General features: G+C 41.8%; 1 protein-coding gene across 1 annotated transcript; it reads left to right on the plus strand.

The window, feature by feature from the left end:
- The first annotated feature begins 27,005 nt into the window (after nucleotides 1-27,005).
- On the plus strand, nucleotides 27,006-57,577 carry LOC125119416 (aromatase 3). The gene is made up of 9 exons (XM_047766350.1): nucleotides 27,006-27,374; nucleotides 32,788-32,938; nucleotides 43,417-43,571; nucleotides 46,055-46,231; nucleotides 48,680-48,794; nucleotides 51,371-51,485; nucleotides 52,025-52,187; nucleotides 55,116-55,357; nucleotides 56,555-57,577. Exons 1-9 carry the CDS (start codon nucleotides 27,236-27,238, stop codon nucleotides 56,801-56,803), a joined length of 1,506 nt encoding a protein of 501 aa, XP_047622306.1. The 5' UTR covers nucleotides 27,006-27,235; the 3' UTR covers nucleotides 56,804-57,577.
- The last annotated feature ends 14,512 nt before the right edge of the window (nucleotides 57,578-72,089 follow it).

The raw sequence follows: 72,089 nt of genomic DNA on the forward strand, positions 1-72,089 counted from the left end.
ACCTAAAGATTAGCTAAGCTGGCAGGAGATTTTATCTTTATTCTTTTTGCATTTTGATATTCCCAGGGTGGGGTGGGGGGTGGGGAGCAGTATCTCTAGATCTGAGGCTCTTCGTTGATAAACTGTGCAGAAACCCTTCTTTTAGGAATGCCCACTTCCAACTCTTCCCTGGTGATACAGATGCACTGCCTTACCCAGTAAGCAGCTATTGGTGGAAAATATTAACCTCTGAATGCCTGGTTCCATGGGAGCAAAGCTAGGGCTCCCATACAACTGAGGAATGATACTCACAATTCAGCTGAACTATTTGGACAAATTTATAATTTCTGGGACCCTAATTTTCAGGAGGATAGTTCCCACAGTGTAAGAAAAGGACTGCTTCCTATGGCACCAGAGTGGGTGTGAAAAGAACTCTGGCAAACACATTACTCATTCATCATTACAGAGCCTGTCACCTCCAGCGTGCTTGTCCAGAAGCAATCTCTTTACCAACATCCTGTCCTAGCAAGTGTAAATTTTCCTCTGCACCCCTTGGGGCTGATTTTGTAAGACCACTGATAACAGCTTCATGTAGAACTTGGCATCTCTAGCAGGCAAGTCACAACTTTTGCCTCTATTAAACTTGGGCCTCAAGTTTTCATCCAGGGGGTTAAGGGCTTCCAAACTTTCAGCAGAGGTACTGACCCCATCCTGAGAAGTGGAAACATCAGAATGCCTTCCTCCCCACCCACTTGCAAGCATACAAACTGAAAATGAAATCTATTCTCAAATATCCTGTTGAGTAAAGATTCCCTTGAGTTACTTTAACTGGGTTTTTATGGAATCAGGGATTCCTTTTTGTGTCCCATCTCATGAGTATCTTTAATGAGAAATGGTGGAAGTCAGTTCAGGGAGCCCACCTGCACATGGGTCTAGTCTCCCCCACTTTACTCCCTTGGCGGGTCAAGAAACCATGTGAGAAATTATAGCCCAGCTCTTTCAGAGAAGTAATGTCTGCTCCCAATAACTGGAATAATGCCTGCATAATTTGGAAAGAGGGAGATTTTCCACTTTTTTCCACTTTTGGTAAAAGCATTGCCTTAACCATCAAGATCTTTGTACTCACTCTCTCTCCCTGGAATAGGTCACCCCTTTGCCACTCTTTCTCCTAGTAGACACCTATTATCTTTAAGACTCAGCTTAAGGGAGTACCTGATGTCATCTGTGGGTTCTGGAAGAAGTTTTCTGTTACACAGCGCCACAGGACCCACCACGCACCCTTTGATAAACTTCATCTCATTGTTATACTTGAAGTCCTGCCTTCACTACTGGGTCACAAGCTCTAGGGCAGGACCTGTTAGCCATGTTCCTCACGTGCCCAACACCTGGCAGGGTACCCAGCACAGAAGGCCGTCAGTGAAGGGGTGGAGTATTTGGGATAATGTATCTGGTGCCCTGGTGGTGGCAGATCAAGACTTTGCAGGGACCCCTGGAATATTTACCTGAGGCTGGAGACGCTTTCACTCTCCCTTTCCAGGATCGCTAGGTGGCGCATTTCTGCTTTGTTCCTAAAATCCAGGACAGGTAGAAGGACCCTCCTGCAAAATCATGTCTGCTATTTGTATTTTATCACTTTATGGTTTATACAGATATTTAATCTATGTTATCTCAAGGCAAGGAAGGTTCTTTTATCTCCATTTTACCGGCTAGGAAACTGAAGTTGCAGAGTGGTGTAGTAACTTGACCCAAGTCACACCGAATGGGACAGAATTGTGAAGTGGAGTTTTTTGTGCTATGATACTATTACATTAACAATATAGTATCATAAAAAAACTATAAAAATGCTGATTATGTATTACTTCCAAGTTCCAGCTGGTCACAGATGATTTGAAGCCTTTTTCAAACTGTCTTTATCACTTACTAAGAGCCACCAATTGCCTCTCTGCCTCATAGAAACTTCAATTATTTTATTGGAAATCTCATGCCTGGCCAAAATCTCCCATGTTCTCTGTTCCACCCATTCTCTGTGAAACCGTTTTTATGTGTTTGCATTTCTGCTTGCTTCTGTTTCCTCCAGCTGGGTCACTGACCTCCATGTCTAGCCTCTATTTGTTCTTCTGGGACTCCAGGTACATCTCTATTTATTGTTTATCTCCTGTTGCTTCCTATGTTACCAAAACCAACTCTGAACTCTTTAGCTGAGGTCAAGACAACTTCTGATGTCAATGATGCTGCTTTACTGTCACAGGGTCAGGCCTTAGAGCCATGTGACTAATGAGTTAACTGCTACGTCAGACATCTCATGACCAGAAAGGCAATTCTTCTGTGAGTCTAACTGCTCATTTCAATGATATCACCAGAGCATCACTGAAGCCCCTTCTTTGCAATTGCTTTCTATGTCTGTAGCACCTTATTTTTAATATCCTCAGTAAACTTCTGTTTCATGATGGTGGATGAAGTACATGCTACAGGCTTTCCTTTTTCCCTCAAATCTCTGGAATTGATAGAAAAGATATTGTTAAAATTCACAACTGAACTGAAAAACAAGAGGAGCCCTCCTTGGGCCAGAAATTTGGGAAGGTTAAAAAAACTGATGGGATCAACTTAATAAAGGAAACAAATCAAAAATACACACTGGAGAGAAGAGTATCCTTACAAAAGCAGGGAAAACCCAATAGGGTTCCACACCTGGCGACAGAGGTTAATGAGAGCAGAAGAAAATCAGGGGCAACCAGCAGACTGTGGAACTGGCCTCAGGAGTTCCTATACATCTTCTTTGCTGAAGTAGGACTCTTCCCAAAGGAGCTACTGATAATGGAGTGTTGGAGCTGGAGACGCAGAATACACCCAAGCCCAGAAGTCTCACTACTAAGGTATTCTGACTGGTGGTGTGTTCCATTCCTTCCCCATTCTTCCTGAAAACAGATTACAGTCTGCAACAGAACATCCTGTTTCTTTCCATCCTTCCTGCAAAGGTAGGTAAACAGAAGCAGCTAGCTGATTAACAAGGAATTTTCAGCCACAAAAATGAGCACATGATTACGACCAACCAGACGCTTGATGAATGCCAATGCCATGGAAGGCAGTTTGTTACACAAACTGTACACAGAGTTTATAACCAAGGAAAGAGACTTAATGGTCAATCAAAACAGGGCTCTAGAACGTGCTGAATTAATAGCCTCAGCAATACCAGCAGATATTGCAGCCATAAAAAAAGTAACAGATAATGGACATCAATACTTGGATTTTTGAGATAAAAATCTGAATGAATGGACTGAAAAGCCAAAAAAATAATAGTTGAAGTGATAGCTGGGAGATTCAGAGAAGGAATTATCTTAGAATGTGGCACAAAACAATAAAAGATATGGGAAATATGAAAAAGCAGGTAAAAAACATGAAGTGTGGCTCTGTAAGACCCAATATTTGTCTAATCGCTGATCTACTAAGCAAAAATAGGGAGAATGGAGAGAAGGCAATATTCAAAGAAATACTAGTTAATATCCCAGAATGGAAGAGGACCTCCAAAATTCCCAGCAGTATAAATAAATCATATACAGATACCTCAGTGGGGCCAATTCTTCATCCACTGAAGATAGACTTGATTTGGGAAGCAGTAAAAGGCCATTTGAAAAATGCCAAGTGTGATGGAAAAGATGATCAAACTGAGTTCCTGTTGAAGATGAGATGCCAGCTAAGTTAGATGTAAACTTAAAATATTTTTACAGGGTTCATAAATTAGTTCTGAAATGTCTGCCTGCCTCCAATATAAGCACCCACACAGATAATTTAGCTAGCAGAATTTTCTGTTTTCTCAAAACTTGTTCTAGTTTCCTTGTATAGGGGTACACTATGTTAGTTTCTTAGCATAAGAGTATGTAAACAAATTAGAAACCAGGGAGTCCAGTAAGAGAGGAACTGCCTCTCCTGTATCCTCCCTCATCATCCCACTCCTGCTTACAGTTCCATCAGTGGATACAAATGCTTCCCAGCAGGAATCTACCTCCTTAGTTGTTATTATCCCCGAACACCTGTCTCATTCCTACCTCTAAGCATTGCCGAAACCCTCTCCTTGGCTCACCATCAAAATCCCAACCACAGTTCCAGGCTCAGAACACGTTCCACCTTTCACACAAAGGCTTCTTAGGCCACATCTCTATGCTACTATCTCTTTGTGCTTGTGATGATGTCATGCTTGTTAGTTTTCTCCTCCCAGGCTGCAGGCTCCCACAGAGCAGAGGGAGGGTCACATGGGTCTTTGGTGCCCTCCACAGAACTATTCCAGGTGCCTGTTAAAATGAGAATACTCCCAGGAGAGAGAAGAAAGTGAAGGATTAGCCCCGGGAGACTAATTCTTTTGGTGAGATGATTTCCTCTGACTGGAGAGAAGGATGTGAGTGGATAGGAAATGTGGGGAAATAACACAGAAAAGGAAGCGTGGGTGAAGAGGGGCCCTGGAGCCAAGCACTGACTACTCCACAGTTGTGCTCAGGCCACCTCAGCATCTCTCATCCATGACACTAAGGTCACAGAACCGCTGACCTCCAGACCACCAAGGGAGCTCAGAGACTACCCCATTTCCCGGCCCCTCAGAGTGCCCTAGTGAGATGCAGTGACCTGTCCCTTATGGCCTATGTTCTTGTTGGAGACTGAAGACTAGTAAACAATAACAGCGTTTATTGAACTCTTACTATGTCGTCCATACTCTGGTAAGGCCCAACATGCTCTCATGTTCTCATGGTTACCATATCAAGAAACACTCTAATGTCCCCCTTTTTCTGATGAAGTAACTGAGGCAGAGCTGTAGCAATAAATGCACACAGTGATAAGGAGTCCATCTGAACCCAGGAAAGCAAAATGGCACAGGCAGGGTGGTGGGCAGGAGCAGCTTTGAGTTTCCCCTGTCAGCCCTCTTCCCATTCTCTCAAACTGTGGTGTCTTTCCCTCAGCGTGATGTCTTATAAAATAATATTCCTTCTTGAGGCCTGCTAATTAGGCAACACCCACCCTTCCCAGGATATTCTTCTCTATCCCATGGTTGTTTATACCTCTGGTTGAACCCTCATAATTTGACTTATATTAATAGTAACGTGGGTGACTCTGTCTCATCCAAATTAACTCCTCAAGGGCACAGGCTGAATTTTCATTGCTTTATTCTTAGAACCTAGAACACTGGCTGGAACATTGTAGATTGCTTGAATGAATGAATCCGGTAGTCTGTACATACACATGCTCTCCATAACATGGGCTCCTTGTGGCAGAAGCCCAGAGATCCCATGAGCCTCGATGCCCACTGAGGCTAAGTGCAGCCATGGACAGCACCAATGTGAAGTGAGCCACGGATGAGATTTCTGGGATCAGACATGTCCCTTATTTTCCCCTTAAATATTTCTCACTGGTTCCACTGGCTGCACCATCTACCACCATATCATCAAGCCTTCGCTATAGATTTGGGGTCCAGGTGAAAAGTTAAATTCCCAAAGGTAATTTCATTCACTTACAACCTGGAAACCACACTCTACTACTGGTCAGTGAAGGTGGTTTTCATCTGTAAAGAGCCCCTGGGACATTGGGAACCTGATCTGGAAGGTAGATGAAGGAAACCCAGGAGTTGTGAATTTAAAGTCTGAGGATGGGCTGCAGTGAGTCGAGTACCCAGTATCGTAGTCAAAGCATATTGGTTACTGAGTGTGTTTCTCCACAGATTTCATGAGATTCTCAGAATAGGTCTGGGGTACCAAAGAGGAGAAGAGCTAGAGAAGATGGCCAAACTTGGCCATTTGCACCCCAGGTTCCCTGACATCTCAGATAAGCTCAGGGTACCTGGGCCTGCAGGTGCCACTGGTCAGCCTAAGTCCATGATGCAGAAGGAAAGAACCAAGAAAGGTGAAGAGGGCAATGGCATTGGGAGGGTTGGGAAGGGACACTAAGATAAAGGGTAAGAATGTTGGTTGTCAGATACACAGCTAGAAGAGGTCATGTGACCCAATCTCCCTGTTGTATAGATAAGGAGGTCCAGAGAGGTTAAGTAACCCCAGCATTTGGGGTCAGTCAGTGGCTCCCTTGCCAGAGATTGGCCTTGCTCTAGGCCATCTCTGTGGCCTCACAGTTTGTTCATTAAACAGCAGATAAGGTCACAAGAAAAGGCAAGTATTGCTGCCGTTATCTTGACTATTTGGGTGGTGGCTGTGGCTGGAATTTGGCATTTGGAATCAGAGATAGGATAGGGAAAACATTCCTCTGGGTAGATTGAATGCCTCATTCTTTGATGGCCTCAGGACTAAGAAGCTGAACTTGCCAGGGTTCATTCATTTACTTCACCAATATTTACTGAGCACTTGCTAGGTTCAGGCACTCATGGTGGCCTCCTTGGGGGGCTCAGAGAGGAGTGAGACAGGAGGCTTTACCTTGGAGAAACTTGCACTATGGTAATGATAAAGAGCATCACAGTGCAGAGGCAGCTGGAGCTTCCTGTGAAGGAGGTGGGTTTGTTGCTGCCCTTAGAAGGACTTACCACATACAGGCCGGTGAACCAAAGCAAGGCTACGTGGTAAATCTTGGACACCAAGGCTCAGGTAGGGTTGTGAATCTTGCCACAAGAAAAGAGGTTCAGCAGCCTCTCTGGCTAGAGGCACCAGAGATGCCCTAAGTAACCGCATGTGGGAACCTTTCACTGTTGCTCCAGCAGCCATGGAGTCACACAGCTTCAGGTGCCAGTACCAGAGGTCTCTGGCTCAGAGGTTTCACTTTCCCCATCACTTTGGTGTCCTGAGGTAGAAAGGATTCACTTTCTCAACCAGAGCCCAGGAAGGCTTGGGAAAGTGGACAAGGTCACGGGGCTGGTTAGCCAAGGAGCTGAGACTTGAACTCAGGCCCTGACCCCAAATCCATCTGCCTTTTTTTCACCTCAGATTAAGAGCCAACATTGGACTGAAATACCCCACTCCCAATACTCTCTGAGGCCAGACAACATGTTAGACCTTGAACAACTGACTTGAAAAGTGATGTGGTGTGAGACCTCTTAGAGAAATGACTGCTGCTGTGGGAACAATCCACAGCCTGGCCCTTTCTGCCTCTCCATGAGCCAGGATCAGCCTGCTTGTGAGAAAAAGTAGGGTTTGGGGGTCAGGCAGCCCCTAAATGATAGGCTCCAGGCGCCCTGTGGTGGGCCTCAGATTTCTCAATATACTTTCTCTTGTCTCATGGCCTGAAAAGGCCATGATCTAGAAGGCTTTCCACGTGGCCACTGCTGACTATACTTTAAAACAAAGTCTCCTGAGAGAGGATCTCAGGTACAGCCCACTGGGAAGACAATGGATTAGGTATCTGAGGGACAAAGAGGTCACCCTTGGGTGAAGACAAAAGCTGAAGTAAAAGGGCCTGCTGGCAGCTGGCTGGTGAGCTACTGTGAAGAAAGGAGTGTTTCTACAAGCATGCATTGAAGTCATGGAACCTCAAAGATGAGTAAGAAAGCCCCAGCCCTGCCTGCTGCCCAGGAACTTTGGGTCTGTGTGCTCCTGTGAAACGTGGACTTTGGCAGCCTGTGCAATTGCCAAGAGAAGAAAACCTGCCTTTCACGCACTGTCTACAGTCTTCTCTGCGTGTTTGGAATGTTAGTGACTGAGGTCCCCCAGTGGCACCCTAAAGAGGAGTCCAGGCCAAGCAATGTTGTTCCCTCCAGGTTTCCCTCATTTGTTTCTACACTTTATCCTGTTCCAGAACAAATTTCCAGAGACTTGTGTGGAAACATGCTGGGAAAAATGACTAAACCACCAGTGGCATGACTCCAGCTCCAGGGCATGGAAATTAGATTGTAGAATGTGCACATGGTAAAACTTTCCCACTTTTAAGTGACCACTGATACAAGTGACCTTACTTCCCTGGTCTTATGTAGTTGGTTCAGTTTTCAAGGGAGAGAAATGTACTATTGGACAATCTCAAGAGTTTTTTTTCCCAGCTCTAATACCCTGTGTTTCCTCGATGGAGAAGTTCATGGGCAGTCCTGCCTATTGACCTAGACCACGTCCTGGCTTCACCTTCCTGAGAACTTTCCCTATGCCTCTTGTGTCTGAATGTAGCATTTGCTCTGGGTATCTAATAAATGTTTAATGAAAGCCTCTACAACTCTGGAGTTACAGAGTGATTTGCTGTCAAAAGCAAGAAAATCTCAGGACCCATGTCAAAGGGAAAGGAGGATGAGTATTAATACCAGGTAAGAGAATGCTCAGGGAAGGGGAGGAGGAAGCAGACCTCTCCAGGGAGGCTTGTGGGGCAGAACCAGCCGAGCTGGGGTGACACGGGAGGGAGCAGAGACAGACATGAGAACTCCCAGGTAGGATATCTGTGGTTCAGTGTGGAGTCATAGAGTGGGTAAAGAGAGTCAAGAAATAAGACTGGAAACAGATAAACTTGGAAGTCTTGCAAGTAACTGGGAGCAAAAACATTTTTAAACAGGGGATAGACATAATGAAAACTGAGTTGGAAAACAATAACAAGAGGAACTGAAAGGGAAGGTCTGAGAGGAAGGACCTCAGAGGGGTTACAATGGGGAATAAAATCTGGACAGAGGTGAAAACAGTGCAACCTAAGGCAACAGGTTTGTAGTGAGCATATGCAAAGGCCTGGACACTGTTTCAGGAGTGGGATATAGTTGTGAAGGAGATAGACCCAGATCCCTAGGCTTGGGGAACTCATCTTTTAGAAGGGAAAAGCGGGGGAGGGAGATGACTTTGAAGAGTTAATACCCTATTTTACTCAGTAAGGGATTTGAGGAAACTTCTATACATCCAGCTCTGAAGGATAAATGCAAATGCTTTGATCTATTGTCCTTAACATTCCTAAAAGGATGTTAGGATTGTCCAATAGTACATTTCTCTCCATTGAAAACTGAACCAACCCCATGAAATGAAGCAATGAATTGTGTAGGGATGATCTTAAAAAGTCACTTATAGTCATCTTATAAGGCCTGACACCAGAGCATTACCAGGTGGAGGCAGCTGCAGAAAGGGTTCACTCACCAGATCCTGGTGTGCAGCTCCTTGAAGGTTGCAGCACTTGATTCAGACACTTGGCAAAGGGAGAAAATGGGCTGGGGCCTGGATTGGGCCCATGGAGAGATGTTTTGTTTGGCATCACACCAGACACTTTGAGAGGAGTCCTGGGCTCTATTGTCTCCCTATCTCCACAATTGTGTCATTTATGTAGCCCTCGAAGGCATTAAATCTTGGGAATGCCAAGAATGGAATGAGGGTCTCCTAGAAATCCTCAACTTCTGGAGATTTTTCTCAACACAGGCTTTTGAAAACTACTGGATATTTAGAGATTTTGAGGTAATTTTTGGCATAAGTCTAAAAGGCAGATATGAACTTTCCTTCAACTGACCACTGAGAATATGCTTTGATCATTAACAGAGCAGAAGGTAGGGTTAAGGTCCTTTGCAAAAATTAAGATAGGGGCCGGGAGATAAAGGAAATTCAGAGAAGTATGCTTGTGTAAAGGGACAAGATAATTTTAGGGAATGTCCCTAGAAATTTGTGATGACATGTTTAGGCTGGAATGGTGGCAAATATAGGTAGGAAAGTAAAGGGAGGGAATAAGGTAAAAAAAACAGATTTTGAAGTTGAATGACTGGGAAATGATATATGAGAAGGCTGGAGTGGCAGGAGGAGGTTAGGGGGAAGTCAGTGGATTTGGTTTTAGACCTACATGTGGAGTGATGGTGAGACATCTAAGTGCTGATGTTCACTAGGCACTTTAGGCTTCAGACAGGGTCAAGAAGGGAATTAGGGGTAGGGGCACTGACACAGCAGCAAGAGCTGAAGCCAGGAAAATAAATGGCTTCTCAAAAGAAGTATGGAAAAGAGGCCTAATCTCTTAGGCTAGGAAATGCTCAGGGTTCAGGGACCACAGGAGAACTAGTAATAAGTAGAGAGGAATAAGAAGGAGCAATGGAAGAAAAGGAAAAGCCTGTCACAACAGCCATAAGCAAACAGATACAGGAAGAAGAAATGGCCAAGTGGATCCAAAGCCACAGAGTGAGGTCAGAAAAAAGATGGAGGGGAAAAAGCATGGATTACAGGGTAGGAAGGTCATATGTAATCTCTGAGGGACTGGTATCATGAGTGCAGTGAAAGCAGACGCCAGGAATTTTAAAGGAAATGGGTATAAAGGAAATGCTAACAGTAGGCATGGATTATTTGGAAGAAAAAGAAGCTAACCTGCAAAGAGAGGAAGAGGCCAGAGATATAGAAGGAAAAGTAAGAGAGGCCTGTTATGTGAAAGGAAGCAGGCATGTAGTGAGTGAGAAGAAGCAGAAAAGGTAGTTTGTGTTAAAAGAATGGACTTTCAGCTCCCACTGATTGGTGCTAGCCTCACGCTGGTGCTCTGACATGTGGAGGCTCAGTTTCCTCATCTGTAAAATGGAGGTAGACTGAGCTTATTCCAGAAGGTCGTGGTGATGATTCACATAGAGCACTTGGTGAAACAGTCCAGATGAGAGTGAAACTGGTGCTGCAGCTGTCAGGTTCTGTACACATTCTTCAAGGGACTATTGACACTACATTCAAGTTGTTTGTTCCTCTTGTAAAACAGCAATAACAATAGTTATCATCTTTCTAAAATTGCTTTTTGTAGATTCATGCCTTTTGGAGATTCTTCAGCTACCACCATCCTGTCTCCATTATTATAGCATCCCAGTCATGCCTCCTTGTTTACCAAAGAGGCTGGCATGTAGACACTATCAGCCTCTTCTGGTTTCCTGCTAGCCCTTGGGCCAGTCCTCCTTTGTTTTCATTGTAAACTCACCTTCTTCTTAAAAGATTTATCCTCCTTTATTCTGTCACCAAATTTTGGTGGTCCTTAAGACACCCTTCTCAGTCTCTATAGTCTCTGTAGCTCATACGTCAGCTCAGACCTCTCACCAGAGTTACAGACTGTGTATCAGTGCTTGGATTTTCCAACAATCCCACAAACTCAAACTTTCTAAAATCTAAAAGAACTCTTCACACCTCAAACTGGTCCTAGCTCACAGAATGGCACATCACTGCTCTAGGTACATAGTCTGGAAACTTAGGAGACGTACTTAAAACGTCTCTCTCTTCTTGTATCATTGGATTTAAATCATGATACTCATACCAATTTAACCAACAAATATCTCATGAACCTGTCCACTTGTCTCTATTTCAACCTCCCAAGACCAGAGTTACCTCCCTCTCTTACCTGAAACACTATGGAAACCTCCCATCTGTTCTCTTCACCCACTCTGACACCTCTCCCCACATCATATTCTTTCCACTGCAGCCAGGGTGATTTAGATTTTTAAAACACAGATATGATTTTGTTGACCCCTTGCTTAAGGCATTTCAGTGGCTCCTCGTTTTCCTTAAGGCAAAACTCTAACATTTTTAATGCACCTACAGCACTTTGCACAGGTATGCCCTACTGCCATCTCCAGCCCCAGTGCACTCCCCCTTGCCTCCCCACCCCCCTGCTCTCTGGGTCCCAGGTCACCAGCCTTGTTCCTGTTCCATTCTGATCCTTCTTTCTGCTTTGCCTCACACTCAACCTCCCCCTGCTCCCATCTCCTGCAGGCCACCAGTCTCATTCTACAGCCCTCCCTGAGACCTGTAGCCACAGGTCTCCCTGCCCCCCCCCCAACTGGATGTTCTCATTCACTTGTAACTCCTTCCTCAAGACCCTGTCTGTCAACCCTTGCACAAGCCCCAACAGGCAGCCCCCTATCTGTGGGGACACAAATCAGAAGGTATAGCAGGGAGGAGCAAGGTGGCTGGGTTACGTTTTTCTGGGAGTCAGGGTATGAAAGAGAGATGGACTGGGTATATGAGAATGAGAAGGAGAGCGGGCTTGGCGCCCCGTTCTCAGACTGTGGGTGGCTGGGTCTTCTCACTGCTGGACAGGCCAACCCATGCTGCAAGGTGGGGTTTGGCAGGGTCTAGCCAAGCTGGGCAGCACTTCTGAAAAGCTAGAGCCTGCCTCCCAACCCTGGAAGAACGTTAGGGCTGTACCAGCACATCTGGAATCTCCCTCTGGTACTGTGAGGCCCAGAGTACATCCTGACCCCAAAGCACTGTGATACTCAGGCTGTGCTGTGTCCCCAGTGGCCTTTGCCCTGGCTCAGACCAGGTACTCTGGAAGGGCATTCCCTTACCCTGAGGTAATGGGACATTTAGGTATTAGGCTGCCTGTGGCTCCACCCAGCACAGGAGCATAGGGTTCATCAGGAGGCCGAAGACCCTGCTTGGTGCCAGGCCCAGTGTGTGTTGCCCCACTCTGCAAACAAATGCTTTGAGACCAAGTTTTTGAGGTGGATTTTGAAGGCCCATGGCACTTTAGGGCCACAAGTGTGTATGTGCACAGTTAAAGGTGAGGGGATGGTACTCCTGGCACAGAGGACATATAAGTAACCCCTATGAAGTTCTAAGACCTTCCTACATTCCTGAACCACAACTCAAAGGCCTATGTTCAGGGAGTTCCTTTTGTGGCTCAACGGTTAACAAAACTGATTAGGATCCATGAGGATGTGGGTTCTATCCCTGGCCTCGCTCAGTGGGCTAAGGATCCAGCATTGCCTGTGAGCTGTGGTGTAGGTCATAGATGTAACACGTATCCCACGTTGCTGTGGCTGTGGTATAGGCCCACAGCCATAGCTCCACTTCGACTCTTAACCTGGGAATTTCCATATGCTGTGGGTTTTTTGTTTTGTTTTGTTTTTAAAAAGCGCGGGGAGGTGGGGGGGCTATGTTCAACCTGCCTGAAGGGGAAAACCAATGTGTGAGGAGAAGTAAATCTTTAGGGGTTTTTCTAGCTGTGGCATTCAGAGATCTGATAAGCTTACTCCTTTAAAGAGGGTCACTCTGAGTAGCCTGGGTATGAATATAAATGATTGAAAGATCCCTGAATATAGAGACCAAATGAATCCCGTAATAGGAAGCAAATGGCATGATTCAGAGCATGGCTTTGGAGACAGACTATGTGAACTCCAGTGCCAGCTCTACAACAAATAAGCTGGGTGCTTGAGGGCAAAATATTTACCCACACTTCAGTTTTCTCATTTGTAAAGTGGGTACCATCATATTTAACTCACAGGGTTGTTGTGAGGATGAATTGCTTAATATTTGTAAGGTGCTGGGAACAATGTCTAACACACATCAAGTATTAAAAAAATTCTCATCCTTTGAGTCTTTAAATAGTGCTCTCTGGGGTGTCTTATGACATACTTTTGAGGCAGATGAGGAACCAGGCTTCTTTGCCCCACCAAACCTTTAGACATACAACAGTGCTAATTTTGCACAATAGTGCAGGACAGTAAAAATGACCACGCAAACTGAAAATGACTCAAGGTAAGGTAATCTTAAAAATCAAGAGAAAATAACACGATTTACTGCGACCTTTAGAAATTTTGTTGAAATATTAAAAACTCTCTTACTATAGGTTTTTAAGTGTATGTGGAAATGAAAAAAAAAACCCAACATTTTAATACACATAATTGAAAACATTAGAAACAGTTCAATTCTTCTTACTAAAGTATAATTGATTTACAGTGTGCCAATTTCTGCTGTATAGCAAAGTGACACAGTCATTCATATATATATATATATATATGAATATATATATTCATATATGAATATATATATATTCCCTTTCTTATATTATCTTCCCTCATGGTCTATCCCAAGAGACTGGTATAGTTCCCTGCACCATACAGTAGGACCTCATTGCTTATCCATTCTAAGTGTAATAGTTTGCATCTACTAACCCCAAATTCCCAGTCTATCTCACCCCCCCTTTCCCCTTGGCAACCACAAGTCTGGTCTCTGTTTGTGAGTCTGTTTTGTAAATAGGTTCATTTGTACCATATTTTAGAGTCTACATATTAGTGATATCATATGGTATTTCTCTTTCTATTTTCTGACTTCACTTAGTAAGAGAATCTCTAGTTGCATCCATGTTGTTGCCAGTGGCATTATTTAATTTCTTTTTATGTCTGAGTAATATTCCATTGTATTTATGTAACATATCTTCTTAATCTGCTCATCTGCTGATGGAAATTTAGGCTGTTTCCATGTCTTAGCTATTGTGAATAGTGCTGCTGTGAATATATACGTGCATGTATATTTTTGAATTGTAATTTTGTCTGGATATATACCCAGGAGTGGGACTGCTGGATCATATGGTAGTTTATATTCAGTTTTCTGAGGTGCCTCCATACTGTTTTCCATAGTGGTTATACCAATTTACCTTCCTACCAACAGATTAGGAGGGTTCCCTTTTCTCTACATCCTCTCCAGCATTTGTTATTTGTAGACTTATTAATGATAGCCATTCTGACTGGTGTGAGGTGGTACCTCACTGCAGCTTTGATTTGCATTTCTCTAATAATTAGTGATGTTGATCATTTTTTTCATGTGCATACTGCCCATCTGTACGTCTTTTTTTTTTTTTAAATGTCTATGTCTTCTGTCCACTTTTCAGTTGGGTCATTTGGTTTTTTGTTGTTGAGTTGCAGGAGTTGTTTGTATATTTTGATGACTAAATCCTTACTGGTTGCATCATTTGCAACTATTTTCTCCTATTCCAGAAAATAGGTTGAATTTATTGCTTATGGCTTCCTTTGCTGGACAAAAGCTTATAAGTTTGATTAGTCCTATTGGTTTATTTTTGTTTTTATTTCTATTGCTTTGGGAGACCTAGGAAAACATTTGAATGGTTTATGTCAGAGAATGTTTTCCCTACGTTCTCTTCTAGGAGTTTTATGGTGTCTTGTCTTATGTTTAAGCCTTCAAGGCTTTTTTTTTTTTTTTTTGTCTTTTTAGGGCCACCCCCACAGCATATGGAGGTTCCCAGCCTACATACCACAGCTCATGGCAACACCAGATCCTTAACCCACTGAGCGAGGCCAGGAATTGAACCTGCCTCCTCATTGATACTAGTCAGGTTCATTACTGCTGAACCACAACAGGAATTCCCTTTAGGTCATTTTGAGTTTATTTTTGTGCGTGGTGTGTGGGTGTGTTCTAGTTTCACTGATTTACATGCAGCTGTCCAGTTTTCCCAGCACCACTTGAAGAGACTGTCTTTTTCCCATTTTATATTCTTGCCTCCTTTGCCAAAGATTAACTGACAGAGATGTCTGGGTTTATTTCTGGGCTCTCTATTGACAGTAGGTGTCTGAGTTTATTTCTGGTCTGCATGTCTGTTTTTGTACCAGTACCACACTCTCTTGATTACTGTAGCTTTGTAATATTATCTGAAGTCTGAGAGAGTTATGCCTCCTGCCTTTTTTTGTTTTCCCCTGAGTATTGCTTTGGCAATTCTGGGTCTTTTATGGTTCCATATAAATTTTTAGATGTTTTGTTGTAGTTCTGTGAAAAATGTCATGAGTAATATGATAGGGATCACAATAAATCTGCAGATTGCTTTGGGTAGCATGGCTTTTTTTTTTTTAAGAGAGCTTTTCTCCCACTCTTTTTTTGTTGTTGTTGTTGTTTGCTTTTTAGGGTCACACCCTCAGCATATGGAAGTCCCCAGGCTAGGGGTCAAATTGGAGCTACAGCTGCCGGCCTATACCACAGCCACAGCAACTCAGGATACAAGTTGCATCTGCCACCTACACCATAGCTCACGGCAATGCCAGATCCCCAACCCACTGAGTGAGGCCAGGGATTGAACCCGCATCCTCGTGGACGCTAGTTGGATTCATTTCCACTGTGCCACAATGGGAATTCCTAGTATACCCATTTTAACAATATTGAGGGAGTTCCCGTCGTGGCTCAGTGGTTAACAAATTTGACTAGGAACCATGAGGTTTCGTGTTCCATCCCTGGCCTTGCTCAGTGGGTTAATGATCTGGCATTGCTGTGAGCTGTACTGTAGGTTGCAGACTCAGCTCAGATCCCACGTTGCTGTGGCTCTGGTGTAGGCCGGTGGCTACATCTCTGATTAGACCCCTAGCCTGGGAATGTCCATATGCTGCAGGTTCAGCCCTAGAAAAAGGCAAAAAGACAAAAAGGAACAAAAAACAAACAAAAAACAATATTGATTCTTCCAAGAACATGGGATTTTTTTTGACTAATTATTAACTTTTATTTTTTTTTAATTACTCAAATGAATTTATCACATCTGCAGTTGTATAATGATCATAACAATCTGATTTCACAAGATTTCCACCCCACAACCCAAGCACATCCCCCACCTCCCAAACTGTCTCCTCCACGGAGAACCATAAGTTTTTCAATGCCTGTGAGTCAGCATCTGTTCTGCAAAGAAGTTCACTCTGTCCTTTGTTCAGATTCCACATGTCAGCGAAAGCATTTGATGTTGGTGTCTCATTGTATGGCTGACTTCACTTAGCATGATAATTTCTAGGTCCATCCATGTTGCTAAAAATGCCAGTATTTTGTTCTTTTTAATGGCTGAGTAATATTCCATTGTGTATATGTACCACATCTTCTTGATCCATTCCTCTGTAGATGGACATTTAGGTTGTTTCCCTGTCTGCAATGAACATTGGAATATATGTGTCTTTGAGAGTCATGGTTTTCTCTGGATAGGTGCCCAGGAGTGGGATTGCTGGATCAAATGGTAGTTCTATGTTTAGTTTTACGAGGAATCTCCATGCTGTTTTCCACAGTGGTTGCACAAATTTATATTCCCACCAACAGTGTACTAGGGTTCCTTTTTCTCCACACCCTTTCCATCACTTATTGTCTGTAGACTTTTTGATGATGGCCATTCTGGCTGGTGGTACCTCATAGTGGTTTTGATTTGCATTTCCCTAATAATGAGTGATGTTGCACATCTTTTCATGTGTGTTTTGGCCATCTGTATGTCTTCTTTGGAGAAATGTCTGTTTAGATCTTCTGCCCATTTTTAGATGGGGTTGTTTGTTTTTTTGGTATGGAGCTGCAGAGGTATTTATAAGTTTTGGAGATTAATCCCTTGTCAGTTGCTTCACTTGCAAAGATTTTCTCCCATTCTGTGGGTTGTCTTTTCATTTTGTTTATGGTTTCCTTTGCTGTGCAGAAACTTTTAAGTTTGATTAGGTCTCATTTGTTAAGAGCATGGGATGTTTTTCCATTTCTTTGAATCCTCTTTAATTTCCTTGATTAATGTTATAGTTCTCAGCATATAAGTCTTTCACATCCTTGGTCATGTTTATTCTTAGGTATTTAATTCTGGGGGGGCAATTTTAAAAGGTAATTTTTAATATTCCTTTTCTAAAATTTCATCGTTAGCAGACAGCAATGCAGCAATTTCTGAATGTCAATCTTGTATCCTACTTTGCTGAATTTGTTGATCAATCTGACTTGTTTTTGTGTGGAATCCTTAGAGTTTTCTTTTGTGTGTGTGTGTCTGGCTATTTTAGGACAACACCTATAGCATATGGAGGTTCCCAGGCCATGGGTCAAATCAGAGCTGTAGCCGCTGGCCTGCACCACAGCCACAGCAACACAGGATCTGAGCTGTGTCTGTGACCTACACTATAGCTCATGGCAGTGCCAGATCCTTAACCCACTCAGCAAGGCCATCAAACCCACATCCTCATGGATCCTAGTCAGTTTTGTTAATTGATGAACCGTGAAGGGAACTCCAGGGTTTTCTACATATAGTATCCTGTCATCTGCATATGGTGACAATTTTACCTCTTCTCTTCCAATTTGTATACCTTTCTTTATTTCTTTGATTGCTGTGGCTAGGACTTCCAATAACATGTTGAATAAAAGTGGCAAGAGTGGGCATCCTTGTCTTGTTCCAGATTTTAGTGGGAGAGCTTTCAGCTTTTTGCCATTGACTATTGTATTGTCTGTGTGTTTGTCATAAATGGCTTTTATTATGTTATGTTCCCTCTATATCTACCTTGGTAAGAGTTTTTATCACAAAGTAATGGATGTTGGATTTGTCAAATGCTTTTTTGGCATTTTTGTTAATGTGGAATATGATATTTATTGATTTGCTTATGTTGAACCATCCTTGTGAACTTGGGGTGAATTGCACTTGGTCATCATATATGGTCTTTTTTATGTGTTGTTGGATTTAGTTGGTTAAAATTTTGTTGAGAATTTTTGTGTCTATATTCATCAAAGATATTGGCCTATAACTTTATTTTTTGGAAGTATCTATGTCTGATTTTGGTATTAGAGTGATTGTGGCTTCACAGAATGTCTTTGGGAGTGTTCCTTCTTCAATCATTTGGAAAGGCTTGAGAAGGATGGATATAAGTTCTTCTTTGAATATTTGGTAGAATTCTCCAGTGAAGCCACCTAGTCCTGGACTTTTATTTGTAGGGAGTGTTTTTATTACATGTTCAATTTAATTTCTAGTGATCTGTCTGAATTATCTGTTTCTTCTTGATTTATATTTGGTGGGTTGTATGTTTCTAGAAAGCTGTCCATTTCTTTGAGGTTGTCAAATTTGTTGACATACAATTGTTCACAGTATTCTTTTATGGTTTTGTGTCCATTGAGATTTCTCCTTTTTCATTTCTCATTTTGTCTATTGGGTTCTCTCTCTCTTCTTGATGAATCTGGCCAGAGGTTTGTCAATTTTGTTTACTCTTTCAAAGAAGCTGTTCTTGCTATTATTGACTTTCTCTATTATTATTTTTTTTTTGAATCTCTATTTTTTTTTATTTCCTCTCTTCTCCTTATGATTTCCTTGCTAACTTTAGGTTTTGTTTGTTCTTCTTTTTGTAATTATTTTTAGTGGAAGGTTTAGTTGTTGATTTGAGATTTTTCTTTTTTCTTTTTTTTCTTTTTGTCTTTTGTCTTTTTAGGGCCGTACCCATGCCATATGGGGTTCCCAGGCTAGGGGTCCAATCGGAGCTGTAGCCGCTGGCCTATACCACAGCCACACCAACTTGCGATCTGAGCCACATCTGCAACCTACATCACAGCTCACAGCAATGCTGGATCCTTAACCCACTGAGCAAGGCCAAGGACTGAACCCTTGTCCTCATGGATACTAGTTGAGTATGTTAACCACTGAGCCATGGTGGGAAGTTCCCGAGGTCTGTCTGTCTGTCCTTTTTTCTTTCTTTCTTTCGGGCTGGGGCATGGGGATGGGAGGGCGGGACGGGAGCTGCTGTGGTGATGAGTCGGTTCTTTCTGGGAGTGCTGTCTTTTCTTCATTCTTCCTTCCTTCCTTCCTCTTTCCTCCTATTTCCTTTTTCTTTTCTTTCTTTCTTTCTTTCTTTCTTTCTTTCTTTCTTTCTTTCTTTCTTTCTTTCTTTCTTTCTTTCTTTCTTTCTTTCAACATTTGGCTATTTAACTTTATTTCCTGGTGCTTTCTATAATTGACTAAATAGTTAGTCCAGTGGGGGTATTCATGAAAAAAGTTACCATGTCCTTTTGCTTTGGTGTCAGTGAAGGACTGACATATTTTTCTGTCCTTTTTAAAAAAAATTTAATGATTTTTATTTTTTCCATTATATTTGGTTTACAGTGTTCTGTCAATTTCTACTGTACAGCACAGTGACAGTCACACAGGCAGTGCGTGCACACACACACACACACACACACACACACATATATACACATTCTTTTTCTCACATTATCCTCCATCATGTGACTAGATATAGTTCCCTGTGCAATATAGCAGGATCTCATGAGATTTTCCTTTTTTAAGGAAGGTCTATATCATTATGAACCTCCCTCTAAGAATCATTTCTGTGGCATCCCATCAATTTTGTATGGTTGTGTTTTCATTATCCTTTATCTCAAGGTATTTTTTTAATTTCCTTTTTGATATTCTCGTTGACCCATTGTTTTTTTAGTAGCATGTTGTTTAGCCTACATGTAGTCTGTTTCTTCTTCTCATTTCTTTTCCTGTGGTTAATTTCTAGTTTCATGCCATTGTGGTCAGAGAAGATGCTTGAAATATTTTTTTTTCCTCCATAGGCTGTACCGGCAGCATATGGAATTTCCAGGCTAGGGGTCAAATTGGAGATACAGGTGGTGGCCTATACCACAGCCACAGCAACATGGGATCCAAGTTCCATCTGCAACCTACACCACTGCTCACAGCAATGCCGGATCTCCAACCTACTAAGCAAGGCCAGGGATTGAATATGCATCCTCATGTTCACTAGTCAGATTTGTTTCTGCTATGCCACAACAGGAACTTCTGAAATAATTTCTATACTCTTAAATTAGTTGAGGTTAGTTTTGCCCCTGGATGTGATCAATCCTAGACTGCACTTGAAAAGAATGTATATTCTGTTTTTTTCTTGGATGTAATTAAGTTTAAGTTTTACTGTTCTATTGTGTCACTTAGGATCTCTGTTGTCTTATTGACCTTCTGTCTAGAGGATCAATTCTTAGTTTTTTCTTTATCAAAAAAACCTTGTTCTTACTGTCATCTTCTCTTTTTATAACTTTCCAACATTGAGGGAACATATTTTATGTGCCTTAGTGAATTGTTATATTCCTTTATAAACTTGCATAAGCTTCTAACATTTTATACTTTGTACTTTCATTATTCTCTCTGAAAATCTCCCTAAGACCTTCCTGAATGTGAAGTTTTGCCCATATCACTTCCTCTGGGACATCTTCCCTTCTTTTGTCACAACTATTTTCTTCACTTACATGTTTTTGATTGAGTGTCTTTTGGGACATTGTTTTATTTTTATTTATTTTTAAATTTAATTTTATTTGCATATAGTTGATTAACAATGCTTTATTAGTTTTATGTGTACAGCAAAGTGAATCAGTCATACATATAAATGTATCCATTCTTTTTTCCCATTTAACACTGATTTCAGGTTTTATCAACATAAACAGAAACCTTGAGGGTCCTGGCTGTCAGAAAGTCACAAGGAGTTTACTCAGAATTATGTAAAATCCCACTCCTGATATTAAAAACCCTAAAAACTCAATCTGTTCAAAGAAGCTACTCATTAATGAACCAGCCGATAAGTGACACATTGCTGACTTTTCAATCTTAATTTATACATATTAAAAAAAGAATCTCCCAACATATGTGCAGGCAGTTTTATTTTTTGCACTTAACTGTTAATGATTATTTAAAAGGGAGAATAATAGGAAGAATCAATATAATGAATCAAGCAACTGAATGAATTCAACTATGTCATGAAATTTCTGTACTTGCCAGGAATGGGTCTTTGGCTGGATATTTAAGGTCTCATATAGATCAGGGGATAAAATATATTATTCAGAAATCTGATGAAAGTTGTGGTTTCTTTCCTGCATAAAAGTGCAGCTGAACAGATACAACATTTTATACAGCATTTTAGGGACTTCACAGAGCTCTTAAAATCCAATTAGAGGTCCTGATTAAGTATTTAGAACTTTATTACTACGTATAACTCAGTCAAAGTCTGTTTCAGAGACATTAGAAGTCCTGAGAAGTTAAATCAATTTCTGAGGGAAGGTAATCCTTGGGGTGGCCATCTGGCACCAGGAACTGAATGGAATGGTTGCTCATTACTTGCTATATAAGCTTATTCAATCTAGGTCTCTTCAACAAACCACCAGCCCTGAAACCCTCTTCTAAATGTATAGGTAGTGTAAAACCTATTGAAAAGAAAGACTCAACATTACATTGTTGAACAATACAGCAGAGGGGAGCAGCCAAGATAGAATAGGGAGACCCTGAGCTCGCTTTGTCCTATGGGTGTTTCAAGATTCCAATTATTTACAGGGCAACTATCCATGAAAGTGATCTGAAGGCTGGTAGAAAAGATCACTACAACTAAAGATACAACGGAGGAACCATAATAGGAGGGGCATATATGCAGTAGAGTCAAGACCCATACTACCAGATAGGTGACCCACCAACCAGGAGGAGGACTATAATTGCAGAGGTGCCCCCCAATAAACAAGGGGTCCAGATCCCACACTGGATTCCCTACCCTTGGGATCCTACACTAGGAAGGCGAACTTCCAGAATATTTAGCTTTGAAGGCTAGTAGGCCTGCTTTCAGGAGACCCAGAGAACTGTGGGAAAGAGAAATTCCACTACTAAATTCCACTCAATTATACACTTTGAGACCCAGGGTAGAAACAGTAATTTGAAAAAAGCTTGGGTCAGATTCACTGGCTAATCTTAGAGAGCCTCCTCAGGAGGCAATTGTCCTCTAGGTAGGGACACAGCCCCATCTACCAGCAGGCCAGCTATCCTAGGAACCTCTGAGCCTCAACCACCCTGGGACCTAGCCCTGCCCACCAATCGGCCAACACTAGCTCTGGACCTAACTTCACTTATCAGCGAGGCACCAGCACTGATGTCCCTTAGGCCCTGGCCCTAACTTCACTCATCAGCGAGGCACCAGCACTGACATCCCTTAGGCCCTGGCCCTGCCCACCTAGGCCAATATCAACTCTGGGATCCAAGATCCCTGCAGCCAAAGACCCCAGGGCCCCTCTCTGCTCACTAGTGGGCCAATACTAGCCCTGGTATGCCCTGGGTCATGGCACCAACCAACAAACTGACAGCAGCTCTAGAACTTCCAGGCCCCACAGTCAGATACTTTGGAACCCAGTTCTGCCCATCACTGAGCTGGCCTCACCTACCTGTGGGTGGACACCAGCCCTAGAACCCTCTGGGATATGGATTTACCCATCAGTGGATGGACATAGCCCAGGGACCACCAAGGCCCTTCAGCCAGCTGTGTCAAGATCCAATGCACTCATGAGCAGGCCAATACCAGTTATGGGATCCCTGGGCCTGTAGCCAGAGGATTCGGGACCTGGCTCTACCCATCAGTGGGCCAGCAGTATCACAAGGATCTGGCCGCAGTAGTGGGTGGGCACAGTCCTAGAAAACCTTGTGCCTGAGCCCTGCACACCAGCAGGCAAGACAACAGTCCCAGGACCATAGCAGCCCCTAAGCCACCCCTGAAAAGACCCAGGCTCCCCACCAACAGGCCGACACCACAAGGGGATGCCCTGGGCTCTGGCCCTGGCCAAGTGGCAGGCGTACACCACCTCTACTAAAACTCGGGCTCCTCAACCAGCCATGTCAGTGTTCGGCTATAAAATATATCAAAAACAATAAGGGGGGGAGGGAGAAACTGCAGAGTTAAAATACATTCAAATTTTAAAAATAAGCAATTTAAAATAACAATATATGTGTGTGTGTGTGTGTGTGTGTGTGTGTGTGTATTCCAAACTTTTCAGAGGAAGGAACACTAACAAACTCTACAAGGCCCACATCACCCTGATACCAAAACCAGATAACCCACAAAAAAGAATATTACAGGCCAATATCACTGATGAACATAGATACAAAAATACTTAACAAAATATTAGCAAGCCAAATTCAACAATGCATTAAAAGGATCATACATCATGATCAAGTAGAATTTATTCTAGGGATGCAAAGATTGGTTCCATGTTTGCAAATAAATCCATGTGATATACCACATTACCGAACTGAAGAACAACAATCATATGATCATCTTAGTAAGATGCATAAAGTATTTTGACAAAATTCAGGATCTTTTTATGATAAAAACTTTCAGCAGAATGATATTAGAGGGAACATAACTCAACAAAATAAAGGCCATATATGATAAGCCTTCAGCTAACATCATACTCAGTGTTGAAAAGCTAAAATATTCTACAAGATCAGGAACAAGACAAGGATACCAGCTTTTATTCAACATAGTATTGGAATTCCTAGCCATAGCTATCAGAGAAAAAAAAGAAATAAAAGGAATGCACATTAGAATGGAAGAAATAAAACTGTCATTATTTGCTATTGAAATGACACTATACATAGAAAATTCTAAAGACACCACCAAAAAAATCTATTAGAGCTCATCAGTTAATTCAATAAAGTTATAGGAGACAAAATTATATACAGAAATCTGTTGCGTTTCCATATACTAAAATAACAGAAAGAGAAATTTAAAAAACAATCCCACTTGCAATCAAATCAAAAAGAATAGAATACCTGGGAATAAATCTAAGGAGGTAAAAGACCCACACTCAAAAACTAGTAGACACTGATGAAAGAAATTGAAGCTGATACAAACAGATGTAAAGATATATTCTACTCATGAATTGGGAGAATTAGTATTGTTAAAATGATCATACTACTCAAGGCAATCTACAGATTCAATGCAACCCCTATCAAAGTGCCAATAACATTCTTTAAAGAACCAGAGCAAGTAATTCTAAAATTTGTATAGAAACAAAAAAGACACTGAATAACTAAGAATATCATAAGAAAGAAGAACAAAACAGGAGGTATCAAACTCCCTGATTTGAAACTATACTACAAAACTGTAGTCATCAAAATAGTATTGTACTGGCACAAAAGCAGACATATAGATCAATGAACAGAATGGAAAGTGCAGAAACAGACTCACACTCATATGGGCAAGAAATCTACAAAAAAGGCAGCAAGAATAATGGGGGAAAGATGGCCTCGATAAATGGTGTTGAGAAAACTGGACAGCTGAAAGCGAAATAATTAAACTGGGCTATTTTTTTACACTATATACAAAAACAAATTCAAAATGGATTAAAGATTTAAAACACCTAAAACTATAAAAATTTGAGAAGAAAACATAGACAATATGCTCTTTGACATCAGTGTTAGCAGTATTTTTTGGGATACATCTCTTCAGGCAAGGAAAACAAAAGCAAGCATAAAAAAAACGGGACTATAACCAAAACAAACAAACAAAACTTGCACAGAGAATAAAATTATCAACAAAGCAAAATGACCACTTACTGAATGGGAGAAAATATTTCCAAATTATATATCCAGTTAGGGGTTCATATCCACAATTAAAAGAAAATCCATCCAATTCAACATCAAAAAGACAACCAAATTAAAAAATGGGCAGAGGACCTGAATGGACACTCTCCCAAAGAAGACATACAGACAGACAAGAGGCACTTGAAAAGATGTTCAACATCACAAATCGTCAGGCAAAGGCAAATCAAAGCCACAATGAGATATTACCTCACATCAATCAGAATGGCTATTATCAAAAAGAGAACAAATAGCAATTGCTGGTGAGGATGTGAAGAAAAGGGAACCCCTGTGCACTGTTCGTGGTCATGTATAGTGCAGCCACTGTGGAGAATAACATGGAGGATCCTCAAAAAATCATAACTAGAACTACCTATGATTGAGCAATTCCACCTCTGGGTATTCATGGAAGAAAATTAAAACACTAATTCAAAAAGATATATGCACCCCTATGTTTACTGTTGAATTATTTACAATAGTCAAGATATGGAAGCAAACTAAGGGCTCATCAACAAATGAACGGATAAAGAAGATGCAGTATATACGTATATGTAATGGAATATTACTTAGTGATAAAAAAAGGAATATTACCAGAGTTCCCATTGTGGTGCAGTGGAAATGAATCTGACTAGGAACCATGAGGCTGTAGGTTTGATCCCTGGCCTTGCTCAGTGGGTTAAGGATCCAGCGTTGCTGTGAGCTGTGGTATAGGTTGTAGGCACAGCTCAGGTCCAATGCTGCTGTGGCTGTGGTGTAGGCCGGCAGCTGTAGTTCTGATTGCCTAAAAAAGAAGAAATATTGCCATTTGTGACAACATGGATGGACCTAGAAGGTATTATGCTAAATGAAATGTCTGACAGAGAAAGACAAATGATGTATGATTTCACTTACATGTAAAACCTAAAAACCAAAACAAATGAACAAACATAAGTAAACAGAAAGTCACAGATGCAGAGAATGAACAGGTGATTGCCAGAAGGGAGGGGTCTGGGCAGAGGGAAGAATTTGGTGAAGGAGATTAAGAGGCACAAACTTTCAGTTACATAATACAAGTCATGGGTATGAAATGTAAAGTGCAGGGAATATAGTCAATACTTACATAATAGATGACAGCTAGTTTTACCATGGTGATCATTTCTAAATGTATAAAAATACTGAATCACTACGCTGTCTAGACACTAACATAGTGTTGTAGGTCAATTATGCTTTAAACACAAAGAAACAGACTCATAGATCAGATTTATGGCTACCAGAGGTAGGGGGGTTGGGAGAGGGTGAATTAGATGAAGGTCGTCAACAGGTACAAACTTCTAGCTATAAGATGAATAAGGACTGGGGATGTGATGTACAATATGATAAAGATTGTTAACACTGTCATGTGTTATATATGGAATTTGTTAAGAGAGTAAATCCTAAGAGTTCTCATCAAAAGGGAAATTTTTCCCCTATTTCTTTAGTGTATCTGTAGGAGATGATAGATATTCACTAAACTTATTGTGGTAATTATTTCATAATTATGTAAGTCAAATCATCATGCTATATACCTTAAACTTCTATATAGCTATGTGTTAATTACATCTCAGTAAAGTAGAAAAAAAATGGTCTCTGAGAGAAAAAGGAAAAAAATAAACACAGGACAAAACCAGCAAATCAAAGTGAAAATTGTCCTTCAAAGGAGATTAGCTGCTGGGGGGAGCTTGGTTGCTGGTGACAACTGAACCTACTTTTGGTGGCATCAACTATGTCTGTCCTCTCTTTTCTTCCTGCCCCCATTACTTCTCTTTCTCCTTGTCTTTTATGTTTCCTCTCCTATTATTTCCTCTGTCATAGGCTCGCATACACTACTTCCCTAGCATATGGTTCAAGAGATTTTAAACCTCATCACAGGAAATAGGAAAAGATTGTCCTGAGTGAGTCACATTGAATTCAATAGACAACCTCATGGGAGTTCTGAAATACCTCAATGATGGCCATGAAACATCTTCTTACTACAGAAGCTTATCTTTTGGGGGAGGTAATTTTGAGCAGGGAAGGGAGTTGGGGATTGTTGTTGTTGTTGTTATTTTTAATTGGCTTCAAGGGGAAAAGATTGCCTAAATAAAATCTGCTGATGAAGTCATTTAATGGCTCCACCTCTGGATTGAGTTTCATTTTCATGTATTTTGGTAAGAAATTTGGCCCTCAATTGGGAATTCAGTCATTCTAGCCACTCAAGGGCAGGATGATAAGTTCTATCAGACCAAGCGTCTAAACGAACCTGAAACTCTGCCAAGGTCAGAAATGCTGCATTTCAAGCCAGAGATTTCTCTTGGGCTTACTTGTTTTGACTTGTAACTACAAATATGTCTTGTCTAAGTGTCCAATCACATTGTAAAACAAAATGCCCATCTCTAGAGTACCAGCATCATCTGAGGCAACATGAGTCCTAAATGTATATTTTGGGGCATTGTCTAACTTTTCTGCCCCTCTGATTTCCACAGGATTTTATATTGCTTCCCCTGAGATCAAGCAAAGCAAGATGGTTTTGGAAATGCTGAACCCAATGAACATCAGCAGCATGGTGTCTGAAGCTGTCCTTTTTGGCAGCATTGCAATCCTGCTGCTCATTGGCTTACTTCTCTGGGTTTGGAATTATGAGGGCACATCCTCAATACCAGGTAAGTCAGTCATTTATTTCTATATCTAAGGAGATTGTTTTCTTGGGCTTTTGATTCATAAGGGTAAAGGAAATTTGTCAAAAGGAAAAAGAGCAAATCTGGGGAGATGGTTAAAGGGCACGGCATATTAGAAAATGAAGACTCAGGCAAACAATTTTAGCCAACTGTCAGCACATGTCTAATGAAAACATTAAAACACTATCCTAAATAATCCCTGCCAGCCTATACTATGCTTTGGTAAAATAGACTTGGCATATGTATCCTTTAAAGTAAGTTTAAGATGCAGTATAGCAAGGTAAAATTCCAGGTTTGTTTACATTTGTTTTTTGTTTTGTTGATTCGATTTTCTCTGAAGGGGAAAATGTTGCTGGAAATGCTTCTGCCCTTTTTCTATCTCCCTTCCACTTTGCTTTATCCATGTACTCTGGACTCTTCCTTTCTTGAACTTATTCCTTCCTCCAACACACTCTTCATTTTTCTTTTATATTGGGCATGATGGTGATATTGGTTCCACCATAAGGGATGGATGGGTCTTGGACAGTGGAAGAAGAATTAGGACCACTATGGTTCCCTTGAAAATTTGAAAAAATCTTCAATGAGCTCTTTAGGTCAAGCAAAAGTAGTATATAATTACCCAGATAATTCCAGTAGAAACAGTTCCGTTGGAAATCTGAAAAAAATCTTCAACAAGCGCTGTAGATCAAGCAAAAGTACTATATAATTACCCAGATAATTCCAGTAGAAACTCCACCATGACACAGTATCAGATTAACTCAGAATTGTCTGAAATATCAGACTGCTTTTTAGTCTTGAGGGACAATCCCTCATGGCAGGCATCTGTCCCCAGTCCCATAAGATATCCGATAAGGCTCTATTTCAAGAGCCAAGCCATCACACGCTGCCAAGTGTGGTGGGCCTCGCACAGAGTGATGAAGAGTGGGAGTGTGGGGCTGCTGCAGGGCGCCCTGGGTCTGGGTTCTTTATCACTTTCCACAGAACGGCCTGCCTCTCTGTCTGATTCAGCCTGGTATTTGAGGTTACTTTTTCATGCCCAATGTAAAGGAATGTTTAGTAGTTTTGATCTCTACTCCCTGATGGGGGGAGTCGGAAGAAAGCCTGTTCCATGGTCTGTAACTGAACCCCTTCCCCTTCCTCGCTAGATTTCTCCTCCTCCAGTGGGTACCCAAGTCAGGATCCATGAATGATGAAGGGCAGAGGGAGGCTAGATATTTATGCTGCAGGTGGAGGGAGAATTCCCCTGGATCTTTGTAGGGCGGGGTGGGTGGGGACAAGCGTAGGAAATGGAATCCTTACAGCTTTGGCAGCTCACTCTGTCCACCCCCTCTGGGCTGGAACATCACCCTCTCAGACCATGACAGGTAGAGGACTCACAGGTGATTCTCAGCCCTATCTGAAGAGGTGCCACCATGTGGATGGTTTTTTTTTTTGTTTTTTTGTTTTTGTCTTTTCTCGGGCCGTTCCCGCAGCATATGGAGGTTTCCAGGCTAGGGGTCTAATTGGAGCTGTAGCCACCAGCCTACGCCAGAGCCACAGCAACGCGGGATCTGAGCACGTCTGCAACCTACACCACAGCTCATGGCAATGCCGGATCCTTAACCCACTGAGCAAGGCCAGGGATCAAACCCACAACCTCATGGTTCCTAGCCGGATTCATTAACAACTGAGCCATGATGGGAACTCCCATGTGGATTTCTTTTAGAAAAAAATCTCCCCAGATGATTTTCCTGAGCAGTCAGGTTGAGCACCAGGGAATGGAGCCCAGCCCCTTTGTTTGACGGAAGGGGAAACTGAGCCCCAGAGACAGGATCTGCCTTGACAGGCAAACCATTGAGACAAGTATGAGAAACTGGGGCGTTCAAACTTGTCTTTTCACAGGTGTGGGGATCAAGCCTAGAAAAGGGAAAAGGCTTGCCAGCACCTCAGCTGGAAGGAAAGTAGGAATAGGGGACCAGGGGGCCCACCAGGAAGTCCTGCATCTCAGGTGGACAACCACTGTGCTACCAGGAGCTTCTAGTTCCATGCTTTCCCTGAGAAAATGTGAGGTCTGGTCAGAGCCCTCCGGTGGCCCAGGCTGAGATGCCGTGACTCCTGGTTGGGGAAGGGAAGGTGAGGACACTGGCCTTGCAGGGTGGTTCTTGCTGACCAATACTTCTGAGCACCTTTGACCAGATCCCACCTTTGACCTCCGGGCTCTCTGGGTTCTTGGTTTTATAGGTGTGGGGAATATCAGGGTCAGTGAAAGCCAAAGCATTAAGAAGGTTCAATGAGCCAAAGCTCTCAAGTAACTCACAATTTTCAAAGCAGTTCCATGCTCATTTTCTCTTGTGAACCTCATGGCACTCTGTTGAGGTGGGCGTGGTGATGCCTATTTTGCAGACGAAGACGTCGAGACTTAAAGCGGGTAAGTGTCCACAGCTAGTAAGGGATGAGACTGAGACCCAGATCTCAGCTTTGTCAACCTCCATTTACTTAAAAGGGCCTGCATATCAGTGCTGGGGGGAGTGGGGGGCAGGAATATGCAGAGACGACACACACAGGCAGAGGACTTAGTGCCAGGGAGGGCCATGAGGGCTGGGGGAGGAAGGAGTCACTTCTATGTGAGGGCTTTGTAAACTTCAATTTGGGGAAACTGGCCCAGTTCACTGATCTCTGCCCAGGACTCACAGTTACCTGACACCTGGCAGTTCTCCCTTCCCCAAGGACACAGGAACCTTGCACACGGATCCTCTCCTTAAAGCCTCCCTCTGCCCTGGGCACCACATTAGTTACAGACATGGCAATACAGTCTCATTGTCCGTAAACAATCTGTTTTACAAAAAAAAAAAAAAAAAAAAAAAAACGCACGGATAAACAGATCATCACAGTCTAGGACAAGAAGTGGGATGTTAGAAACTCCTCCTGTGCTTTTTAATCATACCCTCTCTCGCCCCCAGAAGTAAAGAATCTTCTGTTTTTGTGACAATCGCTCCCCTGCTATTTTATAAAATTTTCACCTATTTTCATATTGCAAACAACATACTTTAAGTTTGCCTGGTTTTACAGATTTTAAAAACAGAATCCTACATTGCTTATTCTTTTGTCTTGCTTTGTAGTTCATTTTTATGCCTGTAAGATTCATCTAGGTTGTAGCATGCAGCTGCAGTTCATCTGATACGAAGTTACAGGAACACCTCATGGTTAATCACCCACTCTATTCTAGACATTAGGGGACAATTGGGATATCTCTAGTTTGGAGCTATTGTGAGCAGTGCTGCTATGAACATTCATGTGCACAGGTTTCTCCAGGGTTTACACCGAGCATGGAATGAAACAGCTTCTTGATTAGGACAGGGGGCAAGAGGTCTCAGGTGCCAGCCTGATGGAGGCTGTCTCTGCACAAAAATGCAGGGAAGCATTTCCTGCTCCTCTTTGGGTGTGAAGAGACTCCCACAGTCTTTGAATGTATAGATTGGCATTCCCAAATCTGAGAGCAGAGAGCAGTTTAATGAGGATACAACCAGAGCTTCCCTAATATCCTACCAAAATTTCTCCCCTTCTAGACAGAGCATTATTCTTTCCAACTTTACGCTACAAGATATGCGCGCAAAGGAAAGGATCACACTGTGGGATAATTATTTGATTTTGTGGGGTTTTTTCACATTTTTTTTCCTGCCAGGACCTGATGGGACTGAATTATACTTATCATACCCTTACGGGTCCTTAATTTGGAGCTAGTGCCTGTAAGTAGCAGTGTCTCAGTGTTTGCTGGCTGAATTAAGCTGGCATAAGATGGATCAAAAATTCTGCTTCTCTTATGGTTAGAACACTCAGGTTCTCAACCTTAGCAGAATTCATCACAATCTCTCTTTTTCAGGAGCTATGGCTCTTCACTGTCATATTTTAAATTTGAATGGTGGTTGCCAAATAGTAAGACTTTCTACATGGCATGAAATATTTAGTTAAAACATGAAAAGTAAAGCTGTTACTTGTATGTCTTTGTTCCTCATGGGCCTTGCATATTCGTTGAGTAAGTTTATTCCCTAAAAGACAGATGTTTGACTTCACAGGGACTAAGTGTATGAGATATTTTATCTTTTCCATGTTTATCAATGTAAATACACCTAAAATATTCTAAATCATGATGACATTTAAAACTTCATCATTTACACATCTAATCACTTAAAAAATCATCCAGGAAACATTTATAGAGGATTTATAATGTCTCAAGCTAAAATATTTAGCAAAATATGATGTTATTATGCATATTTCACTTGACAAGAGGTCAGCATATCTGGTGACATTTTAAGAAAATATGTATATAATCAAATCAGCTTGTTTACCTTAATTCTTTTTGAGAGCTCAATGAAATTATTTTAATGTTAAGTCATCTACTTATAATATAGTGTTATTAGAACAATCCTAAGATTAAGAACCCTTAACTCAAAAGAACCCAAATCCTTGTATTGGTTCTATAGACATTAACAATGAAGTGTAAAGATGAAAAAAAAAAAAAAAAAAAACAAAACCTGATCATCTTGTCCAGATTAATCCTGCTACTGCAAAATTAAGGAGTAACCTGGTTTGCCAGATTTGGAACTAAACTTTCCATTTAGATGATTCAAGCAAAAACTCAGATTATCTAAATTATTACAGCACTGTACTGTCCCAGCCAATTGTGTGAGTTTTGGCTCACATTTCTGTCACGATCTACATAAGCAAGGGTGTCAGGGCCACTGCTCTTCATTAGTCTCAGACTCTGGGCTGGACACTGATCAGCCAGTGCCTCCTTCCTCAATGCTTAGCTTTATTTGATTCTAACGAGATTTAGTTTAAGATTCTCTTCTTAAACTGAATCATTTTTGAATGAAAAAAAAAAAAGAAAAAAAGGAAAGGATGCCCTTTGTTGGACACTGTCTTTGTAGACCATGTTTCTCACAGCTAAAAAGACGACACCAAAACCACAAACTAATTCAAACCCACCCCATGCATTAGCTTGTACTTTCAAACGCAATGTTTTCAGGCAAAACTAGGGAGCCAGACAGATCTGTCAGCTCATCACTTGTCCTGGTTTTCATGCTTGTTACTAGAAGAACTGATTGACTTGCATTTGAAAATTATGGACACCATTTTACATGGCAAGGATAGAGTAGACCCTACTCCAGTTCATTGTGACTGAAATGATTGAGACCATATGGAACTGCTGTGGTGTAGACTCTGAACTACTCGTTACTCATGGAGCTGTGAAGAGCCCCATGTTGACTTGTGTGGTTGTTTTAATCACTGTGAATGTGTGTGATTCACCTATCTACATCAGAAGATATAAGTGGGCAATCAGATTAAAAAAAAATAACTTAAAGCAATTGCTTTTCTTGATGTTGCTGAAATACTGACTGTGATCTAATGACTTCCCTAGGTCCTGGCTATTTTCTGGGAATTGGGCCCCTCATTTCCCACTTCAGGTTCCTCTGGATGGGGATTGGCAGTGCCTGCAACTACTACAACAAAATGTATGGAGAATTCATGAGGGTCTGGATAGGTGGAGAGGAAACACTCATTATTAGCAAGTAAGTCTGTTAATAATTGGAGACACGCTTTTAAAATCGAGGCTGGGATATTGCCTAATAAAAAACAAACTTACTTTGATATCTTGCCATCTTTGTTTCCAAAGCTATGTGTTTACTACTTGAATAAAGATGAGTGATTCCCAGGTAAAAAACTAAGACAAATAGAAGAACTGGGTTTTGCTTGAAGCCATAGGTACATATAAAGAACTCTGCAAAGATGAGAAATCATTCAAGATCTCACTGAGCAGTGACTGTGGAAACTTAGAATACGGATGATTTGGTTTTGACAAAATGTACTTGAAGGACAGGTATCATCTTTAATGTTTTCCTAAAATTTTGGTCTTAGCGGTATAGGTAAGCATTGAAACAAGCAAACAAAACAAAAACAAACACCTGAGGAAAAAAATTCTGACGCAGTTGGCTGATAGTTTTCTAATGACAGGCTACTGAGAAACTCGAGGAGGGTAGGCAGTGGAAGAAGGTGCCACTCATATGCTGCTGTCCTACTGGTGACTGTGTGCCCATGTCCTTGCTGAGGGACTTTAGGTAAACCAGGAACAATACTGCCCATTAAAAGAAAAGGTATTCTCCTGCCACCCTTACGCTTACATTTTCTGGATAACTTTAGCAAACTGAATTCACTCCAGGGTTAACCAAATAGTCATTGACTGTGAATAACTGACTTTGTGAAATACTAGTTTTCTTAGTGAATGACCATAGAAAATGGGGAGTTTAAAAGGGCTCATATATCATAGACGTTCAGCTATCTTTACCAGACTTTTAGCAAAGTTATGTGCCAAAGTGTCTCATTAACATGTTTTTATATTTATAATCCCTGACAAGGATTTACCTACAAACTACCTATAAACTAAGAAAGGTAGGGATATACTACGGATTTTAGAATTTTTTTTTCTTCAGATAACACAGACCATTGCCCAGAAGTAAGTGAAGCATTTGGAAACTACCTAGTAGTTTTTCAGGCCATGATAATATACGTCGTGTTTTGAAAAAAACATGGTGAACCCAAAGTTCAATTCTTTGAATGAAATCCATGAAAGGATGGAGAAGGGCAGGAAAATGTGTTATCCTTCCAAATGTTTCTATCCATCCAAGTATGTTCTTTTTGAACCGAACTCACACTTCAGCTTTTGCCTGGGTTCTTCGCTATTTCTTTCAGTTTGGTATTGTAAAATTTGAAGAGTAGCTAAGACAGACCATGTTTCTACAACCAAGCAGAAATAGCTCCAGTGGAAATGCCATGTCACTGGCATTCATAGTAAAACGCGCCAGTGCAGGGCTTCTCAGAGTGTGGTCCCCTGACCAGCAGCATCCACATACCTGGGACCTTGTGAGAAACGCCCTTCCTCAGGTCGCCCTCTGACCCCCTAAAGAAGAAGTTCTGGCCCAGAGATCTGTCTCCACGAGCCCTTCAGGTGATTGTGGCTCACTCCACTTTGAGATTCTCTGCTCTAATGAGGAGACCAGAGTTACTCTTGGTCTACTGAGCTCTGCTCAGCCAAATTTAAGTGCATTTGATACATTCTTATTTTCAATATCAATACTTCACTCCCTTTTTTTTTTCTTTTTTCTTTTTTGGTCTTTCTGTCTTTTCTAGGGCTGCACCCACGGCATATGGAGGTTCCTAGGCTAGGGGTCCAATCGGAGCTGTAGCCGCTGGCCTACTCCAGAGCCACAGCAGCTCGGGATCCGAGCCGTGCCTGCAACCTACACCATAGCTCATGACAACGCCGGATCCTTAACCCACTGAGCGAGGCCAGGGATCAAACCCGCAACTGCAACCTCATGGTTCCTAGTCAGATTCGTTAACCACTGAGCCACGACAGGAACTACTTCACTCACTTTTACAACTGCCTAGACTCTTAAAATGTCGTGGAACCAATGATAACTGGGCTTGGGGAGTGAGGCCTGCTTTTTCATCGCCAGCACAGCTAGTTGCCCTCCAGACCCTCAAGTCAGGGTCTGCCTCCTCTGTCACCTCCCGCCCTCAGACACAGGTGAAGGGGACCAACAGGATATTTATCCAAAAGATTAATGCCTGAAGCTCAGGATCTAGAGCAGTGCTTCTCACCCTGGCTGCACATTAAAGTCACCCAGGGAGCTGTTCAAAATTCCCCTGCCCAGGCCGCACCCCACCTTTTAAAAAGTCATGGGGGAACCCAGGAATCAGCCGTGTTTAGAGCCCCCCAGGTGAATCCCACATGCTGAGGAGCTTGAGGGAGGAGAGAAGGGAAGAAGCTTCCAGGGCAGGGGGCCTTTCCCAGGGGTTGGGGAAAACAGCTGAGCAGGTTGGGGTGGCTTTGTCTTATTTTCATACCCTAAATCCAGCTCAGGTGGTAGGAGCACAAGCCTAGACCTGGAGGGAAGAATGAAGCACATGACAAAGGACCAGAGGACAGAACAGAAACTGCTGTTAGATACCAGATACTTAGATCACCAGATAAATTCCCAGGAACCCCAAAGGCAATTCCTGAAATAGGGTCTGCACTACAGCGCAGGTGGCATCTGGCCACACTGCTACTGTGGTTAGGAGAGCAACCTTAGCGACCCTGACAGAGTCCGGCACTGATTCACACTGAGGACGTGGACAACAACCCACTGCGCCCTCCCCCAGCTCCCCCAGCTCTTCCCTGCCCTGTCCTCCCAGCTGGCTTTCTCTGGTTGGAGTCTCTGTGTTCCCTTTAATTGCCTCTGAGCCGCTCACTTTTGTTGTTAAGGGCTGCACTCCCCCAGGCATAGGATGTGTTTGTCCCCATCTCCTTCCCCTGCCTGCTCTTCAGTCCTTCCAGAACTACCTGTACCTCTTGAGAAGACCCCACTGGACCCCGGGGAGCTCTTTCTTTTTCTTTGAATACTTTGCCAGGTTGTTTCTCTTTTGAAAAGTTTGGCATCGGTAGCCATTACAACTGCACTGAGATTATGGCCCAACTTTTCAAATCAGCTTAGTCCTGGAGTGGTGGAGGCTGCAGAACTTCAGCAGGGAGGTCAGGCTGCTGGGACTCTGCCTGAGCAACTGGGGGCTTTGGAGGAAGGTCTGCCTGTCATCCGTAGGTGAAGTTGGCATGATCCCCCAGGGAGGGATGCTGCAAAGTAATGAGGGTCTATAGACGTTATGCATGACACTATAGGTCATGTGTATACCGTAGCGTTTGGCATGACTATCAAGAAAAGAATGTGGGTAGCATCCATGAAGGGGAATTAGCACTTAACACACTAATTAATTAGGGTCATATTGGTGCACCTGTTAGCAGTTTACATACAAATAAGGGGCATAGTATTTGTGCATGTTTTAATCAGGTATAAATTTATAGGAAACTCATTCATTTATTTTTTAAGCATGTATTAATTAAGAATTGACTATCTGCTGAGTACCAGATGATCCTAACCTACATAGTCAGTCATTATTGGCTCTCCATTCCATAAGTAAGCAAATACTTACTGACAACTTACGTACACCAGGTATCATAACAACTCAATCCTAAATCCCTACCCTTATAGAGAAATACATTGTTACAGTGTTAAAATACCAACAATAAAAGTGTAAAACATATGGTATCGGTAGAGAGAACAACAGTCTTGGTTTACTTGGGACTAGAGGGTTTCCCACATGGTGGATTTTTACATTAAACCTGAGACAGTCCCAGGCAAACTAGGGTGCTTGTCCACACTATTATCAGGTAAAAAATATGTGCTGTGCATAGAAGAGGAGATGGGTGGAGCAACTTTAGGATAGGGAGAAACCAGGATCTCATTTCAGATATTTCGACTTGACTTGCGTACTACCACTGAATGGGATGTGAAGAAGGAAGGTCTGACCCTTCAGAACTTCCACTACAGTCAGAAACTAGCACAGGAGGCTGAGAAGGATGCTCTTGCAGAAAAGGGAAAACCAGGAGAGTGGTGGTCTGAAAGCCAGGGAGGAATGCATGTCCAGGAGGAGGGAACTGTCAACCATCCAGATAGTGCCACCTGCTGGACAGAGATGTGAACACTGCATTTAGCAGTGTCAATGGAGTGGTGGGAGCAAAGGCTGACCACTGCAGAGAAAAAGGGAGAAGAATCAGAGGCAACAGGTATAGACAACTCTTCCAGGGAGTTTGCTATAAAGGATGCAGAGAAATGGAACAGAGCTGAAAGGGATGTTTGGTCCAAGGAGTTCTGTTTTTTAAGTTAGGAGATATTACAACATGTGTGATGGGAAATGATGAATTACAGATGAAAACTGTTGATGCAGGAGAAAGAAGCGGTAAGCCAGGTGAGATGTGCAGGGGCCCAGGTGACAAGTGGAGTTGGCCTTGAATAGGGACAGAGAAGTTCATCCACAGGAGCGGGGGGGTTGGAGGTTGAAAGATGGGCACAGATCCTGGTGGTTGGACTTGCAGAGGTTCTAGTTGCTTTTGTTTTCTCAGTAAAGTAGAAAAAAAAAAGTTTTCGGTTGAGATTAAAGGTGAGGAATTGGAACAGTGGCAGAGAGAATAGGCAGGATATAACAGTACCCAGAAAAGTGAGAGTGAGTAGGCTCAAGAAATGTCAAAGAATTGCCAGCTACAATGAGAGCCCACGCAATTTAACTGAGACCTGCCAGTGAGTGTGTGTGTGTGTGTGAGAGAGAGAGAGAGCGTGTGTGTGTGTGTGTGTGTGTGTGTGTGTGTGTGTGTGTGTACGTGTGCATGTATGGATTTTTGCCCTTCCCCATTCAGCTACCAGGTGCAAAGACAGAGTAAGAGTTAGACTGAGCAACGGTTGAGGTTTTACCAGCCAACTAGGACTAAGTAAGGGAGTTGAAGATACACTGAAGGGAGTGATTTTAATGTTTCACAGTAAAATATCTTGCCAGCTTTCTAGTAAGAAAAGATCAAATGAACAAGAAAGTTAGAAGAGCAATCATCCCAATTTTGCTCTCATGAACTTGACCTTCTGAAAAGACCAGGTCAGGTGTCTTATAGCATGTCCCACATTCCAAATTTCTCTCATTGTCTCATTACAGTGTCTTTGAACATACTCTTCTATTCCCAGTATTGCTTATACACTGAACAACAGGTCTATAGGTTCAATCCCATTCATTTTAACATTATGTAATAATACTTTCCTCCTAGATGTAGGACCTTCATATTCTATCACAGCAGGAGACCAGGAAAGGCGGTCCCAAATTAGTGACGATAAATTTGATCAGGTTAAGGTATTTATAGTCAGACCTCTCTGTTATCAGGTTTCTTACTCTCTTTTGGTGACTCCAGTATAGAAGCTGGCTAAGAGAGGACACTAGAGGGCAAAGGACAGGAAAAAGTGGTAGGACCAATGGAGTATAAATCACAGGCACGGGACAAGTCTACACAAAGCAAGTGTTTTTAAATGTTTGGTACCAATTACTCCATTGATTCTCTCCCCCATATTTCTAGTACTCATCACTCTTGAACCTGACCTCAGGTGTGGAGTTCTTTAAACTCAGAATGGAGGATGGCATCTTCCTAACCACCTAAGAACTTATTTCCTAACTCCTTTTCATTCTGAAGAGACAAGAACTTTGATATGTGTGGAGATATCTTTTTTTTTTTTTTTTGGCATATAGAAATTCCCAGGCTAGGGGTCAAATCGGAGCCATAGCTGCCAGCCTACTCCACAGCCACAGCAATGCCAGATCTGAGCCTCGTCTATGACCGACACCGCAGCTCATGGCAATACCAGATCCTTAACCCACTGAGCGAGGCCAGGGGCTGAACCCATATCCTCATGGATTCTAGTCAGGTTCATAACCTGCTGAGCCACAGTGGGAACTTCAATGTGGAGATATCTTTTTTTTTTTTTGTCTTTTTGCCTTTTCTTGGCCCACTCCCGCGGCATATGGAGGTTCCCAGGCTAGGGGTCTAATCAGAGCTGTAGCCTTCGGCCTATGCCAGAGCCACAGCAATGCCGGATCCGAGCTGCGTCTGCAACCTACACCACAGCTCATGGCAACGCCGGATCGTTAACCCACTGAGCAAGGGTAGGGATCGAACCCGCAACCTCATGGTTCCTAGTCGGATTCGTTAACCACTGCGCCACGACGGGAACTCCCTGGAGATATCTTTTGACTTGAGTCACATTTAAGAAGAATACTGACGTCAGGGACCAGACAGCGTTCTTTCTGAGTTTAGGGACTTACTTGGTCTCTCCTCAATGGTGGAAAATCTTCTCCCAGTCAGTCAATCAGTATAACTTCTCTCTCACCTGGTGCTATAGGCCCACCTTGCTGTGGGAAGGAGGTCTCTGCTGCTCTGCGAATCAGGAGAGCTCTGGGCTGGTGTCCCTGGTTCTTCACCAACCTTCCCTTCTTCACATTCCTGTTTACTTTGGTTAGATACAGCCAGTCTACTTTTGATAAATAATGTCATTTTAAACTGCTTGACCTCAGTCACATTTTGCTTGCTGTGTGTATCACTTCAGTCTTGGCTACTTTGTGTTTTGCCAAGGCAGAGCCCTTGATTCAGCATAACTGGGATGTTGGCGCCCCCTAACGGACACATTGGTTTTAAGTGTTAGCTCTTTTTTTTAATGAGTATAGTTGATTTACAGTGTTGGGTCAATTTTTGCTGAACAGCACAATGACCAAGTCATACACACACACACACACACACACACACACACACACACACACACACATTCTTTTTCTCATACTATCTTCCATCATGTTCTACCCCTAGAGATTGGAGATGGTTCCCTGTGCTGTACAGTAGGACCCCATTGCTTATCCACTCTAAATGTAACAGTTTGCATCCACCAACCCAAAATTCTACGTCCATCCCACTTCTTCTCCCCGGCAACCATCATTAGCTATTTATCAACTAACATTTAATTGGGTTGTAGTTTGACTTTTTAAGTTTTTAAATTTAAAGGAATTCTTCAAAAAAATGGACAGGCCAATATGTTTTATGAAATATGAAAAACTTCTAAAATTCAGAACAGAAAATAGTATTCTGCTTGTCCTCTATCCACTTAAATTGGTAGATATTAGTTTCTGAATAAGTAGTATACATTTACTTTCTGCTTTGATTATAGAGTAAGGTGTGGGATGGTAATAATAGCTACAGTTATGAAATCTACTAATAAGAATTTCAGTCAATTCTATATGATGTTTCCATAAAGGACAAAATTTTTATATTTGTCAGCCAAATTAATTCCCAGGAATATAGAAACACCTGGATTTTTGTTCTTTTTTTTTTTTTTTTTAAACAGTTGCTAGGAAGAGGAAAACTTGTCCAAAACTCAGGATCATTTGATAAGTATTGTCGAGAATCAAATCAAGAGTATATTTCACTTAGTAGAGAGTACTTTGATTTGAAAATAAGATTTTTCTTCCTGAAACAGATATCAAGTAAATAATTCATTCTTATGATAATTCTATTTTCATTTCTCAGCACTGAAATGGGGCTTTCTTTCAAACTTGAAATAGGACTTTGGAATTCATCACAAATGTGAGGGTTTGGCTAATTCTTAGCCCAGAGCCTAATCTACGCAGCCAGAGATGAACTCCTTGGCTCACTGTCTTATAGGAATGTGTTCTCACAGGCAATGCTGAACAACCTCCTTAAGGCAAAGTCATCCTTTTAGGAGCCAACTGTCAACTTGGAGAGAAAAATCAAGTGAGAAGATGGTCACTGTAGGCCAGTGTAGGTATCAGTCATATAGACTGTACTAGCCACTTCCCATCTTGAGGGTTATGTGTTCAGAAAGCCCCCTTAGTAGGAGAAATTGCAAATGAGAAATAAAAGTTTGGTGGAGAGAGGGGAAGAAGAACCAACACTGCAGTGAACACCTGTTCACTTGTGTTGAACTTGAAATTTTAAAACAATATTAAGTTCATCAAAATAAGAAAAAGTAACATCTAAAATAAAGTTAAAACCAGAAATATGTTACGCATCTTGAATTGCACAATGAGCACTGTGCAATTCCTTCCATCTTCTACCCCCTGCACCACAGAAAATGTCCAGCTTCTTCCTCCTTTGCAGAATCAAAGACATATTTATTTTAAAAAGTTTTTTTTTTCTCTTTTTGGCTTTTTAGGGCTGCACCCACGGCATGTGGAGGTTCCCAGGCTAGGGGTCCAATCAGAGCTGTAGCCACCGGCCTACACCAGAGCCACAGCAACATGGGATCCAAGTGGCATCTGCGAGCTACACCACAGCTCACAGCAATGCTGGATCCATAACCCACTAATCAAGGACAGGGATCAAACCCACATACTCAGAGTTGCTAGTTGTATTCGTTAACCACTGAGCCACAGCGGGAACTCCAGTATTTATTAAACTATTTTACTTTCCTGCAAGAATGAGCATGTTGTCTTCCTATTCCTCTGCTCAAATGTTTGGTCCCTTTGGATTGTCATGATCTGTGTCTCTGAACTCCACTCTGGTCTTGGAGACATGGCATAATCAATAAGCCTCAGGTGGGAAGGTTCTAGAATACCTACTTTAACTTCCCTAGCAGACCGGACTGGCTTGGCTCTCGAGCCCCAAGTCAAGGCTTATATCACTTCAGCTGTGCCTATGGCAGCTCCTCACCAGACCACACAGGTTGGGCAACGTTTATCCACGTTCTGGGGCCTGCCCTGTTCACGTGGCCGGAACACAGACTCATGAGAGGTCACCCTGCGGTGGCTTTCTCCAGTCCCACAGATGCACTGCAGAAAACCTCTATTCCTTCTCTGCCAACCCCTCTGCTCCTCTTTTTGACTCCCAAACTCTGCTTCCTTTTGCTGATTATCGCCAAGAAAAATGGCCCTCAATTTGAATATACTCGAGTGGAAATTCTTGGGAGTTGCAGATACACATACGGGAGGAAGTAACTCTGCCATGCCTATGTGTCATCAAGGGGAATTGGCACTTGGCCATATGAAGCCCATAGAAATACTGTGACATAAATGCTGTGATCTGAAGAGCCTGTTATCCTGCCCCGCAGAGGAGGTCTGGTAACGTGCTTGGAACAGCTTTGTTAGCACAGGAAGGGGGAGGAGGACACATGAGACCTTGTCTGTGCCTGAGCAAAAACTCTGTGGTCCTACTGTCTACTCAGCAGCACAGGGACAGGTCAGGGCTCCATGTCCCAGACCTGACGTTGCCAGGTTATGGATAAAAAGCCTGCGCCTCGGAGGGAGGTGTCAGAGACGTGACCCTTCTTCCCTCCCTCACTCACCATAACCAGACAACACTGTGGGTCAGGAATTCGAGGTGACCCCCTGCCCCTCCTTCTGCCCTCGTCTGTCTGCCTTGTTTCCTCGCTGCACTGACTTTCCTCTGTATCATTTACATAATCTGGTTTGACTTCTGCAAGTGGGGTTTGTGACAATCTCCCTCTGCAGTATAAATATTGGCACTTATGAAAACGACGGACCTACAAACACCACACGTCCTGCTTATTATCTTCTCTATGTTCTGATAAACTCCAGCCCATATGTGTTCACGTGCCCCCCCCCCCCTTCTGACTCCCACGCAGAGTTAACCACATGGCTTATTAACTCAGGACATTCTGGACATTCTGAAAGCAAGTCCTAGAGGGGGAGATGGGTGGGGAGAGGCTGTCTCCTCTTTCCTAGCTGCTCTCAAGGCCCATCCCAGCCCTTAAAAGCTGGGCCTGGGGGTGGGGAGAGAGGGCACAGCAGTGGAAGAGGAACAGAGGAGTTCAAGGAAGCCTGGGTTTTGCCAGACTCCCAGGGTTGCCAAGTCAAGGCCTGTCGAAAGGCTCTGCACATCCTATGTCCTTGGAAAACCCTGTGAACCTGCAGACTCTGATGAATCATGTTGGATGCAGAGCCCAAGGGAGCCACTGCTGCCGTCACAGAGACCCTTCCAGGCCCAGCCTTGCCACCAAGCCCAGGGCCACAGGTGTCCAGGAGATGTCCTTCAGTCCCTGAATGGTACCCCACTTGAGGGGCCAGGGCCAATTAGAGACTCGGGGGTGTGGAAGGTGCAGGGTAGAACTGCTGCTTCCAAGTAAAGAGGTAAGACTTTGGTTAACCAGCATCTCCCAATTCTGAGGGTGATGTGCAGGGAAGCACTCTGGAGCAGGGCTGCTTGGGGAATAGAGGCTCTTAGAACTAAGATGGTGTGGAGGGTTCAGCTTTGTGAAACCTTGCAGCTCTGACCACCTTGGTAGGTAACATATTAGAGACTTGGAATTACAGAAGAGGAAGCAACAAAATGTGTGTTTGTGTGTGTGTGTTTCTGTGTGTGTGTGTGTGTGTGTGTGTGTGTCTGTGTGTGTTCTACAATAAGGGATGATAAGCCAGAGAGCTAGTAAGTAGAAATATTTGAACCAGTAAGGAGTTCTTGTGCTAACACAAGTGCTTATTTAATCTGTAAACTAGAAATTAGGCGGTGTATTTGGATCAACATGCAGTTGCTATGAGAGCCACTTGATAGTCATACTCATCACGTTGATTTCTCCTGACCTTTAACAATTAACCCAAAGGTGTGCTTTCTCTGAAGGTCTTCAGGTATGTTCCACGTAATGAAGCACAGTCATTACACGTGCCGATTTGGCAGCAAACTTGGGTTGGAATGCATTGGCATGCATGAAAAAGGCATCATGTTCAACAATAATCCAGCCCTCTGGAAAGCTGTTCGACCTTTCTTTACAAAAGGTATTCAGTAGCTGGGTGGATTCTGTTCTTTTGCCTGTGAATATGCCTACTTTGAAACAGTTTTTAAATTCTGCTACTTCTTGGTATGAAATAGAAAGAGTTAACATTCATTATCCATATACGATATAATAGGCAGTATTTCAAGCATTTGATACCTTAATCTCACAGCAAACCCATATGGTAGATAGTCATAACACCTATGTTTTACAAATGACAAAACTGAGGCATAAACAGATAAGTAACTTGCCCAAGTTTCTACAATAGTAAATGACAGCAGAGTAGACAACCCCAGATCATACACATTTTGCTGCCACAAATCTGTTCTTGCTGCACAATTACATGAATGTAAAGAATTGGCACCCTATATACTTGATGTCACTTCAGTTAAGAATTTAGCGTATCAGCAATATGGTTGATTTAACATAGCCAGTATGTTTGATGAATCTTTGGCTGACATTTGAGATGTTTTAGCAGAAAACAATTTGCAAATAAGTTAAATTAGAGCATTTTATTACTGAGAAGGGCTGTATCTTGTCCCACCTCTGAGTTTTATACCTAACGAAATACATTTGTAGTGAGCTTGTGATTTTCCCCCAGGCAACATAGCAAGGAATGGATGAGTAGAGACAAGACCCCAAGCACCTTATATAGTGACTTCCCCCTTTCCTATATGCTGCTGGAATTGAATATGGTCATGCCCTGAATCTGGTGCCAGATGGGTTGCTGGTCTGCCCACAAACCACAGATAGCCTCCCTCCAGCCAGCCTCTATACTGAACCTAGATGCTGCTGTGTAGCTGATGAGAAGGGAACACCTATGCCTGTCCCAGCCAAGTGGTGAGGCCCCTCCACAGAGCTGCCCATCACCAGGACTCAGCACAACTCTATCACAGCTTCCTCTGTCCTAGTTTCCTACTGCTGTCTCACAAACTGACACAGACTCAGGAACTTCAAACCACACATTGAGGATCTTATACGCTTGTGGGTCAAAAGTCGGACATGCGTCTCAAGGGGCCAAAATCAAGGCACTGGCAATGCTGTGTTCCTTTCTGGAGGCTCTAGGGGAGAAGGTGTTTCCTTGCTTTTTCCAGCTTCTAGAGGCCACCCACACCTTGGCCTGTGGCCCTTTCAATGATACTGCATTCTGCACATATGTTTAAGATGTGGCTTCAAGCTCTTGGACATAGAGACAAATCATACATCAGCTGGGAGTGGTAAGCAAAGCCAACCCTTCCATGCAAAGGGCTGAGTCATCAGGAAACATCTGTCCCAGTTGTGGATGTAATAGTTACCCAGGAAACAGCATCCTGGCCTTTCCTATATGCCAAGTTCCTCCTAGAGTCTCAAAGTATGCTGCCAACCCAACCTCTGTTTTACACATGTATGGAAATGGTTAGAGTCTAGGACCACTCACCACACCTCCTTTCTTACTGGCAAAGTCTTCTTTCAGGGCCTGCCACAGTACAGCTGATCTGTGTTGTTTAAAGACTCTTGACTTTAGATAATTGGAGTTAAAGAAGGGGTCTGACTTTAGCAGCAAGTCTGAATGAGAAAGACCTAAAAAAGAGATTACTCCTTTTAAAAGCTTGAAGAAACTTAGAACAAGGAAAGAAAGGACTTAAAGAGAGTTAAACTCTCATGTCAGACCACATACCAGAGGGACCCATTGCTGCTCAATGGTCAATATTCAAGCAAAAGGAGAGCTCAGAGCCAGTTCACTCTACCTAGTTTCAGTCATTATTCATCTATTCATTCACTCTTTCATTCATTCCTCTATTTAACAAATATATATCAAAGACCACCATGTACTATGGATTTGAAACACAAATCTAATAGGTTATCACAACCCTAAAGAGTTCGCAGTTTTGTGAGAAAGACTGCTGAGCCAACAACAAAAAAATGTTTCACTATTATAACATTAAGTCCAATAAACCTAGAAGTAGTTTGAAGAGAAAAGGAAATTAAGAGAAGGGTATGTCTGGTAGTTTTTAAGATTATCATTTCATACATATGATGTACAATTAAACAGAAAACACTCTGGATCAGAAAAGAAAGATCTAGTTGAACAGTTCTGTAGCAACATTCTGCTACCCATTGCAACATTGAATAAATTTTACCCTGGCCAAATCCAGTCCTTCTTTAGAGTGAAATGTAAACAAATCAATGTTTCATGATTTATGGCCACAAGTACTAAATGTCTCATTTGTACTCTCACAAATGATTTGTCACAGCAAGAATAAAATTTAATGTTGAATAGCTCATTTTAAAATATTTATTTATTCATTCATTTTTAATCATAAAGGTGATGCCTGCTAGTAGAAAATTAGATTATAAAAATAAAGTATATGAACATTTCTACTCACGTGTTGAATAAAAGTGTGTGGCCAATTAAGCTCCAAACAGAAAGAGCCAAAGTCCGCTGATGGTGCTTGTGTGCCCTGGAGCTGGAGGAAGCTCACTCTCTGATTGATGTGCACCCTTCAGCTCTGTCCGGCCCTGGCCTGGTGCGCATGGTGACCGTCTGTGCCGATTCCATCACCAAGCACCTGGACAAGCTGGAGGAGGTCCGCAATGACTTGGGCTACGTGGACGTGTTGACCCTCATGCGGCGCATCATGCTGGACACCGCTAACAACCTCTTCCTGGGGATCCCGTTGGACGGTATGGAAACTTTCGTCTCCTGACTTGACGTTCTGCCCTTCATTGAGCAGGACACAAGAAGGGTAATGGACTCAAGTAAAGATAGGCTCTTTTGCACACTGCTCTTCTTTAAACATTTCTAAGTAGCCCTAAAATGTCTTCCTGGTAGGTCTGCCTTGTTCACGAACAGGATCATGTACATCCATTGCAGGGGCCCTCTCCTATTTCTTGTGTTTCTCCTTATTGCTCTAGCAAATAGAACCTAACAAACAAATGGAAGTGGAAACTTAACCCACAGTAGAAACTTAACAAATGTGATCATTTTATTTGTTCATAAATATATCCTACCACCAAACCTATATAGTTAACCATTTCCAATTGTTCTTTGGGGCATGATATACACATATACATACATACATATATATGTGTATGTATATATAACACACATGGCTACATAAATACACAAACATACCTCTCTCAAAGCTACTAAGTATGAAAATTATAACTTTGGAACACAAAATGGTGCTGATGCCCTAGGAAATGATGGTGATAACTACCACGGATTTAGTATCTACTATGTGACAAGCACTTTTAAAAATGGCTTTATATGGACTCTCTCATGAAGCATTTATAACAACCCTGGCAAGACATCCCATTCAAAAAGCTGCTTTCCTCACTATTTTACAGCACTAAGTATTAAAACACATACATGCAACTCTACCATCTACAAAGAAGAAACATTAATCAGGGGAGTTCACTCCATCTGGCTGTTATCAGCCTAATGTAATTTCTCCTCACTTGATTTCTAGCAGTGTCCATCCATTCATACATTCATTCAGATGATATGTATCCATTGCCTACTATATGCCTAGTTTATGCCCATTTTGGGGGATGGAGCAGTGGACAAGACAAAGTCCTTGCCTTCAAAGAATAGGGAGACAGACAGGAAACTAGTAACTACCTAGCAATATATTAGGCAATAATAAGTGTCTGGGAGAAAAAAAACACAACACCACAGAGAAAAGAGCCAGAAAGTGAAAGGCGGGGGGTCAGTGGGAGGCCAAGGCTGTTGTGGAGAGGGTGGTCAGGAAGGCCTCTGTGGAGAGGACATCTGAACATAGCCCCAAACGAACAAGCCACGAGCCAGATGCAGTCCTGCGGGAAGAACACCACAGGCATGAGAACAACGCATGGTTTCCACACTTGCCCAAACCACCTGAGCTAGCACGCCTGCTCCCTCTTTGACCCCATTTGGACAAGCAGACAAGCGGGAAGCCCTCCTTCCTCTTCTCCACTCTCCCTGCCTCATCCCCCTGCTCCTTCGTGATTCCTTACAAGAGTCATAGCACCCGCATCTGATTGACATCAGGAGGGGAGCCCCATTCACTCTGAGCACTTCAGTCACTGCCTCTTGCCTGATCCCCTTCGGACAGGCACTCCCAAAGTCCTGACTGCCTGCTCAACACACATCGCTCCTGAGGTTTACAGGCTTATAAGCCCCTGCTCCTTGGTTCCCCGCTAGCCTTGACTCCTAGGAGGGATCAAGGGACTTCGACAGCTGTTAACTCACAGATGCAGACTGTGGTGCTAAGGACCTGCACGACCCACATGCAGTTATGTGTATTCTCCTTCTGCTCACCAGGCACTTGTTGAACTCTCAGTTTGCCTCAGGGACCCAGGGCGACTACGATGAAAGGACTGGACTCTGGGGTCAAAAAGAACTGGGCTCCAGCCTAGGGCCTGCCTGGCACCCTGGCTGGTTGGGGTTGGGTGAGCTTCTTCAGTCTCTATCAAGTTCAGGTTCTGCATCTGCACAATGGTGACACTCACTCCCCCAGAAAGACTGTAAACATTAAATGAATCTCTTGTGACAAGCACCTTGCCCTGTGCCTGGTATTTAGCATCTTGAAAATGAATGTCTATTCCCTTCCCTTCTGTAGAAATTCAAAAAAATCAGGGGTTTTCTTTTCTCTAGTATTCAATTTAATTCATGAACATCCATTAAAAGCTGACTATGCACAGGATTCAGGATAAGGCACTGAAGAATTGAAGATTAATTCCACGTTCTGGACATAAATATAAACAGGAGAATAGTGAGGCTTTTTGCCTTTCCATGTCTCTGAACTGAGACCATAACAGCCATAGTTATTAGTACCTTCTGTCCCATGAACAGGACAATATGAAGGAGTTGGAGGCTCAGCCGATGGGAAACATGTTAGATTCTAGGCTGTGTTTTTAACACAAACTTGAAAACTGGCAAATCTCCAGTTAACTTGGCCAATTTAGATTCAAGCAGAATAAATTAGTACTGGTTTGTTTAGTGGCATCACATGGCTGAAACACCCACTGAAGCTGGAACCTTACCCTGCTTAGAATCCCAGGTGGTAGGAGAATCTACAGGGGATCTTTTCTGATCAGTGTATCCTTTTTGGGCTCAACTGCTCTGCTCTGTTTGTTTGTTTTTTATAGAAAGTGCTCTCGTGGATAAAGTCCAGGGTTATTTTGATGCATGGCAAGCTCTCCTTCTCAAACCAGACATCTTCTTTAAGATTTCTTGGCTGTACAGAAAGTATGAAAAGTCTGTGTAAGTAACACATTTTAGAAAATATATTGGTGAAACTGGATTGATTTGCACTATGTCTTAGATATTGTTGGCTTTTCCAACAAGGTTTCTCCTTCTCAGAACCACAAAGGAGCTGTTGATTAAGTTGCAGAGGAAACACTTTCTTTTTTCTTTTTTCTTTTTAGGGCCCCACCCAGGGCATATGGAGGTTCCCAGGCTGGGGGAGGAACTGGAGCTACAGTGGCAGGCCTACACCACAGCCACGGCAATGCAGGATCCAAGTGGAGTCTATGACCTACGCCAAAGCTCATGGCAACCCTGGGTTCCCAAACCACTGAGCAAGGCCAGGGATCAAACCCACATCTTCATGGATACTAGTCAGATTCATTTCTGCTGCACCACAGTGGGAATTCCCTGATGAAACACTTCTTACAGTAGTTTGGGTGCATGTGCCCAGACCACAGAGTAAAGCAAGCCCTTGGCCTGGGGCAGCTTTTCACTAGGAGGCTGAGATTTCCACTTCTAGAACTAGGACAGCATTTTATATTTTGTGTTGAAAAGAAGAATTGGCTGAGCCTGTCATTACTATTTGTCAAAGTTCCCTTTGGATGTCCGCAAAAAATGGAAACATAAAATCATTTTATTGTGTTGCTGCTAATGGATTTAACTTAATTCAACTTGGATAAATTGACAGTAGTCACAAAATAATTTTTCATAATGAAATTCAATAAAAGGTGTTATTTTTTTCTTTTTAGTTATGTATCTGTATCTTGCATCTAAAATCCTTATTAAATGACTTTGCTTTGGTCTCAGACTATTCCAACCAAAGCCTGAATGAGTGTCTAGCGGCCTATAGGCTAACCAGTGGGTGTTTAGTGTGTACATAGCCAGCCACTTCACATGCCACCTCTAACCACCAGTGGAAAGTCCAGGGCATCTAGAGGTAGTCATACCTGGTTTGCATCCTGTCTCTACCACTTAGTAACCAACTGGCCTTGGGATGTTATTTGAAGTAAAATATAACCTACCTTCCAGGGTGGAGATATGGGTTAATGAGATCTCATATGTAGCACAGAGCATGACATGTAGCAGGCACTAAATATGATAGTTTTCTCCATGTCTTTGTTAATATCTTCCCCAGATGTCAGTGACTATCTTAAATTCTCCATTTGTAAAACTCCAAACTTGTTTGAAGATCGAACTTCATTCTCTTTGCATGTTTCAAAACTCAGTATATTCATCTCCAGGGAGGAAGTCAACTGATGTTGCTTTTTCTAGTCTCAAGTCATTGATGAGTATCAGGTGGATGATTTGGACACTTGGTTCCCTAAACATTTCTCTTTGTTTCTACCAGAGCTTATCATGACTTGAATCAATAAGATAAAGGATTTGTCTCTTCACTGCAGTCTGATTTTTGTGGTCATCTGAAGAGTCTTATGGTCAGCAGCTAAACTTCATCATTAATTTAGCTGTGTTATGGTCAGCAGGTCCACAGAAATTTGCTGCATGAGACTGCATAGCAACTTCTCTTTGGTTTCCTTAAATCAGCACAGCAAGATTCCCTCTGTATACAACATTGTCAATGGTTAGTGCACCAAGTAATATCTCCTAGGACCTAGAGTAGTAAAGAGTCAGAGAAGTTTTTTAGTCTCCTTCCCCTCATACCCTTGCAATTGGCTAATATTGCTTTTTTATTAAGGTATGGATGACATGTAACATTACGTTCATTTCAGCTGTACAATATATGATTCTATATTTGTATATATGCAAAATGATCATCATAATAAGTCTAGTTAACATTTGTTACCACACACAGTTAAAAATGCTCTCTTGTGATGAGAACTTTTAATATTTCTTTTAGCAACAAATATGCAATGTAGTATTATTAACAAATCACCATACTGTATATTACATCCACATGACTTACTATTATAAATTGGAAGTTCGTACCTTTTGATGATCTCCACCACTCGTTTTGCCCACCCCCCACCCCCATATCTTGGTAAACAACAATCCATTCCACTGTATTTGTGAACTCACATATATTTTTCTTTTTTGGCCACACCTATGGCATATGGAAATTCCCAGGCTGGGGACTGACTCTGAGCAGCAGCTACAATGATGCCAGATCCTTAACCCACTGCGCTGGGCCAGGGATCAAACTTGTACTGCCTCAGAGACAATATTGGATCCTTAACCTGCTGCACCATAGAGGAACTCCTGAGCTTACTTTTTTTTTTTAAGATTCCACATATAAGTGAGATCATATAATATTTGTCTTTCTCTATCACACCAACACTTTAAAAAATGTTGGACTTAGCCTTTTGGTTCCAGTTTTTACCACTTAACTAGAGGTTACAGCCTTGATTTTGCTACCAGTGTGTGGTTAACTTAGCTAACTCTGGTTCCTTAGCATGAATTGTAATATATGTATAATTTAAAGATATTTGAGGAAAATTAAGTGTAAATTCAGTTATCCAAGAGGACTAATGGCTTCAAAAAAAAAAAAAAGGTCATTTTATGTCAACCAATGGCAAATGAGTTCATATTTTTAGATGTTTGAACTGAGTGCAAATAGATGATATTTCCATTTCCAGCAAGGATTTGAAAGACGCCATGGACATTCTAATAGAAGAAAAAAGACACAGGATTTCAACAGCAGAGAAACTGGAAGACTCTATGGATTTCACCACTCAGTTGATTTTTGCTGAGGTACGGACCTGGACTATCCATAATTCCCACACAACATATGTGTATGACTGCTTGTCTTTGGGTGTCAAAAAATTCCCTGTTAATTCTGTCATGTTTCTGCTTTTAAGCATTTTCTCTAGTATTTCTCCCATCCAAGTACTAACCAGGCCTGACCCTGCTTAGCTTCCAAGATTAGACAAGATTGGGTGCATTCTGGGTGATGTGGCTACAGACTGCTCTAGTGTTTATAATGCCTCACTCAATAGCCCAATATTAGACACCCTGGTAGAAGCCTTTAACACTGAAACTGCCCTGAGTCTGCATAATACAAAATATGAAAACCAGAGAGTCCAACACACTAAATACATACATAAATGGCTAAATGAGTCAAGTTTCAGCTGAAGATTGTCACAAAAAAATGTCCATCGTCAATCCTAGGGACACATAATTTCTGTGACTTCATTTTGTTGAAGTTGTTAATCCCTGAGTCCCACCTCCCCTCCTGTTCTGGAATTTTAATTCACTTTTCCAATATCTCTTCCCCTCTTTCAATTGTTCAGAAACGTGGCGAATTAACAAAGGAGAATGTGAACCAGTGCGTACTGGAAATGCTGATTGCAGCGCCAGACACCATGTCTATCACTGTGTTCTTCATGCTGTTTCTCATTGCAAATCACCCCAAGGTTGAAGAGGAACTAATGAAGGAAATCTACACTGTTGTTGGTAAGAATTTATCAAACAAATAATAGCGCTTAGAAAATAATTTCTTCTGAATATCAGCTTCTGTGTCCTAAAAATCCTATGTCAAAATCTTCATTACAATCCACCCAGAGAACAATAAAACAGGTTGTTGTATCAAAATTTCATTATGCCAGACAGGCTAAAAAGATAATTCTTTCTGGGTTTTTCTAAAATAAATAATACATGTTTACTGGAAAAAAATGCGAATAATAGAAAGGTGTATAAATCAGAAAGTCATACCCCCGATCCATCACACTCTACTTCCCAGCCTCATCCCATTCCCCAGGGGGAATCACCATTAATACTCTTGCTGTGTATTTAAGACCTTTAACATGTATATATGGTTTTATTTGTATGTGTTTTAAAAACATGGGATCTTTCACAAGATTTTGCTATTTGATCAGTGACAAAAGGTTTTTGAGGGTCCACCAAGGGAAATGTTTATCCTTTACTGCAGGGTTTCTGAATTTCAAGCCGCACATTCTAAGTGAACTTCCAGCTGGCAGCAGAGGGAGGGAAAGAGGGTGAGAGCAAAGGCAGGGGAGCAGGGTTTCCCTCTCCCACCACCCAGTCCAGGGGTGCTAGCCCCATCCCTCCCCCTTCCCTGGCAGGGGAGCCCCCAGGCCCTGCTCAGCTCTTCCCAGCTCCTCCTCTTCCCTGCTCCGCCTCTGCTTCAGCATCATTCTGCCCTCTGCTTCTGAGATCTCCACCCTTCCAGGGACACACTGCCACATTCCAAAGCCAGAACTGCCTCCTGGGAGTAAACAGAATGCCTTATTTGCAATGTGCTTCACATAAGTCATCTTTTTAGGGTCACATTTCAGACACCTGTGAAGAGATATCGGTAATGATACAGACTTTCATTTCTTGACTTTACAGAATCCCTGTGAAACAACCTATTTTGCTGTAGAAAGGCACCATCTTTTAAAAACCATTTGCTGCTTGAAAAAGTCAACAATAAGGGAAAATTTCATTTAAGGGTTAAATATGTGAAGGAAGGGGTATGGAGACAATGGCTGCAGGAGGAAAACTGCCTGTGAAGGTAGATAGCAAGGAGCCAGAACATCCAGGTTCCAAATTCCAGAATGTTTTCCCTTATCATTATTTCGCTGTGCTTTTCTCAAGGTACTTTTTTAAATTGCCACACAAACAAATATATGTGGTTTTATTTGTGTGTGCTTCAAAACCATGGGATCATGCACAATGTATCACTCACTACCTTATCAGTGACAAAAGTATTTTGCATGTCCATACAGGGAAATGACTATTATTTATGACAGTGTTTCTGGGTTTTAAGCAGCTGCCAAGACTGCACAGGAAGTTTTCTGTGCTGGGGCAGGGCGCTGCAGTGCATAAGCCAGTGCCATCCCTGAACTCCTGGGGCTCTCAGGCTGGTGGGAGAAAGAGACCTCAACAAACAAGCTCAGTACAGTGAGAGAGAGCCACTGAATGATGGGGTTCAGGAAAAAGCGGGGGTGGTGGTAGGGGAGCTGTTTTTGAGACCATAAGATTTTAATACAATTTCCTTGAGAGATCGAAAGTACTTGTGCCCATGATGTCCCCTTGACACTTCAACAGGCCTCTTCAAAGATAAAACTGGGACAACCACTAGTACATGCGTACCTGTTCCCTCTAGATCCACATGCCTGGTAATTCCTTCCTAGGGAATGCCTTTGGTTACCTTTTCTGTCACCCTCCCCCCACCTCCCCACCCCAGACAAACCTACCCACTAGACTCTTAAGTGCACAGAGAGCAGTATGTAAGGGGCTGGGTTGTAAGAGTTGTGGCCAAGTGGGACCTCTCCTGAAGAGCATAGTTGTACAGGACACAGAGCTGCCTCAGGACCCTGGGCTGGTTTGGATTCTGCAAAGGAGTGGCCCATTTGAGGATGCCCTGAAGCTTTGTCAATTCTGAGAGTAATCCAAGCCTCTGACCAGTATCACTGGGAGTGTCTGTCAATCCCCAGCTCACTCTAAGCTGATCTGAGGTACCTGTTTTGTTGTGGTGGAGAGAGGGGTTCTTGCCATTCCACCACATCAGGCTGTTCTTGATGAGATGGGGAGGAGGGACCATCAGTGATAGTTTCTTTCTTCTTGGTTTTGTTTGTTTGTTTGTTTTTGTTTTTGTTTTTTGGGTTTTTTTTTTTTTTTTGTATTTTCAGGGCCTCACTTGTGGCATATGGATGTTCCCAGGCTGGGAGTCGAATCGGAGCATTAGCCACTGGCCACGGCTACAGCAACTCAGGAACCAAGCTGCTCCACAGCTCACAGCAACACCAGATCCTTAACCCACTGAGCAAGGCCAGGGATCGAACCTGGGTCCTCATGGATACTAGTCAGATTCATTTCCACTGAGACATGAGGGGAACTCCCATCAGGGATATTTTCTGACAGATGACTACACAGGCTACCAGAAGAGAAGGATTCTTTGAACTTGGTTAAACTCACCATCTCACCCTGACTAAAGAAGGAATGAATGTCTTCTAGAATGTAGAGCAGGGGACAAAACTCAAGCAGCACAGAGGCCAGGCAGATCAATGTGTGAAGCAGGTTGGGATGCTGCAGAGATGTCCCTCTAAAGGGCTCATCAGCCACTCAACTTCAGTCCACTGTTGCCACATGGGGGTGTGGGTCCAATGCTACCTGGTTTTTGATTTTTCTAGAAATTTAGACTTTTTCATAAAAACCCCTAGTCTTAATACAATTGACTTCAAATCTGAATATTTATAAGACACTCTGTGCATTGAACATAGCATATTTGGCCCAGGTTACTGGTTTACATTAGAATTATAGAAATAAGTTTTTTTTCAACCATGAGAAAACTGTTCTGTGGAAAGTATAGGAATTATAATGCTCATCACATATTGAAATTAATACGATGCTTCTTTGTCTTTTTATCTGCTCTTACAGGTGAAAGAGACATAAGGAATGATGATATGCAAAAACTCAAAGTGGTGGAAAACTTTATTTATGAGAGCATGAGGTACCAGCCTGTTGTGGACCTTGTCATGAGAAAAGCCTTAGAGGATGATGTCATTGATGGCTACCCGGTGAAAAAGGGAACCAACATTATCCTGAATATTGGAAGAATGCATAGACTCGAGTTTTTCCCCAAGCCCAATGAATTTACTCTTGAGAACTTTGCCAAGAATGTAAGAGCCCTTCCTTAAAACCATGTGCCACTCTTGAAAATGTCAGCTGTTAGATCCTTTCTGTTTCTGTGTCTGCCCCATGCACATTTCATTCTGTTTACTCATTCCCTTCCCACATCACCAGGAGAACACAGGTCCCCTAGACTGGAACCTGGCCACCATGGCTGTCCTCAAGCCAAGGAGGCTGGATCCCCAGCTCTGGGAAATGTCCTCATGGAGACCACACAATAGGTCAAAATGTGAAAAATCCAGGCCCTTAATTTGTCTAAAATGAGGCAAATTTTGTTTAACCAACCAACCAACCCCCTTTTTCCATTTCAACTTAGGAGTCTGTCACATGCAGATTCACTTGCAGCATCATCTAGGCCAAGGAAATCCACTTCTGCTTCAGACAGAAATCAAATGAGGCAAAAAGCTTTGGTTGTTGAAGTCTGCCTTTGGTTCCCCAAGTGGCCCCACAAGCACTGAGCCTCAATCTAAACAGGACTTGGCTACTGGAAGAGGCTCAGCTTATTCTTTTTCTTAACTGAACTGTACTGGAGATTGTCTCCATTATGTCAAATTTTAAGCAATGATCTTTTTCACCTGAATTATCTGGATGATACTCTCTGTGCCCTCTTTTTCCATCTGCATATGGGGAAGAGACATGATCTGAATTAAACCAACCCTCTAATACATTCTTTTTCTTTATAAGAAACCCATGCCATGTTTGCAATTAGTCAAAAACCCTTGCTGAGAATCTATTAAGTGCCAGGTACTATGTAAGTCCAAATGGGGACAAGACAGACAGGGGTGCCCAATTAAATATTTGTTTAAATAAAAATACTTAGATGCTGGGCACTAAAAGGCAAGGAATCCACACTTTTGCCTAAATCTGTCCTTATCAGCATGTTATATGGCCTGGTAAAAAACAATCTTTGCTTCTGTGACTGGCAGAAGAGTAGTAAAGCATGGCCATCCCACAGAGCTAGCTGAGTACTTTACATGCAAACAAAACTGGAGACTGTTCAAGATTGGGTATGTATTACAAGGGGTGAATGAAATTGGATGGAGAAAGAGACTTATCTGAGTTACAGTCATTCCTCTCTGTGAAAGGAATTATGGCTGAGATCCTGAAACCAAGCATTCTGACTAATTGTTTTCAGGGTGAGTCAAACACCCTTTACTACTCTGGATAATTGTCTGACTATTTCCTAGGTTCCTTACAGGTACTTCCAGCCATTTGGCTTTGGGCCCCGGGCCTGTGCAGGAAAGTACATTGCCATGGTCATGATGAAGGTCATCTTGGTCACACTTCTGAGACGCTTCCAAGTGCAAACACAGCAAGGCCAGTGTGTTGAAAATTTGGAGAAGAAAAATGACTTATCCCTACACCCAGATGAGACCAGCGGCCTGCTGGAAATGATTTTCATCCCAAGAAATTCAGACAAGTGCCTCGAGCACTAAAGAAAGTTGGTCAGTCCCTGTCCATCCACATGGAAGCCACCCGTCTTTGCCAGGTAGTCCTTCTCATATGAACATTCTATGACCTGTAGCATTTTATAGGCTTACCTCCTAAAGGTTGTCAGCAAATCAAGTGACACTGGTCGTCTGAGCTTATTCACACCAGAAATCAGACTGCCAAAGAAAATATAGAGATCAAGATTTTTTGTGGGAATTGGTCAGTGAGGAAACTCCAGCCCTAAGGGCCCAATTCCACAAAACGTGCTTTGAGAAAAAAAGGCTATCAGCAAAGCTTATGCCCAGCTCTCCATGGGATCTCCACTGCCCTGCCCTGAGATGGGAGCTTTTTAATGTCTGAGGCAGAGGCTCTGAAATGGATTACAAAGGATAGGGCAACATCTGGGAAACCGGGAGTAAACACACCTGCTAATGTGGTTTTGATTTGGTTTTTGGTAGGGCTGGGGACTGCAACATCCATATCCTTCCTTGGAGAAATGCTAATCAGCATTTGATTTTTCCCATGAACTACATTCAGTTAATTCTTGTTTATCCACATGTGATTTGTCTGTGGCAGTCTATCCTGTGGAAGTCTGTCCTTTCCTAATCTCTCAATTTATGCCTCAGCCACTTAACTCTGATACAATAGATGTAGATTCAGGTATTACAAGGTAACTTAGTAATAACCTGAGTAAAATAAAATTAGGACTATGTATCTGCTGTGGAAAAAAAAATTGCGCAATGTATTTAAAATTCAATTAAAATTCCTTTTTTCATGTCTGCAATTGTTGCTTTGTTCCAGGAAGTGCCCTAACCAAGAGAATACTTCAGGTAAAAGCATCTATGAACTTATACCACAGCTCCAATGATTTAGAGGAGGGGAATCTCAGAATCTTTATCTAATTCTACAACCCAGTGGTATCAAACTTCTAAGGAGTGCTCCTCATACACCATTATCCTTCTCCCTCAACACTCCCCCCTTCACTTTCCATGACCCTAAGAACAACAGATCAGTAGAGAACACAGTCAGGGTGGACCCCTGCAATCACTTTTTATCCTAACTCAGATTTAGCAGTTACCTGAGAGATTTAACAATTATCCAGTTTATTGATTCACTATATACAAGCTTTGGAAAAATGTACACCTTGGAATTAGATCTCTAAGGCGAATCAAACAGATGAGCTTATTTTCCAAATACTATTTCCTTGTGTTATCGCAATATCTCCATAAGAATGTATCTGCTAAAGCCCATTTAAAAACTAAAAAACTGGAGTTCCCACTGTGGCACAGCAGAAATGAGTATGACTAGGAACTATGAGGTTGCAGGTTCGATCCCTGGCCTCGCTCAGTGGGTTAAGGATCCGGTGTTGCCATGAGCTGTGGTGTGGGTCGCAGATGTGGCCTGGATCCCTTGTTGCTGTGGCTGTAGTGTAGGCTGGCAGCTGTAGCTCTGATTTGACTCCTAGCTGGGGAACATCTGTATGCCACAGATGCGACCCTAAGAAAACAAACAAAAAACTAAAAAACGACCTTATTTACAAACATGTAAATGTTTGCTGTTGAGTCAGCCTGAATATTCTCATCCTGTTGCTTGGCAAGAGGGCAAAAGCTCAGTGTAAAATGACAGTGTAAGCTCCTGAGAGTGGGAGCTCTTTTCTCTCTTTTGAAATCCACACTTGTCTCCCATTCTTACTCCCCATATTTACTTTCAAGATCAATATTGAATTGACACTCTTGCTCAGAGATAGTCTAGTTGACCTATAAACAAAGTAAAGGGAAGGCAGGTATCCTAAGAACTCAAGGATGGGTATCAGTAAAGAAGCAAATACTCGAAATTGGAATTATCTGGGTGATTTATAGGACCTTAAACATATGAGGAAATATATCTGTGTATCTAGATATGTCTGCAGTCAGGTCTAGTCAAGCCAAATAATAATCAATATTCCCCCCCAAAAGGCCAGGATTTTATTTTATTATATTGTATTTTATTTTTTGACTTTTTAGGGCTGCAACCACAGCGTATGGAAGTTCCCAGGCTAGGGGTCAAATCAAAGCTGCAGCACTGGCCTACATCACAGCCACAGCAACCCTATTCAAAGTAAGGAGTTGAATAGAATTTGCAGTACTTTCAGTTGGACTTGGCTCAAAAAGCAAAGTCAAAAGTTGAACCCTCCAAGGCTTCAACTTACACAAGACCTCGCTCATTCCCTTAGTGCAGCTTTTAGCAGGTGTTGGCTTATGTCTAGGGAACCACTGCTATGTCCTGTTTCACCAGGTCAACAAGACAAAAGGAATTCATTTGGGTAAGGCAACTTGGTCATCAGGCCCAGCCCATTAGGTATATGTGGCTTTTTCTCATCTATCAAGAAAAATTTCAAAGTAAAAGACAAATGAAAATCATGATAAGAATATAATGATAAGAATTACAACAAGAATAACCTTGAATTTACTCTAATTGTAACCAAAATGCAAATGTTTCACAAACTTTACTAGTTTAATTCATTAATAAAACATTTCTTGCAATGTAGTCCCTAAGTTATGAGACAGGCAGTGTTGAGACTGTAGCCAGGTGATTTTTAAAGTTCCTTTGAGCTCAAAGACTCTCAAATTGGGGCACAGCATTTTCTTAAGTGTATGCTCTACTCAAGCTGTTTAAACTTTCCATACCTCAGTTTTCTCATCAATCCAATGGGCATGATAATTACCTCATAAGGTTGCTGTGAAGATCACAAGGGATAATTTATGAGAAGCTCTCAGCACCATGTCTGGTATAAGGAACCTCTCAATAAGCCTTGGGTCTAGCAGTGACGATGCTCCAAAATTAGGCTGATCATGACACTCTGAAACCCTCTTTCCATGCAGTGGAGGGGGCAGAAGATGTGCCAGATGCTGCAACATCCATGACCTCATTTGAAGCTTCAAGGCAAGTCCCACATTAGTATGATTGCCCCAGGAAGCCCCATATTGTGTTGATGACAAGACAGAGGCCCAGGAATTTGGGGGGACTTGCCCTCAAGGCATCAGCCACTAGAGAAACAGGATTTAGTCCATTCCTCATCCCAAAGCCTTGGCCCCTCCATCATGCAACCTCTCTGTATGTAGCAGGACTCACTGCTGGAAGGCTGAGCAGTCTAGTCCCACGTTCCCAGCTCTCCTCCATGTGATGTGTGGGGTAAACCCCTTTCGCTGCTTGCTCATTCCCGCCTCATTACCTGAGGAATCAGTCAGGAAATACCTTAGTTTCTCCATCCATAAAATCTGCATGAAGCTACCTGCCTTACTCACTTCCCAGGTATGTTTGGAGGCTCTTTCTCGGGAGAAGTAGTGCATGGGCAAGTCCTTCACTTGGCATAGATGGTACTATTAACGTGTGGAGTCCATCAGCTGCCTCGACAGGAAATCATCAGATTCCATTAAGCTATTTATTACCTAATCACTAGGGACATATCTAGTTTTGCACAATTTCAGTTCACTTCTGATATGGTACTGCATTTAAAAAAACACAAAGTGAAGGGGGGAGAAAAAAAGACTGATTTAAACACACAGAAGGCAAACCAGACCTCACGATGGTCATAAAATCCTCCCCATTTTGGCCAAATTGACAAATGCTAAGAAGCCCGTTAGGATGGACAGCTGGTAGGCAATTTCTTTTTTGGCATGGATGTCAGATATGGATGAAATGGTCAGCCCCTCATCTCATGACTTCCAAATAAGCAGGTGTTTGGCTGGAGGAGACCCAGCCAGACACAGGCACTGACACTTCCTCCTCTAGCCTAGTTCAGCTTGGATGGATGAGGAGCTGAGAGTCCTTCATAGGGAACTATATATTGTGAGGTGTGTTCCTTCTTTCAGATCAAGAAAACGGTAGTAACTGTAAGTACTATAAGTACTTTCTTATTGTATTAATCCATTTACAAAGTCATTTCATTAAATTCTCCCAACAACACTGTGCTACAGGCATTATCCTCATTTTACAGACAAATTCTACCTTTCCATCTATTTGTTTTCCTTTGCTACCAGCTTGGAAGAGTTTCCCTCTCCTACCCACAGAAAACTCCTACACACATGGTGTCTCAGGTGCTGTATTCAAAACCTGCCTTCACATTTTTTTTAATCTGCTTACTACATCTACCTAAGTTATGAAGCATAGCTAAGACTCAAAAATGTCTTCCTCCCTCCCAACGTAAGGTCTTGTTTTTCTAAGAAATTGCTCGAAAGGAATTATAGGCAGTGGTGTCTAGGTTGTAAGAGTTCACCAACCAGAATGTCTAGGGGAGTGAGGCAGGTAGTCAGATGACCAGGCCAGCTGTAAGTAGAGATTACAGGAGAAAGGAGCACATCTCACCTAAAAGCCTCCAAGTTCAATGTTTGAAAACACAGTGCCAGTCAAACCAAATTCATCCATGAGCTGGATTGGGCTCACTAGTACCTCCCTTCACAGCAGAAATTAATACTTTCTTTGGCCACCAACACCTTCCCTCCAGCAAGCTTACCACCTTCCCCACATGCAGCTTCCTAGTGATCTAGAAACAACCAAAAAACAGGCAAAGAGCAATAAACTGTCACTTTGGAGAAATCCCTGCCCATGAGTATGCAGTCAAGAGGGACACTTCTTTGTGTGTTGTACTTGGAGCAAATGTGAAGAGGAACAAATTGTTATAAATGGTTAATGTGCCATAATAATAGCTCCCTATCATCAAGTGCTTACCATGCACCATGAGGTTTATTGTCTCTAATCTTAATCCCTTTCACATCCATCATTTCATTTGCACCCCTATGCACACCCTCACCCAAACACTCAGTGAAGAAGACAGAGAAATTTACATTTCACTGATAAGGGAACTGAACCACAAGGAGGTGGCTTGGTTTGTCCAGTGTCACATAGCGAGTGCCACACCTAGGATCCCCTCAAGCACCAGCTCCAAGTCCAGGAGCCATTTGATTTTATATGGCCAAACTTCCCTTCATAAGTGTACATATTCTGAAGACTATTTTGGTGTCTTCTCACTAATATAAACCTCAGTAGACCCTTCTGTAAATACAGGTTACACTCTGATAATCTAGGATCTAAAACTGAATTACATTTGCAAAAAAAAAAAAAAACCATTTTTTTTCCAATTAAGGTTATATTCACAAGTTCCAAAGATTTGGATGCGGATACTTTGAGGGCCATTTTTCAACTCAATACACCCCCTAGGACAAGACTGGAAGTTCTCACTTTCTAGAGAACTATTTCCTATACTTCAACATCTGAGTCTCCTGGGAATTTTGTTACAACATGCCCTCACTGACTGTCACTGACAGGGGGTGTGAGATTTTGCATCTCTAACAGGCTTCCAGGTCATGCTGATGCAGACCTCGGTGGCCCAAGGTGAGTAAAGAATGTAACAGCAAGGTCCACAGGGTGGCCACAACAGCACCTGGGAGCCTGTTGGGATGGAGACTCAGCCCAACCCAGACCTGCTGAGCCCCAATCTGCATCGCAACATGATCCCCAAGCACTTTGCTTGCAAGCTAAAGTTCCATAAGCACTCATCAGATGAGGTTTTTACATTTCTACTTCACATAATCTGCACCTCAGCTTGTAGAGTCCTCATCCCTGTTTGGTCAGGTCTTCAGTTCCCTGCATGGCGATAACGCCCCTGGGACCCTGAGGGGAAGGCCTGGAAGGGAATGCACCCCATCCTGACTTGCACTCAGTTCTGTTGCACAAACTACCCACCTGAAGCCCCAAGCCACTTGCCCCAAGGTTGCAAATAACATGCTGTGTGATTCCAAAGAGGCATAGACTTCTGACACTCACGAAAGCTACCAAAGGGCATCTTGTCCTGCTCAGAGAAAGCACTACAAAACTCCCCTGGGAAGCCTGGATGGCCTTCCTGATAGAGGGATCAGTTACATGTGCTTTCTCTATCTTCTGGTACTCACAGCCAACCCTTGCCAGGAGTCAAGCTATGTGAGTACGCCCCTTTGCACCTCCCAATGAATTAAAGAAAAGGACCCACAATAAAAATCTTCTTTTAGGCATCTGCCATCATCACTCCCGTGGCTTCTTTGTTCAGGGAGTTTTCCCTGAAAGAGAGCCTGCTCCCCTCACTACAAGCTTGCTCCCTCCAGAGAACATGCAGTCAGGCAAAGGTTGAATTAGTTGAACCTACAAGTCAAATCCTAGCGCTGCTGTTTACCACCTGACAAACTGACCCATTTGTAAAAGCAGATATAACATATATCCCCAGGATCCTTTGATTAGCCAGATACTGAGTATGAACCACACAAGGAAGGGGCAGCAAAGGGACTCAGAGAGTGTCTCTGTCCTGTATTTGGTCTTCTCTTCCCATGGTCCCTAGGAAAAATGGATGGGCCAGCTCCATCTTTCCTTTTTCTTCCTCTCTCTTCCTGGCTCAGGGATCTTTCCAGTAATTCATTTTGAAGAAAAGATGGATCCTAATCTTGTCTTAGGAAATATATCTATACTCATAGCCACATCAAAATGAAACTGTCAACTAAAAAGAAACCAAACCTCTGAAACCAATTTTATAGATGTCCAGAACTGAATTAAGTTCTTCCTAATGTTTTAGTAACTACTATCTTGCAACAAAAATAATTTGTTCTTGCCCTATTGCTCATTTCTTTTCCTGAGAAACATATTTAAGAACATGCTATGCAGCCAGGCCCTGTTCTAAGCATGTGTTCCCTTGAAGATTGACAGAATAACTCAAAATCTGGAAAAGGTTCTAGACAGAAGGAACAGCAGGTAAGAAGGCCTTGGGTGGATCAATCTTGGAGTATCTGGGGCCTCAGGTGGTGTCATCATCCATGGAGAGTGTGAAACCAGGTGAAACCGATGATGTAGGCAGCTCTATGGACTGAACTGTGTTCCTCCAAAATTTATGTGTTGAGCCCTAAACACCAACGTTATCACATTTGGAGAAAGGATCTTTACAGAGGTATAAACAAAGTGAGGTTATAACCGTCCTTATGAAGAAGAGATACCAGAGAGCTCATTCCACCACATGCCATTCCACAGTGGGAAGGCAGTCTTCTGCAAGCCAGGAAGGGGTTCTTCAACAAGAAATGAATTGGCCAGACCTTGATCTGGGACTTCTAGCCTCCACCATCATAAGAAAATTAATTTCTGTGTTTTGAGCTACACAGTGCGTAGTATTTTGTTATGGCAAATTGAGCTAAGACAGCAGACAATGCTGGGCCACAAGAACCACAGTAAAACCTGGGTGTTAACCAGCTTATTTCAGTCTACAAAAGTTAACTGTTCAGGCTTCAAGTATTTTATGAGCTGATAAACATCAAGTTAGTAGCTTGATGTTGGCTATAGTGGGGGTATTTATATTATGGAAATTAGCAAATGCTACAAATCAAGGTCCTTGTCTTTCCTCCCAGAAGCCCCTTCCAAGAGAGCCAGTTGTCAAATACTGACTAGCACACTAATGAAGTATGTGCAATTTAAGTGAAATCAGAAATCACTGTCAGCTTTAAGCAGAAAGATGAGTTGATCTCACTTACATTTTGAAATAATCACTTTGGCTGCTCTGTGGAGAACAGTTCTGGGGGGATAAGAGTGGAAGCCAAGGACCCAGAAATTCCACTCCTGGGTGTGTATCCAAAAAACCCAAACCACTATATCAAAGACACATGCATCCCATTGTTAACAGTAGCACTATGTACAATAGCCAAGATATGGAGGAAATCTAAGTGTCCATCAAAAAATGAATGGATAAGAAGATGTGGGGTGTGTGTATGTGTGTGTGCATATATACACAAAATGGACTACTATTCAATCATAAAAAAGAATGAAAATTTCCATGTGCAGCAACATGGATAGACTTGGAGGGCATTATGTTAAGTAAAATAAGCCAAAAAAAGACAAGTATTATATGATATCATTTATATGGGATCTAAAAAACTAAAGAAAAAAAAGAATAAATGTGCCTGTAACCCCCCCCAAAGAAATACATCAAACTAGTGAAAATAACAAAAAAGAAATTGGAATTCCCATTGTGGCACAGTGGAAACAAATCCAACAAGTATGCATGAGGATGCAGGTTAAATCCCAGACCTTGCTCAGTGGGTTGGGGATCTGGCATTGCTGTGAGCTGTGGTGTAGCTCACAGACATGGCTTGAATCCTAAATTGCTGTAGCTGTGGTGTAGGCCAGCAGCTGTAGCTCCAATTCAACCCCTAGCCTGGGAACTTCCATATGCCACAGGTGCAGCCCTGAAAAGCAAATAAAAACAGAAAAAGTAAAAGAAAAAAAAAAGAAATAGATTTCCAGATATAGAGAACAAACTATTGGTTACCAGTGGGAGGGGTGAGGGCAGGGGGAGGTATAAATTATTGGGTGTAAGAGAGGCTCAAAGATGTGTTGTACAACACAGGGAATATAACCAGTATTTTGTAATAATTGCAAGTGGAAAGTATCATTTAAAATTGTATAAAAATTTTTAAAAATGAAAAAAAGAGTGGAAACCAGGAGATCCCAATAAGAGAGGCTTTAATCCAAATCTTCTGACCTCGAGTCCAGTGCTCATTTTACTGTTACAACTAAGGACCATACTCTTTTATTCCCTCCCAGAGCTTAAAACCTTGCCCCTTTAATCTTTTGATTCACTGCCTAATTTCCTAAACCTTCCATGAGCAACTGGATCCCCTCTTCACAAAATTTACCATTGGGCATTATCAAGATGGCAGAAGGAGAGGAGGATATGGAGCTCACCCCCACCTCCCTACACACAAACACATCAAAAATACACCTACGTGTGGAACAACTCTCATGGACAACTAACTATAAACTGGAAGAACTCCTATACAACAATAGTTGCTTAGAAAGATCTCCATGGAACTGAGTAGGATGGGGAAAAAAGACATCAAATTGAGATCTGCTCTCCTGGGAGGGATCTTTAAGGAACAGATAGTTCACACAGATGAACCCACACCTAGGGGAGTGAGCTGGTCAAGCCACAATCTGGGCATCCCAGTCCTGGAATCCTGCATGGAGGAGACAAGCCCCCTTGCCTGCTGGGAAATCCACTGAGACAAAACCAAGAAATAGAAAAGCCTAGACTCCAGTCATAAGGAGTGTGCATGTGCTGGTTTACTAACAATCGGGGCAGAGAGTCTTGCACTGGTGGCTGCAGCCTTGTTGCACTTCCCAAACTGAAGAGGCAAAAACCCATTGGTCACGCCACACCATAACAGGATGTACGACTGAGGCAAAAGTTAGGTCCAGCTATGCAGAGACATCCTGGAGGGCCTGGCATGTGATATGTATATTGAGTATGTATATGTGATATGTATATTTGAGTATGCAGTGGACAACATTGGCATGCATGGAGCAGCATGAGAATGCACAGTGGCTAAGTGCCAAGTCTCTAGCAGACAGGACTTGGGCAGGAATATGAAGTGGCTGTTTCCCAGACAGAGCACCTGGTTCCATACACTCCATGCAGTAGCTTACCACTATATCTGGACCAGACAGGTCCTGGAAGAAGTTGGGAACTGAAGCAGCCTAGATGCCTGGAGGCAGCAGAGCCACCTCAATTCCTATAGCTACAATGCCCCAAACCCTAGCCCCAACTATACCACACCACAACCTTGCACTAGATCTGGGATAAACACAATAGAGAAAGGGGTATTACCTTGGGCTGCTTCTGGCAGGAAATGCAAAATCCTTCACAAGTGGTGTATCAGTCTTCCGTGACCACTTGGGCCTTAATTGCTTCAGCAATCACCTACTTTGGGCAGGGCAATAGAAATCACACACTCAAGGGCAATGAAAATTGATCAAACTTAACCTTAACCACTCCTACTACAACAATTGGTAAGCAGAACTCATACTTGACAGGGCAATGAAAGCCACAGAGCAAAGAACACATATCTGCCTCACATCTATCACAGCCTCTGGAACTACAACACCAACCACACCCACTATCAAGTTGACCAGCACACTCTGATGAAAGATGTGGCTGGCATCTATATCAAAAACAGCCTTCACACCAAAAATAATGGATTCACACAGTCTACACAGAATGCTCCTACATAAAAACACCACTTCAAGACCATAGTAGATAACTGTTTCTCCTAAGTTCATAGAGACAGAGAAAGTTAAGTAAAGTGAAAAGGCAGAGGAACTTCTCTCAACTAAAAGAACAAAGGAACAGACCTCTCCAGACTACTAGACCCTGAAATCAAAAAGAAGGTAATGAAATCGCTTAAAGGAATTAAGAAAGATTATCAATAGAAATGCAGATCATTGTAACAAGGAACTAGAAACTATAAAGATGAACCAATCAAAATTAGACAACACAATTGCCAAGACAAAAATCAATCTAGAAGCAATGAATAGAAGACTAAATTATGCCAAAAAAAATGAGTGATCTGGAAGACAGAATAATAGAAATCACACAATCTGAACAGCATACAGAAAGATAAAGAGTTCCTGTTGTGGCTCAGAAGTTAATGAACCCAACCAGCATCCATGAGGACACTGGTTCACTCCCTGGCCTTGCTCAGTAGGTTAAGGATCTGGCATTGCCATGAGCTATGATGTAGGTCACAGACGTGGCTAGGATCCCATGTTGCTATAGCTGTGGAATATCTGGCAGCTACAGCTCCGATTGGACCCCTCGCCTGGGAACCTCCATATGCCACAGGTGCAGCCCTAAAAAAAAGACAAAAAAAAAAGAGAGAGAGAGAGAAAGAAAAATAAAAGAAAATGAAAGCAATATATGAGATGTATGGGATAATGTAAAGCCAATCCACACATAATAGGGGTTCTAGAAGTAGAAGAGAGAAAAAGGGATCAAAAATGCACTTGAAGAAATTATAGGCAAAAGTTTCCCAAATCTAAAGAATAGATACTCAGGTATAGAAAACAGAGAGGGTCCCAAACAAGATAGTCTTAAACAGACCCACACCAAGACATATAATTAAAGTGGCAAAAGTTAAAGAGAAGATTCTGAAGGCAGCAAGAGAAAAACAATTCAGCTACAGGGGAACCTCCAAAAAGGTATCAGATGATTTCTTTGCAGAAACTCTGCAGACCAGAAGGGAATGGCATGATATATGCAAAAGTCCTAAAAAGGAAAAAACCTGCAACCTAGGATACTCTACCCTGTAAGAACATAATTTAGAACAGAAGGAGAGATAGAGAATTTATGGGATAAGCAAACACTAAAAAGATTCAGTAGTAGTAAATATGTCCTAAAAGAAATTATTGAACGGTCTTCTCTAAATAGAAAAGCAAGAATCTAAAGGAAAGGAATCTATGGGAATGGTGGATATATAAAAAGATTGAAAATCACTTATATAAGCAAATACATAGACTAAAAATAATTTTAAAAATTGTAAATGCAATTATAACTACATTTAAAAGGATAACATAAATATGTAAAATAGGACATCAATATCACAAAATGTGGGAGGGGGATAAAAATGTAGATCCTATAGAATGTATTTGAACTTGAATGATTGTCAATTTAAAGCAAGTTATGGGTCAACATACCTAAACCCCATGATAACCACAAACCAAAACATACAATAGCCTTACGAAAATAAAAAAGATGGGAACTCAGGCATATTGCAAAAGAAAATCATCAAACCACAAAAGAAAAAACAAAAAGAAGAAATGAAAAAAGAAGAACTATAAAATTAACTGGAAAACAAGGCTAAAATGGTAATAATTACATACCTATCAATAATTACCTTAAAGGTCAATAGACTAAATGCTCCAATCAAAAGGCACAAAGTGGCAAATTGGATTAAAAAAAAAACAAACCAAGAAGCTATAAAGTTCTGTATACAACAGACTCACTTCAGAGAGAAAGAAACACAAAGACTGAAAGTGAGAAGGTGAAAAAAGATATTTCATGTCAATGGAAATGACAAGAAAGCAGGGGACACAATACTCACATGAGAAAAAAATACACTTTAAAACAAAGGCCATAAAGAAAGACAAAGAAGGGTATTATGTTATTTAAAGAGAACAATACAAGTAGAGAATATTATACTTGTTAACATATATGCATTGAATATAGAAGCACCTAAATATATCAAACACATACTAACATACATAAAGGGAGAAAGTGACAGGACTACAATAATAGGAGATTCTGACACCCACTGACATCAATGACAGATCATACAGACAGAAAATCTGTAAGGCAACAAAGGTCCAAATAACACAATAGGTTAGTTGGCCTTAATTGATATCTATAGGACACTTTGGTCCAAAAATGAATACATATTTTTTAAGTACACATTGAACATTTTCTAGAAGAGACAACATACTAGGTCACAAAAGATCCTCAACACATTTAAGAGGATAGAAATTAGTTCAAAAATCTTTTTCTGACCACAATGGTCTGAAACTAGAAATCAAATGTAAAAAGAAAAATCAGGAAAAGAATGAACACAAGAAAAATAAACAACATACTACTAAAAAACCAGTGGGTCAATGATGAAATCAAAGAAGAAATCAGAAAATACCTTGAGACAAATGAAAATGAAAATAGAACATTACAAAATCTATGGGAGGCAGCAAAAGCAGTTCCAAGAGGAAAGTTGATAGTGATACAGGCCTTCCTCAAGAAACAAGATAAATCTTGAAAAAAAAACAAACTTAACTACCACTTAAAAGAATTAGAAAAAGAAGGAGGTCCCGTCATGGCATAGCAGAAACGAATCTGACTAGCAACCATGAGGTTGCAGGTTTGATCCCTGGCCTTGCTCAGTGGGTTAAGGATCTGGTGTTGCCATGAGCTGTGGTGTAGGTTGCAGACACAACTCAGATCTGGAGTTTCTGTGGCTCTGGCGTAGGCTGGCAGCAACAGCTCCAATTAGACCCATGGCCTGGAAAGCTCCATATGCTGCAGTGCAGCTCTAAAAAGACAAAAGACAAGAGACCAAAAAACAAAAACAAAAACAAAAAAAACCAGAAGAATTAACAAACCCAAAGTCAGTAGAAAGACAGAATTAATAAAGATCGGCTAGGAAATAAATAAAATAGAGATCAAAAATAATAAAAAAATACAAATAGATTTTTTTAAAAAGCTAAATAAAACTGACAAACCTCTAGTGAGGCTCACCAAGAAAAGAGAGATCACAAATAGAAAAAATAAAAATAAAAAAACTAGAAAATGAAAGAGGAGAGATAAAAACTGATACCACAGAAATACAAAAAAATAAAAGAATATTACGAACAGTTATATGACAATAAATTGGACGACCTAGAAGAAATGGACAAGTTTTAAAAACACGGCCTGCCAAAAGTGAGTCAAGAAAAACAGATAATTTGATCATCCAATCACTAGAAGCAAAACAAAATCTGTTAAAAAAAAATCCCTGCAAATAAAAGTCCAGGACCAGATGACTTCACTGGGGAAATATATAAACATAGAAAGAAGAACTTACACTAATTCTTATCAAAATATTTCAAAAGATTGAAGATGAGGGAACATGCTTTAAATCATCTATGATGCCAGTATCACCACCAGTTTTGTTACCAAAACTGGACAAAAAGACTACAGAAGAAAAAGAAAACTATGGGCCAATATCTTTGATGAATATAGATGCAAAAATCCTCAACAAAACATCAAAAGGATAGTAAACCATGATCAAGTTCAGTTCATTCCATGGTCACAAGGACGGTTCAACATATGCAAATCAATTGATATGATACACCACATTAACAAAAGAAAAGACAAAAGCCACATGATCATCTCAATAGATGCAGAAAAAGCATTTCACAAAATTCAATACCCATTCTTGATTAAAACTCTCACCAAAGTGGGTATAGAGGGAATATGTCTCAACATAATAAAAGCCATTTAGGAAAAACCCACGGGCAACATAATACTCAACAGTGAAAACATGAAAGACTTCCTACTAAATTTAGAAACAAGGCAAGGATGCCCACTCTCTGCACTTCAATTTAACATAGTATTAGAAGTCCTATCCACCACAATTAGAAAAGAAAAAGAAATAAAAGTATACAAATAAGAAGGGAAGAAGTAAAACTGTTACTATTTGCAGATGATATGATACTCAATAGAGAAAAACCTGAAGCCTCCACACACAAAAAAAAACTATTAGAATAAATGAATTCAGAAAAGTAGCAGGATACAAGATTAATACACAGAAATCTGTTCCACTTTTTTACACTAATGATGAACTATCACAAAGAGAAAGTTTAAAAATTCTATTTAAAAGCATGTCAAATCAGCTTAATGAAGGAGATGAAGACGTGTACACTGGAAACATTAAAACATTCATAAAAGAAAGTGAAGACAATTCAAATAAATGGAACAATATCCCATGTTCTTAGATTAGAAGAATTAATATTGTTAAAATGGCCAGGCTATCCAAAGCAAACTGACCCCAATCAAAACACCCATGACATTTTTCACAGAACTAGAAAAAATAATCCTAAAATATATGTGGAACAACAAAAGGCCCAGAATTGCCAAAGCAATCCTGAGGAAAAAGAATGAAGCTAGAGACATAACCCCTCCAGACTTCAGATTATACCACATTATCTACAGTAATCAAAATAGTGTGATACTGGCACAATCAGTGGGACATCCACACATCAATAGAACAAGAGAGAGACCAGAAATAAATTTACAGACCTATGGCCAATTAATCTATGACAAAGGAGGCAAGAACACAAAATGGAGAAAAGACAGTCTCGTCAAAAAGTACTATTCACAGGGATTTCCTGTTGTGCTGCAGTGGAAATGAATCTGACTAGTATCCATGGGGATGTGGGTTCAACACTTGGCCTCACCCAGTGGGTCAGGGATCCAGCATTGCCATGAGCTGTGGTCTAGGTTACAGATGTGGCTTGGATCCCACGTTGCTACAGCTGTGGTGTAGGACAGCAACTGTAGCTCCAATTCGAGCCCTTGCCTGGGAAATTCCATATGCCAAAGGTATGGCCCTAAAAAGCAAAAAAAAAAAAAAAAAAGTACTATTGATATAGCTGGACGCCTACATGTAAATCAATGAAACTAGAACATCCCCTCACACCATACAAAAAATAAACTTGAAATGGTTTAAAGACCTAAATATAAGACATGACAGCATAAAACATCTAGAAGAGAACATAGGCAAAATATTCTCTGACATAAATCATAGCCATATTTTCTTAGATCAGTCTCTCCAGGGCAAAAGAAATTAAAATCTAAAATAAACAAATAGGACCTAATCAAATTAAAAAGATTTTGTATAGCAAAGAAAACTATCAACAAAATGAAAATTCAACCAATAGAATGGAAGA

The sequence above is a fragment of the Phacochoerus africanus genome, chromosome 2, assembly GCF_016906955.1.
Source record: "Phacochoerus africanus isolate WHEZ1 chromosome 2, ROS_Pafr_v1, whole genome shotgun sequence".
NCBI lineage: Eukaryota > Metazoa > Chordata > Mammalia > Artiodactyla > Suidae > Phacochoerus > Phacochoerus africanus.

Excerpts from the sequence above, each read along its gene's own strand:
- LOC125119416 (XM_047766350.1), top strand. The coding sequence starts at position 27,236 with ATGGTTTTGGAAATGCTGAACCCAATGAACATCAGCAGCATGGTGTCT. Across the intron at positions 48,795-51,370 it reads AGAAAGTATGAAAAGTCTGT|CAAGGATTTGAAAGACGCCA; the intron begins GTAAGTAACACA and ends TTCCATTTCCAG. Across the intron at positions 52,188-55,115 it reads GGAAATCTACACTGTTGTTG|GTGAAAGAGACATAAGGAAT; the intron begins GTAAGAATTTAT and ends CTGCTCTTACAG.